At 41.6% G+C, this 72,089-nt stretch overlaps 1 long non-coding RNA gene across 5 annotated transcripts; it reads right to left on the reverse strand.

Moving 5' to 3' along the window:
- Nucleotides 1–16,947: 16,947 nt before the first annotated feature.
- On the reverse strand, nucleotides 16,948–57,655 carry LOC117266590 (uncharacterized). 5 transcript variants are annotated; one of them, XR_013493439.1, is made up of 7 exons: nucleotides 57,564–57,655; nucleotides 51,431–51,564; nucleotides 42,255–42,315; nucleotides 42,084–42,137; nucleotides 31,205–31,319; nucleotides 24,469–24,595; nucleotides 16,948–17,149 (listed from the first exon to the last, which is right to left on the reverse strand). It is a non-coding gene; the product is annotated as an uncharacterized LOC117266590 (long non-coding RNA). The 5 variants fall into 5 exon arrangements; XR_013493440.1 differs by having other exon boundaries at nucleotides 31,200–31,319; XR_013493443.1 differs by lacking the exon at nucleotides 24,469–24,595.
- Nucleotides 57,656–72,089: the final 14,434 nt, after the last annotated feature.

Below are 72,089 nucleotides of genomic sequence, written 5' to 3' on the forward strand. Positions count from 1 at the left end.
TAATGGCGTGGCATGGCACATTGTCCTGCTGTTGCCATTAGGGGGTGTGTTTGGTCTGCAATTGTGTTTGGTGGGAGTGTGACTAAACGTACTAAACATCACGTATTCCTGGAAGTGTTCACTACATATGGAGACGGAGGCGGTAAAGAGTCATACCCAGCAGGTGGCATGAAAGGTTGCTGTGATGGGGCAGTTGTTACAAATACAAATGTACAGTCTTCTGGGCCTGATAAAGAAAACCACAACCTTTTTTTCCATGCATATTTGACGTGCATGCACATGCTTTTATTGTGTCGAAATTCCCCAACCATCTGTTGTCTGAAGGCAGCCTCTCCTCAGTCTGTGGATGTGTGTCTCGTTGGGTTTAGGTCATTTGGCCTGCTTGGACAGTTTGGAGTGCTTGCACAGCCTGGGCTGCCTGGAACGCAGCAGCATGTCAGAGTTGTATGGATTACAGAAGGCACCTTGCCAACTTCACCATCAGGACCATCAGACTCGCTTTCTAGGTTCATTTCCTCCAACTGTGCCTGCACTGACACATCCAGCAATACAAACTGGCACTGTGTATCCCAAAAGTATACCACCTGTGAGACAATGACATAAAGGTATTTTTTCTGAAATGTTTTAATTATATGCGATGTGAGTGATTGCTAATTTTTAAGTTAGTTAGCCCAAAGTGGACACTGTTGGCACTTCTGTCTGTGCAGGCTTGCCTCTAGTGGTAGTAGTAGTAGTCAGTGAAGAAGAGGTCATAGTCTCAGTTAATTACTTATCCTTGGTGACAGTTATGAGAATCAGTGTCCCATGAAGGTAATGTTAAGGCTTAAAGAGAGGTATTATAGGGCGTGTTTGAAGCCTATCCTTCAGATGCCTTCGGATGGAATCGCAGACATTATGTACCAAGGTCAGTGGAATATACCTTTCAATCAAGCCCATTGACCTTGGTGTGCTGCACTCATTACAGACCCGGTGAGATGATGTCAAAAACTGCATGGCAACCAATTTTTGGGGTTAAATCTAGACAAGACAAATGCTGCTATTGCCCCCAAGAAGTTATCTCTGTGTTTGGAAGTGAAGCCAATATGGAAGTATCTTAAACCTGAATTCTTTTGTAATGTCCAATCGGGGGCAACTCCAATGGTTGCAAAAAAAAGGTGCAATTGTGTACAGATTTCTGTGAAAACTACCCTACTTTTTTTTTGACAGGTTCTTACCAAGGCAGCATTCTCATTCAGATCCACCCCTCACCCCACCCTTTTGTCCAAATATGGTCACTTTTGGCTCCAAAAATCCAATCTGGCCACAGCCAAAATGCCAGACTTGAGGCCCCGGAATAGTAGTCTACAAACCACTGTGATGTCAGTGTGGCTATATCTACCTTTTCGATACAGTCTATATTTGGCCCTTTACATATTTTAGATCAGGTATCATTTCTTTTGATCGCTATTGGACCTGCTGCTTTAAATGGTGGTACAACATTTGATCTCAGATCGAATTTTAACAACTTAACAAAAAGTTAGAAATATTGAAGTTGCCATGAAACCAGCAGAGACTCCAGGAGGCCACTGCAGGGTCTGTTTTGGCTTGATGCTTTAATGCACTTTGTATTTTTTATTTGGAAGTGCTGTATAAACGGTTTGTTATTATTAACATTACCATTATGTACCTGTTTGTTTACAGTCAATGCTTTTACTGTAGCTTGCAGTTACAATACTTGATTCTGCTCCCCTGTACCTAAAGCCTTAGAGTTTTTCTTTTTTCTTCTCTCTTTTTCTTTTCTGTTTTGTTATTTTGGGAAACCATTTCTTCAATACAATAATAGCTGCACATGCATTTTAGGTCCCTGTCTCTTTTTCCTCTTATTAAAAGTGAAGCCTCTTTATCTCCTCCCTCAGGTAAACTCTAGTTAAATTGTCTTGCCTGACCTCGGCTTTATAGTATTTCTGAGTAGGCTTATTGAAATCCTCAAAACTCAAAAAGCTGCCTTTGTCAATGGGCATGCTGCTGTGCTGCAACTTTAGGTGTGTTTTGTCCAATTGTTTTACAGTCTGTTTGGTCATGTAATGTGTCCCCAGGTTTAATCTCTTTCTGTCTCCCTGCTCTATAGCTAATAGCTTCAAATTGTCAGAGGCAGTAATTACGGTCAGAACTAAAGAGAGAGATGGGTGGATAAAAAAAGGTGGTGAAAGGGGATATAAAAAGGTGTAATCACACCCTGGGTGGACTGATAAAGGGGTGGAAGAACAAAGGACATCATGAAGTAAGGTAAGAAAAACAAGATGGAGAGTAGGAAGAATGAAAAATAGGGGGGTTAAAATGAAAGGATTGTAATACAGGTGACGAAAAAGATCAAGGGGAAAAAAGCTATTATTTAAAAATGTAATAGGGCTGATATACACACATGCACTGTCTCAAACACACTTAAGACCAAATTATACCCTTTAAACAGTCCCTTGAAACAGTGGCTGGACCAGCCAAAGTGTCCTCACAATTAGGAGATGTCCTCACCACAGTGGTTTCAACTGATATTGAAAAAAATTAAACTGAAATGCCCAAATGTCAATGGTTTGAAGTGATGTTGAAAAGCATATGCAATTAAACATTTCGGTCAGAATGTAGAACAGTGGTTCAAAACTGACATAGAAAAAAATAAATAAATGATAGATAATATATATATATATATATATATATATATATATATATGATATATAAATAAATAAATAAATGAATAAATAAATAAGGATAATAATAAATAAATTGAAAGGTCCTTACAATGCAGGCATGTCCTCACTGTGATGGTTTAAAACTGGTATTGCAAAATGCGAAATTGAAGTCAGTTTGACATCCTGGATATATATATCCTATCCAAACACAGACTGTAGACCCCTCTGTCTGCTTCTCTCTGGAATCACTATTTCATTTTTACAAAAATATGATATTTCATCAGCGAGTGCAGTTAGATACGGAGTTTGCTTGTCTGACCATTATGAAGGGGCGAGGCTTAGTGAAAGGTCCATTGACTGGACAGGAGTCTGAGGTAAATCATAGACAGCAAGCATCAATGGAGAGAGAAAGAAAAACAGACAATGCTGAACTGAATCAAACAAACTAGACATCAAGCACTGGTAGAGGGGGAGTAGGAGAGCAGAATAACAGGATAGCAGTCAACGGGACAGGTGAAAAAGAAAAATCCCCTCTGTCTCAGTAGCTCTCACTCTCCTGCATTTTCTCTATCCGGTGACATTTCCTTTGCGTTTTTTGGTTGCTTGTAATGTTAGTAAACTAGGACATGCGGCTTATTGTGTTGTTGCACTTACTGAATTAAGACAGTAGCATGAAGTGAGGAGGTGTTAAAATTCTATAAGCAAGTATAATGGCATATACCCATTATGTCTACCACTGCAGGAAGCATAACACTGCATAATGCTGCTATTGTTTCTCTGACTATTGTCTCAAGACCTCTTTAACCCGCCCTCTCTTTTTTTAGCATGTCATACTGATAACAAAACCACGCCACAGCAGTTAGAAAATAAAACATTTATGTATGTATTTCTCATTCTGAGGTTTCTTGTCAAGGTTAAAATATTATGTTTTTTTCATCACCCAACAGCAAGAGGAACTTATTTTACATGCTGGCAGAGTGTCTTTTTAAAACATGCAAACCAAGATGTGATGAGGTAAAGGCTCCTGTCACTAGAACAGAATCCCTCTGAACTCAATCAATGGTCGTCATAAAGATAAGAAACTAAGATAAACAAAAGGTCAACAAATGGAGACTTCTTGTCAAATTTAATACAAATTATTCAAAAGTTCTGAAAAAAAAAATCAATCAAGCTGCATGAAATTTCTTATTTAATGAAGAGTTTTAAAAGCAGCTATTTGTTATCTTTTTCTGTATTCCTCTGCCTTTAGCAGGACCGCTACTAAATGAGTTGTATTGTATGGCTATGGTAAATTGGTGAAGTGGTGAAGCAGAAGCAGAGCTTTAATGTTGCTGTTTCTCCACATTTGAATGATCTGACATTAGGTTTAACCAATATTTTATACCTAAGTTGTTTCTGTCCTTACAGCTTTATTGTCTCTTAGCTATGGTACCTGAGAAGCAGTGCAATGGGGGAGTAGTCAGGCCGAGAGTTTGTTCATGACCTTTGACCAGACAACAGTAGAACCTAGAGAGGGAGTCCCATGGGACTCTTTTTGTGGTCCTCATTGATTTAACAGCATCCAGAGTTCCATACTTAAGTCACGTGATGACAGTGTGACACATTGATCCTAACCTTCCTAACCCTCTGAAAGATTGCCCCTAACCAAGCTACAGTCATGGCCATCTCTACACTGCTTGCTTGGTGAAGTACTCTGACGACTGACTCCAATGGAATAAGACTGCAGCACCATCTCATTACAGCTGGCAAGAGAATGTAATGGCACTCCTCAAACCCAAACAGCTAGGGAGTACTATTCTTATCTAAGCTTTGTAAGATTTAGCAACTTGGCCTGCTCTGTTTTCAAACTTACACAAATCCCCTTTAAAGAAACAGTTCACCCCCAGATCAAAAATCCATGATATCCTCTTACCTGTAGTGCTATATATCAGTCAGGATTGTTTTGGTGTGAGTTGTACAGTGTTGAAGATATCAGCCGTAGAGATGTCTGCCTTCCTTTGAATATAATGGAACTAGATGGAACTCTGCTTACGGTGCTCCAAGTGGCAAAAAATACATTTTTAAAACAACAACAACAATTTCTCTTTCCAGAGATGCATCCATAGATGCAGGCTTTCTTCTGCATGGTGATATGGTTGGCAGGTGTAGTTCTATAGAAATAAACAAGTATTTACATAGAATTGCTCAACATGGTCTGTGGATTATCATGAGAAACAGGGTCACGATTTTTTTGGAAAGAGACATCACTGTTGAGTTTTTCAAATGTATTTTTGGCACTTTGAGTACCACAAGCCGAGTGCCATCTAGTTCCATATGTTGGAGAAAAGGCAGACATCCTAACAGCCGATATCTCCAACACTCAGCAACTCACACCAAAACCTTCTAGATTGGTATAAAGCACTACAGGTAAGAGGGAAAAATGTATCTTTGGTTTTGGTCTGGACTGTCGATGTGATGTGCTGGTTTTGTCTATGTATGTGTCAAACAGTATATGTCTATGTCTAGTTTTTCTTTGTAATGTATGTATGGGGTGACTGTTGGTTGAAGGTAATGTTCAAATGTGGGATGAATGTTCATTTTCATGCTCTTTTTTTCAGTAATGTCAGTAAAAATGTTCTGCTGTGGCTCTGCTTTGATTTTAGTACAACCCAAGTTAGAGGGCTTACTAACTAAGCTTTCTCTAAATGTTACAGTGAGTTAACTTCAATTTATGTTCATTTTTGCTTAGATGCAGATTACCACCGGCCATTACCTGATGCAATCAATGAAACACCGTCACTATACAGTGTAGTGATGCACACTACTTTAGAGTAAGTCAAGTAAATAATTGACCCGAGTTAATACAGTAAATGTAATTCATCATTCCGCAGGACCCTGTAAGTGCATGTTGTTGCATAATGCAGCAAGATGGGGAAGGAGGAGACCGGCATACTAAACAGTGCTCCTCTGTCTTCATATGACTGTTGATTAAGCAACATGGTGAGTGTTTGCATGTTTCATTTTCCCTGCTACTGCCAGCCTATACAGTATAGGTGTGGAATATGCCTTCACCCAGATTGTTGTAAATAGGATATGGCACTCATATTTGCCACCTAATGAATAGACTACTTGTATGGTTATACTCAATATCAAAGTGAATATTGGTGTGCGTTTAAACGTAGTAAAGGATATGAAAACGATTTTTTTTCTTCAAGTTTTAGTCCTCCTTTCACTGCTTTCTCTCCCTTCCCTCTCTCCCTCCATCTTTCTCTTTACTCTTAATGGGAAGCATCTATCACAATGAAGCCTGGACCTTCTTTTACACACACACACCCACACACACACACACACACACACACACACAGACTTAAAATAGCTCTCTGATGGCACAGCACAGTTAGAACAGAATGTATGTGTAACCCTAACATTTCCTCTGTGTAATGTCTGCTACGGAGTGTTTCCCGTCTGTCAGCTGTACATTGTGTGTTATGAGCAATGAGCTACAGGGCTACTTCATTTACAATGGAGCTGTACTCTTTCTGTCAATCTCAACACACACACACACACACACACACACACACACTTACTGTATGCACAAGCTCAACAGAGGCCATCAATAACCATAGCTGGTGTCTGATTGGGTATATTGTGATAAATTAGATGACTTTGTCCATTGTTTGCCATGTAGGCAACAATTACCCTTAACATAACTCACATGGGGCAACACAAGTGTACAATGGTGTATTGAATGATAAAGATTTGATGACATAAATTCTACGTGTGTGTCTTTGTATGCACATTTGTGTGCCTGGGTAAATCTAACGTATCCGTGTTTTAAAGAAATAGTTGAATATTGGGGAGAAATGCACTTATTTACTTTATTCCAAGAGTTAGATGAAAAGATTGATAACACTGTCATGTCTGTATATTCAGTATAAGGTTACAGCCTGCAGCTGGTTAGTTTAGTCAAGCATAAAGAATGGAAATGGGGAAAAGGGGAGCATATCTCTGTTGCCAGGGTTCTGTGGTCCCTGGCTCAATATTTTCTAATTTCAAACATATTGTTTCTCTAACCTAAAGACAGTTCAAGAATATTATTGAAATAACAACTCTCTCCCACATTCAAAAGGTAGAGTGCTAAACTCAAATTTCTTACGTCATAGGGTATATTGTCCGGAGTTCCTACAGAGACAGTGAATGATGAAAGATGTTCTAGATGACACCAATAGCAGCCAGGGGAATGGTCTGAGTATATGGGTAGATTTTATGTTTCAGAACTGAGAACGCTACAAGAGAATAAAGCTCATTTGGGTATACAAAGTAAAACAAACATTCTGTGAGTCCACAAAGTCAGGCTCCCATTCATTGTCTATGGAAGAGCTCCAGACTATGACATAAGAAGTTAGAGACTTACTTCTCTGGTGTTTGGCTTTGAGAGAGAGTAGCATTCCCCCTTAATATTAGCCTGGAAATCCAGACCCAAATCTAGAAAGATTTAGGGTCTGGCTATGAGTAATGAAAATGGCCCAACTCGAGAAGCGGCACCAAGCATGCATTTGAAAATATCACTGCACGCAATTGGATAACACTATGACCAATCAGAACAATACATGGGGTGACGTATCCAGAGCTTAGCTACCAGCGGAGCTAACTGGTAGATTAGACGTCCTTCTTGCAAAGGAAAGATTCAAGCGCCGTCTTCTGTTCCTCTTTTAGAGAAAAAGCCAAGTCTAACTCGTTCATTGTAGTGGCCAAAGCCGTTTCAGACAACTGGTGTTCATCCGTAGCCATCTTGCAATGTTTACTGACTGATTCCAGACTTCGTCGTTGCAGCACTGTCGTCATCTGTTTAGCTCGCCTCTGGCCCGCCTATATCAGGTAATTGGTGCAGCTCGGCTCCAACGGCATGGGTAATGAGCATCATTACTGATTGCCAGAGTGACTCGCTGAGCAAATTCAAATTGTGCTCTCGCAAGAACTCTGGATTTCCAGGGTACCTTAATATGACATATTAAGAAGACCCTTTAATGGGTTTTATGTCCTCAGCAATGTTTTTCACTGGAACAATGCCTAACGTGTTTCCCAAGGTCAACATGTTGAAATCACCCACCTACAGCTTACAACCTCTGAATGTTATAGTTCTTGAAACCTACAACCTCAAATTTGTGGGCAAGGCAGTTGTCTTGACTTCAAACATCTATATCTAATATCTGAACAATGGCTGAGCAGATTTTTACAGTTTAAACTCCATTTAAAACATCCATATTCCTCCATTCTTTTGCATCTGAACTGCGAAGCCAGTCCTTACAGATCTCTTAAAATATTAGATTATATTAAGCAATATGGTACTCTGAGCAAATAGAAACCTGGCAGCACAGAAAAGAACACAGTAAACAGCTCTGGCCAAAGGTAACAAAATCTGCTTACTAGCACCTGTAAAGGTCATTACTTAACACATTATTTCTTGTATGTTTAATCCATACAAAAATTAAAGTGTAAAAATGACAAGTGACATGTGCCAGGCTAATTTTTGCTGGTGTCCATCTGCCATGTTTAGCTTCATTAAACTCGGGTTGATGCAATGTAAGAAGCAGCTTCACGAAACACATTTTGGGTTATCACTTTCTATCATCATTACACAAATAAACTTAAGAAAAACACACCATCTGCCTCTGGCTGCAGATTTGTCTTGCTGTGTGTTCACATTGTGTTGCTCTGCACAATCCAGACAATGTTGTGAATTCCTGAAGAAGCAGCTTTTTTTATTGAACTTTAGTGAACTCACTGGGATTGGCTTGGCTGTTTTAGAGTTTTGACACTAGTGATGTGACTGGCTGAGAATGTATTTATCAATTACCACACCCTCTGATCTACAATCTCTTTAACCCAGCCCTTTTGCACTTTGTTCCGCTGCAGTAACATGAACCAAAATAGCAGGTGTGCTTGGAGGAGCCCACACAGTCCACTTGCCCTAGACGTACAACTTTGTGCTTGTTGTTAGAATAGAAACCAAACTGTGCATTAGTGACCAGATTTTCTAATCTTCAGGCAGAGCCAAGGTTGCTGTTTCTCCCTGTTTGTAGTATTTATGCTAAGCTAAGCTAATCGGCTGCTGGCTGTAGTAACATAGTTGAAGACATATGAGATATCCTTACACACACCTGACATGACAAAATAATTCACACGGTAAGTGAACACTGGTCTGCTGGGTCAAAGTCCTGTGCTTGTTGAACCCTTCCACCTCCTATCCACCCTAAGTGAACCTTCTTGTTTCGAGTTTGTTGAAAGTCCAGGGTGTCTGATAGAGATGCTAAAGGGTGCATTGTGTGTCAGTATCTGACGCTGAAGGCCACTGCCTGAGCATTGGTTTTTGAGGCCCTAGGAGTGAGACCAGGCTGGTGTGGGAAAGAGCAGATTATGTGTGTGCATGTCTGAGTTTGTGTGTGCACATGTGTGTCAGTAATTATAATCTAAATCCTATTTAGAAATGAGTCCACTGGGAGTAATGAGTTCTGAAAAAGGGTAGAAGACAGATGGTTGAAAATAACTCAAATGTAAATATAAATTGCTGAATCACTGTGAAATCATCTGTTTAAATAACCCAAAAGGGGCATTGCAACCTTTGACGTAAGAAAAGCTTCAGACCATCCAATCTTAAAGATTAAAAGACCCTGGGGTGTCTCACTTTCATGAGATATGCTTGTTGGAAACGGCTTCTTACTAGATTTAGTGGTTTAAGAAAGACAAGATAGCTAAGAAGAACCATAAACTTCCCTCTATGACCTTGCTCTCATTCCAGCTTTGCTTTTACCAGGCTGGTGGGGATGGGGATTAGTAAACTGACTCTGTACTGCCTCTGATGTGTGGAGACTGTTGCCTGCTATCAGAGCTTTAATAAATACATTCATTTAAGACAACAGAGTCTGGCCAGAAAGAGTTTCTTTACTCTACAGGAGAGAAACACACTCAGACACACACACGCAAGAAATCTAACAGTGTAGAGAGAAAGAGAGAATAATAAAAACAGAGAGGGCACAATATCACGGACCTGTTTGTGTATTTGGAAGCTGCAATGTGTAATTAAACCACATAACCATGCTCAGCCTGGCTCCTTTTTGTTCGCTTTTTATATTAATTTAGGAGTAAACAAATCTAAACACACTCCCACAAAACACTCCTAATCTCTGTTGAGCTTCATTGTGAATGTTTGGGGTTATAGATGGTAATATCATGATGAAGATATTACTTATCCCTCTGCACTGAAGGGGGAAAATAGTAATTACTGTAAATTATACATCATTATCCTGGCAGGGTAATCAACAGTTTGCTTGGGCTGGCAATGTTATATTAATGTTTTAACCTCAAGGCAGAGACCCAGAGGATGGAGCAGCTTGTAAGTCAAAGTTTACTGGATCAAGTTAAGGCAGGAGGAAGTGAACAAGTCCTCCAAGGACAATAGTGCTTTGGTTCATATACCGTTGTTTGATCTGATCTCCAATCAAGCGGGACATGTACGGTGTTTTTTACCAACAGTCCATCACATTCATACAGCTCACACAACACAATGCCAATGCAGTTGTGTGATGGCCTCAAACAAGGTTAAAAATGCATCAACGCCAAGTTGCAGCTTTGAGCTGTCAAGTTTTTGTGGAGGTTATTCCCATACGATGTGAATGCAGCTTTAGTTTTGTCAAGTACAGAAAAGCTTTAAAGTTACCCCATTCGAACAGCACACGTTATACCTTAGAGCCTCCAGCTTTAAAGGCAACCGAAGCAGTGGATTTTGTGGAGGGTAATATCCCTGCTGAAACACCGAGGTGGTTTTGCTTTGGTGATTTACTTGGGAGCCCAAACTTTTGTTTAGTTTGACAGCTGAGTGAGCATTCAAAAACAAAGAAAATTGTTTTCTCTGGACCTCGACTATTGCATTTTGGAGTCCGACTCTTTTAGAAAATGCATTTATGTGTTTTGTTTTTCCTTGTGTTTTCTCTGAAAAAACCCAAATAGACTGACCTGATTCTTTTAAAACAGACCCTTTTATATCCCACCACCATGGCTAATAACTCCACTCATGCGTGTGTAACGACAAGTACGTTGACATAAAAAAGATTTGCTAATGAGTGCACTGATTACCTTAGCTAATGACCTTATTAGCATTAGCGATTATGTTTAATACATCATGGTGATTATGGCAGGACATTAAGCAGCTCAAGTGTCTGTTCATTCATGTTTCATCAACACTAGCTGCTAGAGCAATGTTTAGGTTAGTGATACAGTCTTTTTTTAATAATTAACCCTTCTGTATGTACTGATTATTAATATTCCCGTATTTCATAACAGCTAAAGCAGCTATAGTATTAGAAAATGTAGCAGGCTTGGACTGACTTATATTCATTTTACCCAATTAATTACAACTACTTGCATCGTTATTCCCATATTTAAACATTCAGAACAGTTAAAAAGAATTTTGCCTTTAAATGGGTAAACGACAGGTCGTATGAAGTTGTTTCTTTTGATTACACTCTGAGCTTTACACTATTTTTTCAAAAGTCACATTTGTTACATACTTCAGAGCATTTATGTAATGTTCCTCTATAGCGTAAGCAGAAAGGCTATACATCAATGTTGTGCACTGAAAAACAGTTTTGTATTGTTCATTTGTAACAATCTTTTAACTGCAGTTAGGTTTTTTGGCCACTTGGAGGCAGCAGAAACAGGCTGTGAGCACAACACTGACATATTATTGCCTTTTAAGTTGATATGGCGAATATGTTAGCAAACAAATGGCCATATATGAACATCTGCAGATACAGAGTAGGATCAGCACTCCATTGGAGTCATGTTTCTGGACACCTAATTAATGTCAGTCCCATATAGGGCTGGGCAATATGGATAAAATCAAATATCCCAACATTTTCAACCTACTATCTCAATATCGATATTTTGACGATATTGTAGAGTTATTTATTGCAGCTTTCACTAAATATATACACAATGAAATTTATTGTGGTGTTTCATTTACTGCTTTTACTGTGATCCTATTGTATTTTGACTGCTTTACTGAGGTGTTTTGACTTAATGTTATTACGGCATTGCATCTTTTTTATTCAATGTCTTTACTGTTTTATGTGCCTTTGTTTTTTGTCTTCTTTTAATGCATCTGTGATGGAAAGTGGAATGACCACATGAATTTCCCACTTGTGGGATAATAATGTTTACCTTGACCTTGATTTAAGGAATACTCTGCTGATTTTTAACCAACTTTGTATCATAACAATGTGGGTAGCATGTGTAAATGAGCTATGGTAAACCTTCCAGCTTACCCAGATCTCACTGCTCATCTTAAAGTTCAGATCCGCTAGATGATTCATTCTGCATCATGCAGCTGATTTTGCTAGCTAGAGGGCTGTTGCTTGAACTAGAGATTGTACCTTTAAATTTCCATATGCCTGAGAGAGAGACCTGCCCCTCTCTTTCTTAAACTCAGACCATCATTATTAGCCCGATGCAGTGTGATGCATTTTTAGATTTTTTTCCGCCTCTTGAGCACACAGTGGCACAGTCCTTTTCCTCTGTTTTCTCTAGTAATATAGCACCAATTTCAAAAGTATTTGCATCTTTCTACTGCATAGACAGGTGAGTTTATGAAAAGACCATCTTTCTGGCAGGGTAAAGGCAAATGATAGAACAGCTAGAACAACACTTTACAGTGAAGCAGCCTTTAAAACCAGGAAAAGACAACACATACAATTTTACGATAACCAAAATCACAATAGAGATATAATACAGAGTCCAGTATTCACTCTCCATTAAACTCTGATTTTCTAGCTATCTCTTGGACTATTAAATGCTCCACTTTGTTCACTTGCTAGTTGCTAATTTTGTCTGTGTGCAGTTTGCTGGACACGTAGCATCTAGCCAGTTTTTAGAGCTTTATAGCAAAAAAAAAAAACAAACATCCAAAAACAACACTATGACAGCAAAGAAAATGAACCGAAACAGTGAAGTTGCAAGCTGCAAAAAGCCCAAGGACACTATAAAGCTCCAAAGAGCTGAGCACAACTACTAACTCTGGTGAAAATTCTCTATGCGTTCATCATTATGAGCACCCTTTCTGTAAAATGATCATGTGATCCACCATCATTACAAAATATCCATTGAGGCCACTTTAAAAATAGCTCTTGGTTCACTGTAATTTTAGGCCAATAATCATTTTGTAAAATGAATGGCACCATTTTGTACCTCCACACTCCATTGTGAGCATTAAAGCCAGGATGGACATTGACAAATGAGATTAAGACTCGCTTGTACCTTCCAGGTAGGTGGCCATCAACACAGTTGATCCCACAATTGGCCTGTCGAGCTTAAGCTGTAGGCGTTAATTATGAATGACAGTGATTGAGAGGGAGAGAGCGCAAGGTAGGAATAAAAGTGAGGGAGACGCTGAATAAAAAATAGGATGTAGAGAGAGACAAAGAAGATGTGTGGAGAGAAAGATGATGATGGTGTGGAGAAGATGGAGAGAAGAAGAAAAAGACAGAGAGCAAAGATGTTAACCAACCTTGTCATTGTCCTGACCGGCAGAAGCATACATGTGCACGCTCTCTTGTGCACATTCACATCCTTTAAATGAAACACACACACACACTATTGGCAGCTGTGGAGCTCTATTAATTGATATGACTGTGCTCTCTCTCATACACACACACACAGACACACAGACACACACACACACACACACACACACACACACACTGCCAGTAAGTGCAATTTAAGTGATAGTGAATGTGCGCTGTGAGTGACAGGTGATCTTTCCTAATGACAGCTGGTTAACTGAGGCACCCATTGGGAGGGAGGGGAGTCTACTCCCTGATTGGTTGAACTGTGGAATAGTGCCATCAATCAATGAGTCTGTGTGACTTTATTTACATAGCATTAGCTTGTTAAAGACCACTCTTATGTGATTAACTACTAGAGTTGATTTATCCCTTTGGTTTTTCATGTTGAAGCAGACCCACATAGGACAGGGGATCGTGGTCTGTACTGTGAATTGAATTTTAACTCCTTAAAGCCTTAACCTGCAACTGATACACGCACAGTACCATCTCTGTTCAGCCATAGCAGACTAAATGGTCTGGATATCAACTGCTGTCCATCTTGTGGTGAATACACAACCCATATATTTACTGACCCTGTTTACGGTTGGTTATACAATGTGTTTTGTTGTCTGGACACAAGTGGATAGCCAAGACACATTATTGTTTAAACTTGTGTCTTCTGTCTCCAGCTGACCTAGTTCAGATTTTGTTACGTCACTTCCTCTAGAAGGCCAAAGGACCCTGCCTACAATGATTACGTCTACAACTTTGCCAGTACACATTGGTGGTTGTGTCATTACAGCTGGAGGTATCACTGTCAGCAGAATTGAACACATCTCCTTCTGTAGTGGAGAACCCTAGGGGTGGGTAGTTGGTTCAGGGGTATCACCGAGTCCACTTCGGGGTGTCGGCCAGGACACCACTTTCAGCCAAAACTCCAGAGACTCAATAAAGAGGAGGCCGGTGACTGTGTCAGATCCTGTTTATTTTCCCTCTTACAGGCTGTCTGGTTCTGTGGTTCTGCACATAAGAATGACAAATACATAATGGATAAATCATAAAGAAACCACTTAGCTCAGATTGAATGAACATAAAACAACATGAGCACTGGCACAATTACAGCTCTGAACACATCCCAGCTAACCAGCCCACCCATAGATCAACACATATGAACACTCTCAGCACCAACACAACACTCCACGTAACATCGCGCTGAATAACCGGCATGATAACGATCGGTATAAACACGGGCATATCACATGACACTCGATACACTCGTCGGAGACGTACGCTAGCGGTTATAACTAGCATACGCGGCCGCAGCATGGCGAATACTACAGCCACACATCATCCGGCTCATACATCCACCACTGCAGCAACATAATCCAGCACACTCACAATACACACACGTACTTACATGCTTCATTCACGCACAGACCAGTCATAACACGAATCGATGACCCGACGGTAACTTCTCACTCCCGTCATTCACCGCGGCCACACACACCCCCTCCCCGACCGAGTGCGGTCGGTTACGATATAAACCCAGCAGAGGGCTCTGCTTCCCCATTAATCAACTAACACCGTTTCTAACATATCTAACAGCAGCAAATATACATTAACTTTGGGGCCTTTTCTACACCTTCTGTAGGGCAAAACAATAGATTGTCATGAAATTCTTCATCCAACTATTTGTAAAATGGGCGAGGTCACTTAAACAACCACAACATCCTGCGCTTACCACACATTTTTCTGTTACATCCTTGTTGGGGACATATCAGGAGGCATTAACGTTTGCACAACAAAAGATATGTGGTCAAATGCATCCCAGATGACCTCAGCAAGTGGTTTGAGTGACTGGATCATAATTCATCTTGGTGGTCATTTACACTTGTATTTAGCGCTGTTCATTTGTGATCCAATAACACAAAGACGTACTTTAAAACCAAGTGTAAACAGGGTCTTTGATTGATGTTTAAATCTATATCTTTGGGAGGATATTAAAGGAAACATTACTGATTGTCAACCAGCTTTGTGTCATTGCAGTGTGTGCAGGAAGTGCATATGAGTGGTGTTTGGTGTCGTCCTGTGCTGCCACCACCAGGAGCTCCCCACCCATACCCAGGTCAATGTCATCAATGATGTGAAATGCATCACCCAGCAGGCTTTTGATGGCAGATGGTAGAACTGGGCAATATGTCATTATTACATCGATACCATGATGTTAGCCTAGATAAAGTTATATTGTAGGTGCAGTCTTGTACTGGTTTTATCACTATATTACAGTAAAGTGATCTAATGTTCTACTATTTGCCTTTACCCACTTAAAGCTACACTTACCTTTCTGGAAATTTTACACTTTTCTTTGTTTAGGTTCAAATGCTATTAATAAGCTGATGGCACATGTAAAATGTAAGTGAATTCCACCAGAGATAAAAACTCATAATTATACCATTCTCATATGGTTCTAAGAAAACTCCGGCCAATCATTTCATTCGGACCAAATGCAATTATTGGCCGAGCGTTCTGTCTGTCTTCCCCACGTGGAGGCCTCCAACTGACGTAACCGCTGGCGTAACATCTCCAAAGACCTCCTAATGTTGTGTTCAGACCAAACACGATGCAAATGTTTGTGTTTGAATGCTAAAATGTTGACTTGCTTCATACGCGCAACTGACAATGAATGAACTTCTGCCAGTACGTCCCTGGCGTCATACGTCCCTGGAAGACCTCAATGCTGATTGGCTGTCGCAGTGTGTATCAGTCGCTGAAATTAAGATTCTTCAGCTTTCGCAAATAAGCGTATGATGCGAAAACGTGCCACTCACTTCATTTGAATCTCTTAATTTACATATTTTGCATCATTCACGTCACATCCATCACATCCATCGTGTCGCCCAGCAGGAATTCACATCTAACCACGTCTTTATATTGACTGTACATGTAATTCACAAATTGTTGTATTCTTGCCTGGTGTGAACACACATAAGAAGGGCCATAAGGTGGCGCAAAACCAACCTTGCAGATCACTCACTGCTGCAAAAAAAGTTACTGCTGTGTTCGCAATAGGGCATTAACAGAAATGTCGATTTGTTGACGTGTCAACGTCAGTGGCACAAGTCAACACCCCCCGGGAGGAGTCAACAAATTGTGTGTTTTTTTCCCCCTCTCTCTCTCTGTGTGCTTGTGTACGGAATGCAATCGCTGCCTCTGATTGGCTTACACTGATACTTTATCCTTGAACATACTCAGGCTTACTATAAGCGGAGCAGACTCCAGTCATTCGGGCTTTCATAGTCGAGCACACTTCTGCGTTGTAGTTTCCTGTAAAAATGTCCGTGAAAAGTCCCCGCAATGTGAAAAATACATACCGAGCAGTCATTGGTGCGCGCGGTCGTAAAATCTGAGCTTTGCGTGCACAGGGCTTGCGGACGTCCGCTTTGAGTCCAAGTCTGACTTGTCGACTCGACTTCGACTTTATTGACAGATAAGTCGACCTGAAAAAAATCAAAGTCGTTAATTCCCTAGTTCACAATGTATGATTCTTATCCATATATCCATATTATAAATGGTCTGCCTGGGTTAACAACTGGGGGGGGTCTCCAGGCATCACCGTTACATACTGTACATTTTCCTATAATGTACAGAAGAGTAGCAACTTTGAGTCAGTATTCACTACCAAGGATCACGCCACAACAATATGGAGTTAAACTTTTTAATGAATGTTCTGAGGTATGAGATGATGTTGATGGTGAGTGAATGTAGAGGGGAGGGGCAAAGATGGATGGAGGATGTCCTCAGCCAGGCTGGTCCGGAGGGTACGCTGGATGCTGGGCAGAAGGAGACTCAGTGTGGGGTTTCCATCTCAGCGTTTTCCACCCAAGCTGATTATGGACGCCCGGACTGTACCTAGAATGAGACATGGGAGAGATATGAACTAGATGGAATTGGAAGGGATGAGAGGAGTAGTGGAGATGATGAAGAGAAGGGGAAAGGGTGGGCAGGTTGAGAGATCTGAGACAAACGGGGCTGGATGGGTTGGCCAGGTATATGTAGGCTTGTCAGGTGATTAGAGGTGTGGTTGAGGCGTGACCCTGCTCCCGAACCTAAGTTAACTAGTTAACTTCATTTCACTAGCAAGGATCACGCCACAACAATATGAAGTTAAATGTTTTAATGAATGTTCTGAGGTATGAGATGATGTTGATGGTGAGTGAATGTAGAGGGGAGGGGCAAAGATGGATGGAGGATGTCCTCAGCCAGGCTGGTCCGGAGGGTACGCTGGATGCTGGGCAGAAGGAGACTCAGTGTGGGGGTTCCGTCTCAGCGTTTTCCGCCCAAGCTGATTATGGACCCCCAAAAGGGTTGGATTTTATAAGCTCAATTGGGTGTGAGCTTGACGTAGATCGTTGAGGTTGTTATGTATGTATGTGCGGTATGTCTGAGAGGACCAGCGACCTAGGACCTGGATGGTTTGATCAGAGATGCCCATTCTGGCTGCGGTGGAGGCTGCACAGATGCGGAAGGAATGGCTCGAATAATGTTTGGAAGAAATGCCTGAAATGCGGAGGACTCTGTGTAGATGTTTCTGGAACCAGAATCGGGTGGCCATTTTTCCTGTTTCAGTGAGAAATAGTGGGTGTTGAGGTAATGCGCTGGAAGCATACCTGGAGTGGATGTATTTTGTCAGCAGCTCGTATGGGCTGAGATAGGAGTTGAGGCGGAAGAGGTAGATGGGGAAGGAAATGCCCAGTTGATCGGTTTTGCTCCTTCAGAGTGTGAATATGAGAGAGTCAGAGGTATGGATGGTTATGTCGGACATACTGGGATGATGAGAAGGGTTGTAAGCAGAAGAAGTTGGGGCGAATTCGGAGCATCTCAGGAACCCAAAGAAAGCCAGCAGGAACATGGATTTGAGGGTTAAGTCGACCATCGGGGACATGTAGCCTGAACGTAGAGTGTGGATGCAGAGGCTGAGAAGGTCAGAAGTGAGTGGTAGGCGTGTAGTTGGAGGCATGGGTTCCTGTTTGCGCAAGCCTTTGACTAGCATGGTAACGTGTGAATAAGAGGTGGCTGGACAAGGGGAGCCAGTGACTAGTTTATGGAAATAGTTGATTCCTGCTAGGTAGGTCTGGATGGTTGATACTCGGATGTTTAAGATGGAATGAGCATGGGTGATGAAGTTGCAGATGGATGTGATGTCGAGAGAGGGAAATGACATCTGGTATGTGGCGTGATATGCTTTAAAAGAGTTCCAGCCAGTTAGATAGGCAGAGAGAGTGCTTGGAGCGAGGATGTTCAGTATGGCCTCTTGTGAGGCGCTTGTGAGGTTTCTTAGCTGTGGAGCTAATTGAATATTGTGGCTGAAAACAGAGGGACTGATGTGGGATGAAGATCCGAGTTTGATCCGAGACAATGAGTCAGCGATGCTGTTGTAATGACCGGGAATGTGAGCTGCCTGGAGAATGAACTGTTGTTGAGCTGAGATTAGTGTGAGTCTGCGTGTGAACTGCATGATGATGGGAGAGCGAGATCGCCCTTTGTTAATGATCTCTACAGCTGCTGTTTTATCTGAGTGGATGAGTATGGATTTTTTTGACCATTCGTGCCCCCAAAGAATGGCAGCTATGATGATGGGATATAGCTCATGGAGTGCGGACGAAGGAGAGCGGGACCCTGAATCGAGAGAGCTAAACTCTGGGGGCCAAGCTGAAGCGAACCACCTCCCTCCATAGTAGCTGCCGAAACCTATGGAGGGAGCTGCATCTGTGTAAAGTTGGATGTCCTCGGGCTGCGTGAGGTAGTCTTCATAAAAGAACGAAATACCATTCCAGGAGGACAGGAAATGCTGCCACATGCGCATTTCCATTTTGCAGGCGTCATCTAGGGTGACTCTGTCGTGGAGTGAGGGGATGGTTGCTGCTTTAGTCAGGAGGTTGGAGAGGAAGGATTTTGCCTGAGGAATTATGCTAATGGCATAATTGAGATGGCCAAGGAGGACTAGCAGCTGGCGTTTGGTGCATCTGTCTGCCAGGAGATAGTTAGACAGGAGCAAAGTGATGCGCAGTATTTTCTCGGCTGGCAGAGAAGCCTGGAAGGAGACTGAATCGAGAGTGATGCCCAAGAACTCAATGGATGTGTCAGGCCCTGAGGTTTTCTCTTCAGAAAGAGGAACACCGAGTTCCGAAAAGGCTTTGATGAGGGTAGTGAGCTCGTGGCGAGGGGGTGAGGATGGTGGAGTGACGATGAGAAAATCGTCGAGGAGGTGTAATACATGAGGGAGTTTGTGGTTGTTGACCAAGATCCAGTAAAGGGCTTCTGAGAGTGAGTCAAAGATCTTAGGACTGCTTCTGCATCCGAAGGTGAGGCGTACTGAGAAGTAAAAACTTTCTTTCCAGCAAACGCCGAAAAAAACGCCAGTAGTCTGGGTGAATGGGCAGAACCTTAAATACACTGGTGATGTCAGCTTTGGAAAGCCAGGCCCTGCGTCCTGCTAGACCAGGGGTCTGCAACCTTTGCCATTAAAAGAGCCATTTTTGCCCAAGAATAATTTAAAAAAATCTGTGTGGAGCCGCAAAACATGTTTGAGCCTTATAATCAAGGTAAATAGCCTATTAAGTCTAAATTAGTGTATACTTATGGTCTAAATAAGCATTTGTTAATATGTTTTACCACAAGGTGGACACTGTGCAGGGCACTATTTATGATTATTTGGTACTTAAATTTTGCAGAGCTGGCAGTGAGAGCAAACAAATCTGTCCACGCACTACTACATTCTCTATTTTATTCACTTTACTTTTTTGGATTTGGCATCCATAGCTAACCAGCCACTGCTATCAAGGTTCAGCAACATTTGGATTCATAGAATGAATTTCCATAGAATTCTTTTCTCAGAGGCTCAAGGAGCCACTGGACAGGGGCTAAAGAGCCACATGTGGCTCCAGAGCCACAGGTTGCCTACCTCTGTGCCAGACGGATGAGAGTGATGGCGTGGTCAATGTTTGTGTATTGCATGGAGAAATCTGGGCATGGTATGACGCTGTTGATGCTCAGAATGTGTGAGCCGTGTGGTGAAGATAGATCAATGATTAGTCTCTTTTTGCCTGAATATTTCCGAGTTGCAACACCTATGGGACTGATGCGGAATATAGGAAATGGGGGACTGTCAAATAGCCATATCATGAAACCCTCTTTGACTTCCTTAGCCAGCAGGGTGTCGACGGTGTGAGGTTCCACGAGAGTGGACTGGAGGTTATGACAGATGTGTGTAGTGTCGGGAAGTACTTCCATACCGGGATGGAAACTGTGTGTGAAGCCATTGATGAGAAAATCAACAAACGGTCTATCAGGATGATGTTGTAGAGCAGTGGCAAAAATGTTTACCTTAATGGGTGTGCAGAGGTGCCGTGCTAGTCATGCTGCATATGTGGTAGGGTTGTGAGGGCAGGTGGTCCTGGCGTGCGCACCTCCGCAGAAGGAACAGACGTGCAGGAAGTGGCAGTTGGAGAGGGAGCAGCCCAGGTGGTTGAAATTATTGCAGACCATCCTTCCTGCCTGGTACAGGACTGGGCGCCCCCGTTTATCTACCCCCTTATGCACTGGGACATTGACTAAGGGACGTAAGTCTGCAGGCTTAGGGATGATGGAAGGTGGGGGTGCAGCTGCTGATAAGCGGTTGAAAACTGAGGTGTCGCGTGAAGAAGAAGGACGTGATCGAGGTGGTGAGGCACTGACTGTGCATGTGGTGGCAGGGTGGGAGGGGGCTCCGCACAACTCGCAGGAGAGGGATGTGCGGGCGGCGAAGATGCGGCAGTATAATTCGGAATCGAGAGTGCCCCAGTATGTTCCTTGGTTAAACTGTTGTATGCGGCCAGCTGCCTGATTAGCGAAATGGACATGGTAAGAGTAAAACCCTGTCCCTCCGAACCATAGCGCGATGTCGAGCACTATTGACAGGTAGTCGTCTAGCTCAGCTTTCCATGCAGGGAAGGCTGAGCAGATGACATCTGCAGAGTGAAAAGGCAAGGGCGAATTCAGTGGGAGTCAAGTCTTTGGACCGAGAAGGTAAAGGGTGGCGGAGCTGCACGTAACTGGAATGAGTGTGAATTTCTTTGGGCTGACTGGTGTCTATGATGGATGGTTGAAGGAGTTGGGCTAGATCAATGCAATTACCAGTAAGAATTTGGTGGTGTAAGGTGGGAGAGACAGGAGAAGGGCGATAGAGTGCTGAAGCTGGTTGGCTGGGTGGTGCTGCTGTGGCGAGAGTGTAGTTAGTTGCACAATTGAAAAAAACATTTGGGTGTTGGGGAAGGTAGGGGGTAGGGAGGGGAAAGGGGGGGTGGGGGGGGGGGGATAGAAAAGTCAGAAGGAGGGAAGGAGGCTGTGCAGCTTGTGGTGGAGCCCTCTGGTTTGTTGCATTGACCTGCTGTGCTGCTGGTGAGAGAAGATAGGGGAGCAGAAGCCATGTTGTTTTGGATAACTGAAGGAAGGGTAGAGGAAGGGATGATGGGATGAAAGGATGCATGTGCACGGGGATTTTGTGAAGCCTGCAAAGACATGGATGAAAAGAATGCTGAGATTAGTTGAGAGAAGCCAGAGACAGACGGAGCAGACACAGGGGACATACAACATCCCCCCGGTTGGGGGGGCTGATGCTGCAGGCTGTGGTTGTGGCGGGGTGACCTGAGTGACGTCACGGCTGGCAACGTGGGCGGTGGTTGGCCCAGGCGTCGAAGCCGGAAGCACGGGAAGCGCGGTTGAGGCAGCGGCAGTTGAAGCAGTACGGTGGAAGGGGATGCCTTTCTCCTTCAGGAACCTTTGGAGATGGGCGACGGTCCAGTTTCTACTGTCGGGCAGTGATTGTGGATGTGGAGACTGCCGGGTTGGAGGTGAAGGCGGAGTGCGAGGGTGCCGTGTTTGTAGACCGGAGGCTCTTCACTGACGTGAGGGAGGCTGCCGATGGGTAGGAGGTGCAGAGGGATGAAGCCGGCCTCCGTGATCCCGCCTGCGGTGACCGGTGTTGTGGATCCTCGCTGAAGGTGGAGATGAGGCCCGGGTTCTGCTGGGCATAGGAGAGATCTTGTTGATGGAGCTCGAACGGCGAGATTGTGGTACGCTGACCACCGAGCGCACCCGGCTCCTGCGGGCCGCTTGGCTGCGGTCCGGTTGCTGCTCCGGAGGAGGATAACCAGTCTCGTACAGTTCGTCGTACAGATCGCTGTCGGAATCAGGTGGACCGATGTGCAATTCGGCGTCCATGGTGGGTGAGTACCTAATCGCTGTATTGACTTTAGTCAAGGATGCTGTTAGCTGTGCGTGAAGCACTGTCTGTCTGAGGATCTGATGAGAGATCTGAGACAAACGGGGCTGGATGGGTTGGCCAGGTATATGTAGGCTTGTCAGGTGATTAGAGGTGTGGTTGAGGCGTGACCATGCTCCCGAACCTAAGTTAACTAGTTAACTTCATTTATACATGACTGATTAACTAAAAAGATACCTGTTAAAATAATGATAGTTTGACCACAGAGAGAAACCCTCAAAATCAATACTCTTTTCTTCTTGTTTAAAGTTTATAATTCATAATTCATAATTAATTAATTAATTAATTAATTAATTAATTAATTAATTGATTAGGCTCTTTTTTTTTCATGTTGGACATATTGATGTTTCCAGCACCTCGCCAAGACTAAGCTGGGTGGAGTGGTGGTTGTCCTACATCATCTACATAGGTCCTCTCTTTGCAATGCTAATTTGGCAATATTATCCAACAAAAGCCTCTGGCAGTAATGCATTCAATAATGACAGTTATCCATTGTGCTCCCAAGTCTCCCAGTTGGGAATATATTATCTTTAATTATTATTATTTTATTTTTTTATTAAATAATTTAGGTTTTTCTTTGGTTTATTTGGGGTTCTGTTGGAGTTCTACTTTGAGAAATCAAATATCCAAGTTCTTATTGCCAAACAACGTCTGAGACTGCTACCCACCTCTGCCTCGAGTAAATACACAGCCCCAGACTCCATGCTGCAAATCACAGTCTGAGCTGGGATTTGAAACGATGCAGCATTTAAAGTACCTGGATGTTCCCCAAACCTTATCATATTTCGGTGGAATCTTCAACTTGAACACCAAACTGTCTGTCTGCCTAGAGCTCATTAAAAAAATCCAGAACCCCACTCTCTTGTGTCCCATGTTGAGTTCTCTTGTCCCACAGGTTTTGCAACCATGCTTCACTTTCTTTAAAAACTGTTCAACTGTTCTGTATACATGGAAGAGAAGCCTCATGTGTCCTTGCCTACTGTGCCATCTGGATGGCCTGCACTTATCTGATAAAACAGTAACTGTAGCAAAATGACTGGTTCCTCTCATCTCCCGCAGTCACCTTCAGGCAAAACACTGCTCGTGTGTGCGTGTGTGTGTACTGTATGTGTGTGTGTGCATGTATGTGTGTGTGGGGGGAGACCAGGGCAGGACACTAATAAGCACTACTTTGTCCATGTATGTCCTTGTCCTAGTTTAGCAGAAAGACACAGAAAGAGAAAGAGGGAGTGAGACAGAGCCTGGAAACATCATTATGACCTGCCACTGTACTTTGGGAACAGGATGTCTCTGAAGCAATGTGAGACACACACACATGCAGAGATTATTACTGAGGTGTCTCCTGTACCTTCAGTGTAAAAATGTGAAGACAAGTTCACATCAGGTAATATCTATAACCTTCACCTTTTCATCAGATTGCATACAGAAGTATATCATGATGTACAATGGTAGAGTAGCTCACCTACACTATGCTTCTTTCAGTTTTTGTTGTGAGTTGACTTAAAGTGAAAACAAAGTGCTTTAATTCTGCTATCATTACTTAAGTGTTTGATGTAGCCCGTTCTAAATCAAGGCCGCGTTCTTAATTCTGCTTCAAAATGCTGAATAAACAGTATGGTTACTTTAGGTTATAGTGTGCACAGCTGCGTTTGTGGGGGTGGTATAAGCACATAAAGGAACTTTGTAGTTTCCTGAGGTAATGGCAGTGGAGGATGCTGCTGTTGGTGTGTGAATGGGCGAAAAAGTAAAGTTGTGAAGCACTTTAGATAAAAATGTTAAATGAATACAGTCCATTTACCAAGAAAGCAGGTTAGTGGGAGGAATCGAGTTGTGAAGGATGCACTATTTGCATATACATAGAAATGACAAAACACATTGTAAGTAGGGTGAGGTGAGGAAACTGTCCCACCTGTTTGAAAGTTGAAACAACACCTTTGTTACCGGTTTGAATATTTGTCAGTGATGCTCAATGTCTGTAGCAGTGGCGGCTGGTCAATAGAGGGCACTAGGGCACTGCCCCACCACTCTCCCCACATCTAAAAAATAAAATAAAAATACTTTGTAATATATATACATTTTTCAGATGAGCAAGATAAATATGATGTAGTTAGTGAGTAAAATGTATCATCTGCAATAAAAATTAGTTGTCTTAAGTTACTGATTGGTCACGTGTTTCCTCTCTGGGGTGCAAGAATCTTTGCCCATAGACTCTCGTTGTAAGTTGTACATGCGCAGTTCACTCCTTTTCAATACAAGAGATAGGAGCTGGCTGAATGCAGCTGATTTACGTCCCACCCAATTGCAAGCGGGATGACGTCACAGCTGTCTGTCATACAGTGCGGAGCAGAGCATGTGAGCGGAGTGGACCGGATGAAAATTTCCACTCCTCGCTCGCAGACCTGTCACTTTGCGCCACTCGTCCACTCCGCTTGATTCTGCGCATTCTTCGCTCCGCTCCGGTCCACTCCATCATAAATTTTATCCCGCTCCACTTGCTCACCACTCCGCTCAAAAAAACTGCGTCCTACTACCCTAACCTGTAATCTTCTATTCACAAATAATACATGAGCTTGGTAGATTCGATTCTGTCTTTCCCCAGGCTACGTAATTTCATTTCATTTAAAAAATACCACAACCCAACTCAACTAAGACATAAAGGTAATATTTCGTTTTTAAGCCGACAAAAACAGTGAGACCATAGGTTATTAATTTAAAACGTTTTATTTTTCAACCAAGAGAGACAAAACTGAGAAAACTGAGCAGAACTAGAGCTCCCAAAATTGTCATCAGTCTTCTAAAAGACCTGAGCAGCCAGAATCATAGTTTACTCCATAGTTTTGAAAGTAGGCTTGCATCTCTGGTCTGGCATACTTCAGTGAATTTGCGATTTATCTCATCCAAACGCTGGACGGACCAATGAACGCTGGGGGTGGGGACAGGTCTAGCGATTAGCCAATCAGCGCCACGCTGATGTCAAGCTGTACGCTGGTGGGTAACTGGTGAGGATAGCAACAATGGCGACCTCTACAGATCCTACAGACCACATTAATGATGCTATCGAGGTATTTCGCCACTACTCGCGTTAATGGAGGACCAAATTAAGGAAGCTGCTAAACTGGATTTAACGGCGATGCAGCTGGGCGTGCATGACAACGGAGACATTTTAAACGGGCAATGCTCACTTGTTTTCGGCACCCCCGATGCATGGATACTAATGACGTCAGATTCTGGGTGAGTCGTTGATCTCTACTGATTGGTTAGGGAAAAAATCAAATTCCCTCCCCCTTGTAAATCGCCTTCAATGGAAGCCATGTCAGACTGAAGGTTCTGGGAGCTTCAGTCTGACACTCAGGCTAGGTGTGCACAGGTGCAAAGATGCATTCTGGGTGGGGCATGGGCGACCGGAGCAAAATTGGAGCACGAGATAAGGCTCCGCTCCACCTTTAAAAAAAAAATAGCCGCTCCTCGCTCAACACAAAATACTTCCGCTCCCTGCTCCGCTCACATGCTCTGGTGTGGAGTGACAAGCTTGAGTTTGAGCGAGAGTTGGCGACGGAGAACAAGATGGAAATGGAGAAAAAGAAAGCAAATACAGTGAAGTCTTTAAAAACAACACCATTTGAGAGGAGGATGTTGCAGGAGAAGCTCGAAGTGAAAGAGCTTGGACCTGATCAGCCGGACATCACAATTACTCAACAGTCCACATACCGAGGAAGACAATACAAAAAGTAAAACACTGCACTACATGTCATTATAATGTTGCTTTTGTTGTTTTCATTTATTTAACAAGGTCTGTTCTGATTTTTTTGGTTAGTTATAAAGATTGTTTTCTGTTGCTTTGGGATAGCTGAAATCCTTTTTGGCATTAAATATACTGGTGTGATACATGTTTTCTTGATTTTTGGTATATGTATATTTGGAGCTTGGTATAGCCCCCCTGGAGAAAATGACACCAGCTGCCTCTGGTCTGTAGAGTGCTGTATTAAGCACTCTACAGACAACATTTCCGACTTTTATCACAAAGTATCAAAGGTAATGTATTTGTGTGTGAGATTAGTACTACTGCAATTGTTTGTCAAAAAATGTGTCACAATACAAGACAAATGCTAATCAGTTTGAAATACTGTAGGGAGCAATTGAACAATTACTGTACAGGTGGCAGGCTGCACAACTCCAACTACTTAGTGGTGGTCAGGTTCCCTGTTAGCATTGGGTTTAAATCAGAAATATTGACAAATAGGTGCTTTGTCTCTTCCCTTTGACATCCAATCCTCTGCCATCGTGTTGCTGGTCAATATGCTTTCTCCCATCACAAGTGAAATCTGACTCCTGCAACTCCGCTGCTGCATTACAGAGCAGATACTTTCAGTTTACAACTGTAGCGTCTGTCATCCAACTAGGTAGCCATCTGTTTAAAAAAAAGCAAAGGAACAGTGTTGGCAGTGAACAAGAAATGTAATTGCTGTATGCCCTAAGAACATGGCAAGCCTAGTTGTCAGTGCCCTTAATAATGATACATAGAAGGGCTCTCTGATCTGACTCCTATGATCAGGACAACATCATTTGACTCCTAAAAAAGTTCCAAAAGTTAAAATGACTTCTTTGTTAAGGTTAAGGGACCTTTGTTGTAACGGTGATAATGATAAACACGTGGTTAAGGGTTCAACGTTGACTGTCAGTTGGAAACAAGAAATGACAGACAGCTCTTCTGGGCAGGGAGCTGAACGGATATTGAAGCTTCTCTATCCTATCTACAAAGCCAGACTCCATTAATAAAAACAGTCATTTTACCTCTACCCAGATTATGCTGCACAAGTTGTGTGAGGGTGTGTAAATGGATTTTTTGATGTGTTTTTGTTGTTAAAAGCGGACCCCTATGGCTTCAATTCATCGAGGAATTTCTCTATGGATAGGATTTGGATTTGAAAGTTTTTCTTCACAAATTCAGCGTAATATGTCTGCAGAGAGCAGCTCACAGTAACCTGGTTACTGTGTGTCCTTAACCTCTACCTTGTGAATTATTGTCTTGTGTTAGAACAACGTGATGTGCTCCTCTGTATCACATACGTAACTAATGACAAGAACATTTCTAAATGAAATGGCATTCCAGTTCCTGTTCCTGTGTGCAAATAAAAAAAGAATGCTGAATAAAAGTACAGTTTTATTCAACAGCACTTGACACAGCAGTGTGCACTCATCAAAAGCTTTTTCTTTCTAGTGTCTCAACTGACTTTCAAGGTAGAAGGTAAAGCTATGAGAAGATGAATATGTCTGTATCAATCATAACCTCCCACACGCTCTGATATAATCCTTCATTAACAATCAGTGTCTCACACACAAATGCACACCATGCCCACAAACACGACAAGCAATGCTTTCACCCGATTAACACGGGTAGGTAATTGGATTAATTGCAGTAATTAGAATACTTAATTATGATCTCATCAAAGACAGGGAATTTTAAAAGAGCTATCAAGTGAGACAGATAGTAGGAGAGGGAGGAAGAGACAGATGGAGGGAGAGCATTCACATCAGAAAGAGAATTAAACAGTGTCTGCACTTTCATTTTCAATTTTCACCACTTTCACATACACGCTGTTCAACCCAGCAGGGCTGTTAGAACGACTCCCTTCAGTTCACTTATTGTATTCATCCCCAGTGGAGCAATTAAAAAGTATACATAGCAGAGCATGCATAGATCTCATTATAACACGAGACAATGTAGATAGTGAAGTATAGGACTTGCTACATGGTTGAAAGTGTGAGTGGGAGGTTCCCAATGATCGGAAACAAGCCCAAACTTCAATAAGCTGATCCGAAGGTCACCTTGCTCCTGCTTGTTTCCACAGGCAGCAAAGATATCAGAGTGGAGCCGATTGTGTTGGACTATAGAGTGTTTTCAAGGCCTTCTAAAGGATATGTTATGGCCAGAGACCTTAGAGCAGCGATTCCCAACAAGGTGAACATTTTGCCAAGAGGGCACTTCTGTAGTTACCAGGAGGCATGTGAAGTGTGGAACAGATAATTTGAGCTAATACAGGCTTTGATAGCAAAAATTAAATATGACTCTCCAGTGCTGCCTTTATTTTCTTCAGTGGCAGTGAGGAATTTGGGCCAGGGTTGTATTCAGCCCAGTTGCAAGAAGAGAATGTTGGTATTATGACTTTCTGCAAACCACAGATTCATTACATTTCCACATTTCATACTTGCCATACCAACATCTCTCAAGTGACATGATACATAAGCTGACTTGTATCATCGGGAGGGTGGAGATAGATAATGTGTAAATGAAGCGAGACGTCTGTTAAGCTGAAGACCACTGCAAACCACTGTTCAAAACCAACAACACCGGATGTATTTAGCAGCACATCTAGGCATTTCCAAGCAGCATTTGTGGCACCGAACTTGTATGTATCTAAACAACACATGGAGGCATATCCCAGCTGTATTTGAGCCACCAAACCTCAGAGTTTTGTTCTGCTCCTGGGTGTTCTAGCTGCACATTGCAGTATCTCCCAGTGGTGTTTGTGGCAAGGAACCTGGATGTTATTTACCAAAATACTGAGGCATTTCCCACCTGCATTTGAGCCACCAAATCATGGTGTGTTTTTACCTACACAAACTTCCCCTGTGGCCATCTAAGATGGGTGTTTTTCACTAACACATCACAGCATTTCCCAGAGGCATTTGAGCCACCAAACTTGCAGAGTTTCCCAGCAGCTTTTTTGTGCCAGTAAGTATGGGTATTTTAAGTCAAAACATGATCTTTTCTAAACCATAACCAAGTATTTTTGTGCCTAAACCTAACCACACTTTCACCACAGCATTGTTGAAAAACGTAAAGTTTCAGTGATAACCTGCTTCCCTGTTAATGAAACTCAAAAGAGTCTCTAAACCCATTGGCCAATAGTCTAAAGACGATAAACCTCTGGGGGTACAAGTCAGTAACAATGGGAATCTGGTGTAGCAAACAAATGTCTGGACCAAGACTTCCTGCACCATGCACCAGCCATTTCAGCTATGCACTTTAAACAGATGTATGCATATAAATATAGACACATTTTGTTAAAGCTGGAAAAAAAAGCCTCAACTGTCATCAGATGAATGCACCAGACCAGACTGCATTTCAGCCAATGCATTCTACCCCTCCACACGGACTGTTTATCTGCTGCTCAAACATGATTGGTCAATGGTACTTGAACCAGAGCACTTCCATTACCAAAATCTTGTATTGTTGCCGACAGATTCTGCATTCATAGACAGATTTCTGTTTAAAGAGATACGTTTTCATTCACCAATTAAATACAGTCCTTCTACTTTTCCCCAATTTGCAGATTTTTTTTCCACATTTAAACATTTCTTGACTTTCCATTATTCATAGGCATTTAATGTAAAAGAAAACACAGGAAAGTGCTTGTTGTTGAAGACAAATGGAAATGTGGAAAAAAACTGGAATTAATAGGTGGACGAACAGGCATCTCACTATATAATGACGAAAACTCTGTCTCAGGGTATGTCTGTGTGTCTGTTCCATGTTTTTCCCTCACTGACTTGGTCAATCCATGTGAAATTTGGCACAGTGGTAGAGGGCCATGGGAGGATGCGAATGAAGCAATATTACATCAATTGGCCAAAGGGGGGCGCTATAGCAACTGATTGAAATTGCAAACTTTGAATGGTCTCATGCCCTGTATGTCATAGAGACATGAAACTTTGCACAGAGATGCCTCTCCTCATGAGGAACACATTTGCCTCAAGAACCCATAACTTCCGGTTATATAGATTTTCTGCCATTTTGAATTTTTTGAAAAACACTTCAAATCGATCTCTTCCTAGGAAGTTTGGCCGATCTGCATGAAACTCTGTGAACATAATCTAGGGACCAATATCTAAAGTTCCCTCTTGGCAAAAGTTGGAAAACTTACTAAAACTGAGCTTCTATAAGGCAATGAATATTGCGGAGGGCGTGGCTCATCACATAAAGGTGTATAACATCTCAAGGGTTTCACCGATCACCACGCAACTTTGTAGGCATATGACCACACATAATCTGAGGGGACTCCTCCATTATTGACCCAATCAAACATAATGGGGGCGCTAGAGAGCTAATTTCTTATCTAGGCCTAACCACCATATGGATTTTTACTAAACTTGGTAGATATGTAGAACAGGACGCCTCAAGGTGACTGGAGAAATTTAACTCTAATTGGCAACTGGGTGGCGCTATAACAACAGAAAAATGCTTAAAAATGGCTAAAATGCGACCGATTGCTGTGGCTCCCCCTGTGGCCAAATGTTTGGGTTTTTCTAATTTTTGGTATGACTAAATCATGGTATGGTATGCTGTACATAATCACGGAAACTGTCAGTGTGTCATTCTGTCAGTCAGTCATTCTGTCTGTTCCATGTTTTTCTACTCACTGACATGGTCAATCTATGTGAAACTGCACATAGGCATTGAGGATTGGCATAGGTAGAAGGTGACAAAGCTACCAATGGGTATGGACTAGTGTATTTATATCGAGAAGAAAATTCAGCACACAAATTGGGTCACAAATTGGTATACCACTTTGAATAAGTATAGTTATTATCAGAATAGATAGACTGACTGCACAGGACACACCCCAGTTTCCCACCAACCTTACATATGTTGCAATTGCAGGATCCCTTCATCATTGTCTCTGTGGTGAACAATTCCAGGAGAGAAATCCCATCTAGCGAAGGGGCAGGATGAAGGGGCACTGGAGCCCTCCTGATGGGCTATGGGGGATATGTGAGACAAAGAAAAGGTTGAAAACCACTGCTTCAGAGGACTTGTGATGTTGGAACACGTATTAATAACATTCTCCTCTTATTCTGGAGAGCGAGTGGACTGGAACTAACATATCATGAAAAATGTAATGATACTCTCTGTGAGGCCATTGTAAAAAGCTAACACATTTCATGGGACTTTGAAAATGCCAGAATGGAACAGAAACCCACAGAGATGCCAATCAAGTGAGAGTGATTTACTATTGTGAAGAATATATTTGAATGACCTGCCATTAATACATGATGGTCATTATGATGAACTCATGAGACAAAGGGAGTCTAATGAAGGACATAACAAAACAACGGGAACAGAATGGGAGCGCAGATTAGCAGCAGTGTGTTTGGTTGACGCTCCCTGGCACGCAATGGGCTTTTATTGAAGGTGTCACAGGAGAAGCGAGCAGATGAATGATATCACACACACACACACGCACACACACACACACACACACACACACACACACTATCAATCAGCTCACACATACAGTATGTCCACCCACACATACCATCAAACCAAACTGGCTGAGCAAAATGAGACTCTTTCTTTTTCTCTCTCTCTCTCTCTCTCTCTCTCTCTCTCTCTCTCGATCTCTCTCTCTCTCTCTCTCAGGATTCCTATTGCCTGTGCCGTGATGAATATATCATCGGCCCATTTTCACCAAACAACATGGCGGTTCCCACACGCTATGCAGCTCCGCCCTATCACTTTCAGTTAGATGAACATGGGGTTACGGCAGGACTGGTGGAGAATTTAAATACCATGCATGAGAGAGGAAGAGAGGGATGCATGAGAAATCAGGGAGAGAGGGTGAGTGGGTGGGGAAAGAAAAAAATACAAGGGAAAAGGAGAGAGACGGAGAGGAAGGAAAGTGCTATCTGTATCTGCCCGATCAGTTTCACTTAAGTTAAACAGGAGCTGTGGTGAATGGGGAATAGCTTGTGTTGCAGAGCAATGAATAAAGGAACGGTGGGTGAGATTGAAGAGAAAGAAAGAAAGAAAGAAAGAAAGAAAGAAAGCAAGCATCAGATGAATGAACAAAGTAAGAAATCAGGATAAAAGACAGAAAGAAACCATGGAAAGTAAGAAAAAAAGAATTAAAACATTGAAGGAAAGAAATAACTGAAGCACTGAAACTGAGAAATATAGTAAAGCAAGACTGTGCCCCTTCTTTTTGAAATTTTTGAAAATTTCCCTGCAAACTACAATAAAAAGTGAATATAATAAATACTCTGATATGAAATTAAGCTGTAGCTATCTATGGCTCAGCTCTGTAACAGCTTACCCCCACCCCTTTGTCACTACTACTTATGGGTAAAGCTATAGCTTGACATGGGTGCAACTCACTGCCTGCTCTGATGTTTGATGATAATGGAGGAGAAGAGGATGGCAAGTCAGTCACACAGTGTCAGGCACACAAAAAGTGAGATAAAGCAGAATTGACATTGCCTAATGGCTATGAAATTATTATTATCATATCTTTAAAATGAATACACTGTTCATTATACACACCAGTTTGGAAAAAAAACTTTAAAATAAAACACTCACACATATCTGGGATCTGTCTGGGATCTAGGACATGCTCAAGTCAAGTTGTGTGAGGAGTAAAAAAAATATTTCCCCTCATAGAGTCTACAGATATTCTTACTCCTGGAAATAGTGCCACAACCTGCAGGAGAATCTCTACCACTGGGCCAAATTTCACATGGATTGACCAAGTCAGTGAGGAGAAAAACGTGGAACAGACACGAGACAATCTGATAAATCAATTTTGGTTCATCTGCTCACATGAGGTTTAAGAAAGACCATGTACTGTGATGAGGATTCATGAGTAGAAAATGCTTTGGTTTGAGAGTGTTTTTACACCTAACCTACTATCAATCAAACTGCACATGACACAACTGTACAATAATGACATTAAAGGGTGACTGTTGCTGTCCATGTGTGGTGTAAAAGCAAGACAGACCAACTGCTCCATTTTATGATCATCTGTATGATTTAGCACAAGTTTAAAAGCTTAGATACTTTAAAATCCATCTTCTGGACATGAATTGTTCACAAAACGTTCTAACAAACCATTTGTGTAAGTGATAAACATATTTATGTAATATATTCGTTAACCATGGCAATATATATGCATGGGTGCAATGTAGAAATTTTCCCTCCCTGTTATTTCAGTCATTGATCTGTCAGATGAGGACTCTATGAGCCAGAGTAAAGACAAACCAGACCAGAGCTAAAAGGGGATAATGTTTTAGTTTAAACTTTGTGTGGACCAAATCTACAGAACTCAGGTTTAAAACACAAACTGTATGAAAATAACTGACGTAGCAACCATGATGTTACCCATTAACTTTTTTTTTTTTTTTTTTTTGGAGTCTGGCATTTGGCAGTTGCCGTCTTGGATTGTTGGAGCCAGAAGTGGCCATTTTCAGACGAGAGGGTGGAGCTTACGCTAACACTAGCTGTTAGCTTGGTTAGTATGGTGCATTTACAGCTATGGTTAACAATCATAATGGTAACCTCATGGTTACATTTCCTGACCAACTTTGTTGCTGTGGTAGTGACTTTTTAGCAGACAGCACCCATCTGTCACTCAAAGCAACCACGCCCCTAATTATGCAATATGCATTAATTAAACCTAAATGACATAACAGTTGAGTTATATAAAAACTCATCCCTGGTATAGTTGTCATGAACAGGGAAATTAGTTATAGAGATCAAAACTGTTTTTTTCTACCCGGCTGTAAACATATGTATTATATTTCTGCTGAAAAGTTGGGCACTTTAGAATGGGGGTCTATGGGGACTGACTTGCTTCTGGAGCCAGCCTCAAGTGGACATTAGAAAAACTGTAGTTTTTGGCACTTGTGAATTCACGGGCCAAAACAGCTGTTTTGTTTTCTTCCAAGATCCCTTTCCTCATCCCTGCCCCACAGTCAGTTCCAGAAAGCTACTCAGAACTACTACAGCATGGCCTCTTGGGCTGACTTTTCCTTTCAGTCCAGGAGGACATAACAACTTTACAGTCATTACCCCGCTGCTTTAACTGTAGAGCCCCCCTGCAGCAGTATGGGGTTTGAGAGTTTTCAAGCACACTATATGCACTCCTTCACTGGGCCTGATGCAAGAACATTTATGCTTACCCTAAACTTTTCAGTGAGGATTCACTTGAGTATGAGTGTTAGTACGTTGGATAATGGCATTCATCTGTATTAAATTCCTTGAACTTGATCAATGACACCTGTAGCTACAATAAGTAGTTGTTGTGAACATTCCCATAATTAATGGCCTCAGATTGCTGTAATATGATACTTATTCTGCTCCATTAGTCGGCAAGTGTCATACACAAAAATGGCACCCAAGGGTAAAAAGAACTTCACAAGTGCAAAGCTCACAGTGTGAGGAGTGCTGCTACACTGCCTGCTTTCACCACATCCAGTGAGAGATTTTTGTCAGTATTAAAGCAGCTCAAGAAATAACTAAGAACAAAAAGTACATTTTGACAGATTTCTGATTAATGACTTATACTGACAAAATTAGCATTAGCCTACTAATACATGACCCGCTGTTGGGTAAAAGGGGTAATATAGAATACTAGTCCATACCAGATTATGTGAGCGGAGCGGGTGAAAATTTCCATGAGCATGGTAGATTCTCCGGGGAAGCCCTCTCCCCTCCCCCCGCAGTTAGGGACCGTTCTCCAAGGTACCGCTGCTTCTCTTCTCAGTTTCTTTTCTGAAGTACACAGAAAACTCCATAGTTTTGAAAGAAAATAGTGTGGGTGGCACAGATGCAAAGATGCATTCTGGGTGGGGCATGAGTGACCGGAGCGAAATTGGAGTGAGAGGTAAGGCTCCGCTCCACCTTTTAAAAAAAATAGCCGCTCCTCACTCAACACAAAATCCTTCCGCTCCCCGCTCCGCTCACATGCTCTGGTCCATACCCATTGAGTGCACAGTTGCCCACGTACAGTTTCACATGGTGTGTGTTTGGGATACAGGTCATAGGAAATTGCAGATTAAATAGTCAACTGAACCCATTAAGAAGAGCAATGTATTCAGACAGAGTTTTTGTGAATTTGATAGTACGATTGCTTTATTGAAAGTACAGTAGTACCATTGCCAATAGTGGGATAGTTAGTGGGCTAAAACTGTACATTAGTAGTTGAGGTAGCACGTTGAAAGGCAGATAGTTAAAGTGTTTATATGTTGTATTGACTTAAAAGTGGGGCGCACTGGTAGTTCACATGGGAAACATATCTTGACCACGTCAGTGAGTAGAAAAACGTGGGACAGACAGAATAACTGACTGACAGAATGATACACTGACAGTTTCCGTGATTATGTACAGCATACCATACCATGACTTAGTCATACCAAAAATTAGAAAAAAAAAAAAAAAACATTCAGCCACAGGGGGAGCCACAGCGATCGGTCACATTTTAGCCATTTTTACTATTTTTAAGCATTTTTCTGTTGTTATAGCGCCACCCAGTTAGTTGCCAATTAGAGTTAAATTTCTCCAGTCACCTTGAGGCGTCCTGTCCTACATATCTACCAAGTTTAGTAAAAATCGATATGGCGGTTAGGCCTAGATAAGAAATTAGCTCTCTAGCGCCCCCATTTTGTTTGATGGAGTCAATAATGGAGGGCTCCCCTCAGATTATGTGTGGTCATATGCCTACAAAGTTGCGTGGTGATCGGTGAAACCCTTGAGATGTTATACACCTTTATGTGATGAGCCACGCCCTCCGCAAAATTCAAAATGGCGGAAAATCTATATAACCGGAAGTTATGGGTTCTTGAGGCAAATGTGTTCCTCATGAGGAGAGGCATCTCTGTGCAAAGTTTCATGTCTCTACGACATACGGGACATGAGATATGCCTATTCAAAGTTTGCAATTTCAATCGGTTGCTATAGCGCCCCCCTTTGGCCAACTGATGTAATATTGCTTCATTCGCATCCTCCCATGATCCTCTACCACTGTGCCAAATTTCACATGGACTGACCAAGTCAGTGAGGAGAAGAACGTGGAACAGACACACAGACAAACACACCCTGAGACAGAGTTTTCGTCATTATGTAGTAAGATATAGTACGATGATTGATTTCTGACCTGAAATTTGATCAGACTGTCACTTTATAATTGCTCCTAACTGGAAAGATGACATTTTACAAAAAAACACAACACAAAATGCAGATAGCATTAGTTACATTAGCATAATCAGTTATTTCCTAGTCATTTGTTCGTACATGAAACCAACTAACTCTGACACACCAATTCTGTGTGTGCAGATATGAATAAAACAAAGTCATATCAACATTTTCAAGGATTGAAAGTTAAGTTGAATGGTTTGGCCCACCTAAAGCTGTCGTTTTTGGCGGTTTTATTACAGCTTTTGATGCTACAGTGACTCCCTGCTTAAACAGTTTGGGGAATTTTTCGTTATCTGTTGTGAGGCTCTAAGGATAGAGGACGTGGGATGCTGTACAGCAGCGAGAGGTGGACCACTGGAAGAGGTACAGCTGAGACTGGTTGTGATGATCTCTGGTGGAAAGGTAAGCTCCTGGTCTAGATCAAACGCCATCTTCCAATCCCGGGCTGTATCCAGTAGGCTTGAATCTTTGACCTTGCAGCTGACCTCTTTGGCATCTGTCCTGCTGGTACAGAGCTATGGTGTTTGAGCAGCGTGGAGTTGTGGGAGAAAGGGCATTGTTGGTAGTCCTCCTTTCTTCCAGTACAAGTGCCAGTTGCCAAAGGACCTGGTTGTGCAACCAGGTATAGCATCCTTGAGTAAGACTGGTCTTGCAATAGGTGAATATGTTCCGTAAGGTTGCTGGTGTTTGGCAGAGGGGACATGATGTGTGTTCTTTAAGCCACTGGCAGTGCAAGTTCTTTCCTCCCAAGAGTTAGCACCAAGTTAAAGTCACCTGGATAAAAATGAACTAGTTCATGTTCATCTCCTCCGTTTTTTGTTTGGTTGGTTCTTTTTGTGTGTGTGTGTGTGTGTGTGTGTGTGTGTGTGTGTGTGTTTGTCAAGTCAAGTCAAGTTTAGTAGGTTTTTGCCAATGTGTTTGATGTGCTGACACTGGTACAGTTTGCAAAAAAATTTGACATCTTTTGTAATCTGTACTAATTTGTGTATAAAACTTCAAATATTCCAATAAACTGGTTTCAACAGGACCAGTATCTGTGTTGTCTGAGTTACAAGTTGCAACCACCATGCTGGAGTCTGTCCCTCATTGAATAGTGTTTCCCTCCTGTTAAAATGTGTAGCACTCCCTTCCGTGGTCAGGGTTTGGTTCAGATGAGCCCGGTCTCACTCCAAAGTCGTTGAAATCCGGTGCTTGGCATGATTTGTGGAGCATTGCCATTATAGTTTAACGGCGCCCGGCAGCGTCAGGTGGAAACACGGTGGGACAAGGATGAAAGTTAAGGCGGCGATTGTCCAAGTGAGGCGGGCGGGAGTGGTGATAGATGGGTCCAACAAACACAGATTTTCACCAGAGAGAGCAGTGCTTGCGTCCCGTAAGATTCGAAAACCAAACCCTGTTCTTTTTTCACCACGTGTTTTTGTTGCCTAAACCCAACCATTTGTGTTTGTTGTTTAAGGGGAAAAAACGTCAATTTGTGGTGTTGTACCAACGTAGTGTGTTTATTTTCAAAGAGACTGTATGTAAATATAAAATTTCTTGTGAAGATGATTCAGATTCAGATTCAGAATACTTTATTAATCCCCAGGGGGAAATTGTTTAAATGGAAGTGTATCTTGAGAGAAGACAATGCATGTAACAGACAGACCTTGACACTGTGTGCCAGAACGTCAACAACCAACGCACCCAGCGTACCTTGTGCATCATATGTGGACATGGAAAGTCCATGACCAAGCACGTCAATATGTGACAAGGTCCGACTGAGAATATGTTGTTCAGATTTACCTAGGGGGAAAGTTCAGGTTCTTGGAACTGGGAAGAACATCCATGGCTCTAGTGACGAAGCTAGATTTTCCTCCTTCCATTTCCTCCCAGTCTCCCAGTGTTCCAGGTTGTCCCTTTTTGTCCATTGATCCTGTTTTGCCCTTGAGACTGCCTTTGCACATCAGTCTGCCTTCTCCAGCTGCTGCAGGTCTTTAACACAAGCCCTGTCATTTAGAGTGCTGTTGTTCTGTGCCATATGAGTCTACTTGTGCCTTACCCAAAGCTGCCTCTTTCATAGTGCGCTTGGCAGATGGGTCTTTCTGCCTGTGTAAACAAGCTGGTTGAGAACTCAGAACTTAGTAATGAATTTACAAATTGCTGGTGCAACCCACCCCACATTACTGGTAGGCTATAAGAAGAGAATTTTCACTCTCTGACCAATCTGGCAGTATTGCTGAATGTACTTGAACTCAGGTTTTTGCTGTTTAATAAAATTAACTGTCCGAGGTAGCGAAAGACATCTGTTTACCACACCTGTACACAAACACTTCATTTTAAGTGTTAATCATCCACCACGTTAATCTGCATGGAGCACACACACACATCTGGTGACACCATCACTCTACTTCACACACTTCCTGCACCCTGGCTTTCATCAAGAGCATGCAAACACCCACTTTAACACGCCACCTGGCACACCTACACACACACACACACACACACACACACATGTACCCACACCCCATGAATTTACCGCATCAGAATGCATTCACACAATCACCATCATGGTTTTAATGGCTCTTTGGTGAGGGAGGAATACACCTAACATGCTGACAGCAGGCACATTAAGACACACACACACAGACACACACTCACCCACACACTGACATGCTGTCTCACTGTCACAGCAGCTCTTTAGCGGAGAAAACGTACACACACTTGACACTTCCACACACATAGAGAGATTCATGGAAAGACAGGAGCATGCAGACATGTTCCTTAAAGACAATTCATGCGAAGTGGCAAGCCACCCTGCATATATTCACACAGCATGCTATGCCCTCATACACACACACACACACACACACCTGTCAAACAAACACAATTTTAACACATGCTCTCAGTATGCATGCATCAAGTTGACAAGACACCCACACACACAGGAGAAACCCTTACGATAACATGAACACTTTCACACAAACACACACTAACAATTAATGCAATTAACACACTCTGGAGACCTGTGTGTGTGGTGTGTGTGTGCATGTGCACATCAAGGGATCACTTGAAATCTACCTTTCTTGCTGACAAGGCTTTGTGTGTGTCTGTGTGCATGTGTGTGAAAAGTAGGCCAGCGAATGACAAGCTCCATTTTTCATTGCCGTTACTTCAGAGACAGTAGGAACAGATGCCCCGTTGGGACACAGACACACGCGCACAGGCACAGACGCCGTCACACTTCGACTCACACAGCAGTTGTGAACACACACAAAAACTGCCAACGCTCAGGTCTGTCTGAGTTGACACCGCTCAATTTCAATTAAAATCACTCTCCTACATTTTTGTACCAGCATCAAGCTACAGACCAGAGCTGACCCTGTTCACCTTCACTTGAAAGCATCTCCATGTACATAGAAACACACGTGTGCAAATGTTAATTAAATAACTATTTACATTGCATTAAATGTGTTTTGAATACATGATGCCAGCAGGATGCAGAAAATAAAGCCACTGAATCTGAATCTTAAAACCTTTATCCTGTGCAGGTTAAACTGCATTACTAGAAGAGCATGTAAATATGCTTAGACACAAAAACCCTTAAACAAACATGCTCACACCACATTTAGCATTTTACACATCAAAAAAAGGCAGTGTATGGGTTTAAATATATCTGTTAATACTTATAGGTTCAGTGTGTAGGATTTAGGGGGATATATTGGCAGAAATGGATATGATGTTTCTTCAGTGTATAATCACTAGAAAATAACGATTGTTTTTTTGTATTTTTACCTTAGGATCATATATCAACATTTTTTATGGAGATTACCATGTTTACAGCCATGTTTGTACAGTAGCCCAGAACAGACAAACCAAGCACTGAATCGCTAAATCACGAAATCTGAGTACTTCTGATTTAACAGGAAATCTCAGTTATACAAAGTACTAGTAATATAATGACTTACTTAAAGGGATAGTGCACCCAAAAATGAAAAATCAGCCATTATCTACTCACCCATATGCCGAGGGAGGCTCTGGTGAAGTGTAAGAGTCCTCACATCACTTGCGGAGATCCAAGGAGAGAGGAGGTAGCAACAAAACTCCACCTAATGGAGGCTTACGGCGCCCCAGATTCAAACGTCCAGAAACACATAACTGAAACCACAAAATATAAAACTTCACCTGAGCCATCGGCATATGGGTGAGTAGATAATGGCTGAATTTTCATTTTTGGGTGCACTAACAGTCAGGTGAAATATCCTTCAGCAAAATCTATTACAGTATCATGAAACTCATAAAATAATGACTAAAACATTTACTAGAATTTGACTTTATTAAAAGTGAATATTGGGGCGTCAGTGGCTTAGTGGTAGAGCAGGCGCCCCATGTACATGGCTGTTGCCGCAGCGGCCCGGGTTTGACTCCAGCCTGTGGCCCTTTGCTGCATGTCACTCCCTCTCTCTCTCCCCCTTTCACACTTCCTATCAAATAAAGGCTAAAAATGCCCCAAAAAAATCTTAAAAAAAAAAAAAAAAAAGTGAATACCACTAACTAATTCTGGACTAAAACCAAGCAAAAAAGGACTGTAATGTAAAACACATTCTCAGTCCGACCTCATCATATCTTGATGTTTTGGTCATGGACTTTCCAAGCCCAGATACGACGTGCAAGGTACCCTGCGTGCTTTGCTTGACGATGTTCTGCCCGTTACATGCATTGTCTGTTTTCAAAAAACACTTTTGTGTGGTTGTGTTTTGCAAACACATGCATGTGGTTGGGTTTAGGTAACAAAGCATGTGGTTGGGTATAGGGGAAAAAAAAGGGTTTGGTTTTACATAAAGCAAACACTGGCCTCTCAGGTGAAAGTCGTGGTTGCTGGACCTGTCCATCATCATCATGCCCATGTGAAAAGCCAGCTTTTTTTTCTTGGTGTCTGACGGCAGATGTCAATGACCAAACCACGGATTTCGACGACTTCGGTGTGAGACTGGGTTGTAATGTAACTTTAGACCAACTTCAATTCTTAGTAGTCTTCTGAGACTAAAAGTTAATTCAAAATCCTCGTCAAAGTAACACTAATGTGGCCAAACACATGCATGTGGTTGGGTTTAGGAAAAAAGGACAGGGTTTGGCTTTACAATCGTACGGGAAGCGAAAAACGGGCTCTCAGGTGCAAGTCCGTGGTTGTTGGACCCATCCACCACCTCTGCTGCCCACCCTACTCAGAATGCCACCACCTTAACCTTTGTTGTTGTCCCGCTGTGTTTCTCCCTGCGCGCCGTTAAGCAATAACAGCAACCAGCCCTGTATCATGCCGATGTGAAAGGACAGCTTTTCTGTAGGTGTCTGATGCTGGAAGTCACCGACCAAGTGTCGAATTTCGACAAAGTCTGAGTGAGACCAGGTTGAATAATTTGGTTCCTGGTAAAAAAAAACCTGAACAATGAACACTGAGGGAAATCTAGCTTGGAGAAGTTTCAGCTGGTTGCAATCTGCAGTCCTCACCACTAGACACCATAAAATCCCCCTAAATCTCACACACTGAACCTTTAAATACTTGAAAAAAGTACCCTTACCTCAAAACTGTACTTAAGTAGGAGGCAATGTGTGCAAATGTACATTTCCGAAAACTGCCTGCAGGAACGCAGAGGAAAGTAAGGAATAAGCATATTATCCACAATGAATCACCCAGTCTCCCTTTGTGCCAATAAAAATGTGTACACCCCCATCCACATGCTCTCATTTACTTGCCTGAGGTCTTTCTGTGCATGGTTTGTGCTGGGTTCCTCCATCCCAGGTAAGGGAAATCTAAATGTAAAAGCATACAATGACATTTTAGGCAATGGGGTGCCTCTTGGCAGCAGTTCCCTGCAGTCAGGTTCCAAGTAGAGGTGTCCAGACAGGACATGTACAAATCTTTACCACAGACTCTTCAAAGCGAGTTGAATATCCTAAATTACCCTTGTCTCAGATTAAATCGGCAGTTTTTAGCAGTACACCTCCTCAATGATAACTGAATGTGGCTCTGTCAGTTCAGCCATGATACACAGTACATTATTTTCTCATTAAAAGCTTATTAAAAGACAGCAAAAGCCACATAAACAATAATAATATGAATACAATTGCAAATAGTTGGCTGCTTATCTATTAACCTCATGTAGGTTTTTGTATAGGTATTTAGTTGTTTTTTAAGCTCCAGAAACTTGTGGAAAACCTTTCTATCAAAACAGGCTATAAGGGTAGATCAGAAAGGGAAATGTTTTTGGATGTTTGGTTGTAGGTACTTATCCATACAGTAGATGGCTGCCAGCGCACCTCCAGTTCGGAGAAGCAAGCAGGAGTACCGCTGAGGGAAGCTAAGCAACGTACTGGGGGGGCAGCAGGAAAAAAAATCAATATGTGTATGTGTATCAGTATGTGTACGCTATATTAAGAATATTTTTACCACTTCATATTGCTGTCAGACAGCCCTTTTTCACGGGGACCTGAACTGAAAGTGAAAGGTTCCTCCTCAAAGCCAGACTCCATTGACAAAAACAGTAATTTTACCTTGCTGAACAAGGGAGCTGCTTGATCAGTAAGTTTGTTTGTGTTTTTGTGTGACCTTGGGCTTTTAAAGAGTAAGTTTGGATTTAAAAAAGTCACACAATAACACAAACAAGCTAACCAATCAAGGCAGCGGTAGAACAGCAACTCCCATATACTGCAAGGTAAAATTACTATTTCTGTCAATTGAGTCTGGTACCTTTTAAGAGAGTAATACAACAGCTTCAGTTCCCCACCAGAAAGGCCTGTCAAACAGCAAAATTTAGCAAAAGCGATAATAATCTTCCTATTATAGCCTCTTGCTAAAGAGATATTGCTTTTTAGGTGGCTTTATGTTGCTAAATTACATTTTGCTGTTTGCCCCTGTCCAGTCCACAGCAGTACATAGCTTAGCTTCTGTAGTGGTAATCATGCCTACTTTTTTGACTGTCATCTACTGCAGGTATTACACTGACTATGTATAAATATTTCATAAAAACCCACTTCAAAACATCCAAGGTATCCCTTAAAAGTATATTTTACAACAGAGCAAATATTAAATCAGTCCCACATCTGAATAAAAAAGAGAAAGGATTACAAAGAAGACAAAACAATGAACAGCAGGTTGATCCTGTATTACTGTGGCTGTGATATTACATTTTTTTGTCAAACCTACCAACCCAGCTGGATTTTGGCCCACATTAACTGCCTTTTTCACAGTGAGCTGGCACTTTAAATTCACGTCAAATTCATGTCATATTATGAAATAATATCACACATAACATGTGGACTACAGAGAGGCTGTTCCAGTGCTCCATCCAGCCACACATCCAGTTTCATTTCTGTGATTAAAGCATGTGTTAAACTGCTTGGATAAATAAAGAATGCCTGTCAGACATGTTGTCACTCATTACAGCAACACCCCCCTCTAACCCCACTCCCCTGTCCAAATATCAAAACAGTGTTAATTGTGCTGATATTATGACTTAAGACTTAAATGATCCAGATTGCTAAAAGGCCCTCAGTCTAACTAGCAGCTATTTTGACACAGTTAGTTATCTAATGCTGTCACCTAAAGCTGTTTTTTTCAGACTGTGACTAAATGCAATGTGAAAACAGCACCACCCTGAAGCCATATGTCATTGTGAGGGAAAAAAAACTGATAGGTTTTTTTTTTTAATGTGCAAAGTTTCTTTCTTTTTTTTCTATAACTATTTTGCCATTTCAGCCAAAATACTGCTTACTGGATGAAATATGCTTTGTTGCCTGCTAAGAATAAGCAAATAAAAGTTCAAAGGGTTGTGCTGGTGGTGTGTGTTTGTTTGTGAGTGTGTGGTGGGAATGTTGGGCCCGACCACACACCACACAACTCAATCTCACAATGTCAAGAGTGCACAGCGCAGCATATGGACATAAAACAGGAAAGATGATTAACTCTACAATCATACATAAACCCAGAAGATACCAACAGTAGCTATACACATTTAACAGTTGTACAAACATACAACTGCATACTGGTGAGATGTAAAGACACATCGTCTCACAGAGGCAAACAGTATATATATAACTGTCAAAATGATGACTTTAACACTTGCCGTAGCAACTCTGTGTGATAAACAAGGTATTATTCTTCACACTCCTGTGAGCAAGCCAGCCACACATTTAGTTGCTTCACCCACACAGTATATACCACAAGAGTCCAATTAAGACTACATGCCCACCAATGGTGTAGTGGTATTTCTGTATTTCACCAGCATCACAGCCACACCACCACAACAAAATGTAAAGTGTTACTAACAAGTGCATAGTGAGCAGTGTTGGCAGGTGTGCAATTTTCCACATGATTGGGTAATTTTTTATTTGATTGGTTGGGTAACAACATTTTTGGAAAAATGCGGCAACTTTATTTACAATTCAAGTGGTTTTTCTGATTCAAAGTTGTAGGCTACATTCCCATGAATCTGCCTTTTTCTCTGTTTTCAGTTCCCCACAACTTTAAAAAGAAGAGATTGTCAGCGCATTGAGCTAGGCTTGACTTTTGGAACTTAATGACAGAGGTCTGATGGCTGACAAAACCAAATGTCAATTCAGTGCATTACTTCCATGGGCAGATTATTCAGAGCTTTTACTTAGCAGATTATATTTAGATCTAAAGTCATAACCCTGGTAAAAGCCCCATAAAAGTTTCTATCTGCTCATATAGTGAATAGTTTCCAGTTTAATGTAAAATGAAAGAAACTTGGATAATTTTTCAGTAGGCTATAGTAACAGGGTTTTGAAGTTTGTCTTAATGTATGACCTGCAATTAAGACTGCAGGTGTGGCTTTTGAAGACCTAATTTTTATGACTCTGGGCCAGCCAGAGGCATTATGTTTTTGGGTTGTCCCATTCTCTGTGTGATATCTCACAAAGGCCTTGAGGGACTTTCTTCAAATTTGGCACAATGTCCATCTGGACTCCAGGATGGACTGACTAGATTATGGTGACCAGGGATCCAAGGTCAAGGTTACTTTGACCTCGTCCATCTCATTCTTGTTAAAGCAGGATTTTTTTTAAAAAAAAATTGGCACTAACATCCACTTCAACTCAACAATGAACTGATTCAATTTTGATAAAAAGAGGGGTCCAAGGTTAAGGTCACTGTGACCTCCTCTATCTCATTCTTGTGAAAGCAATATTTTAAAAGGGCCTTGAGGGAATTTATTCAAATTTGGCACATCCACCTGAACTCAGGGATGAACTGCTTTGAATTTGGTGGTCAAAGGTCAAGATCACTGTGACCTTGCATTTATCTTGTTCTTGTGAACACAATATCTCAAGAAGGCCTTGAGGAAAATCTTTCAAATTTGGCACAATGATGAACTGGATGAACTGATAAGATTTTGGATGAACTGATAAGACTTTGGTGACCAGGGGTCCAAGGTCAAGGTCACTGTAACCTATCCATCTCATTCTTGTGAAAGCAATATCTCAAGAGGGCCTTGAGGGAATTTCTTCATCTTTGGCACCACATCCACTTGGACTCAACAATGAACTGGTTAGATTTTGATGACATGGGGTACAAGGTCAAGGTCACTGTGACCTTGTCCATCTCATCCTCATGAAAGCAATATATCAAGAAGGGCTTGAGAAAATTGCTTCAAATTTGGCACAAACATCCACTTGGACTCAAAAACAGACTGATTAGAATTAGGTGGTCAAAGGTCAAGGTCACTGTGACCTTGCATTGATCTCATTCTCGTGAATGCAGTATCATGAGAGGGCCTTTAGGGAATTTCCTAAAATTTGGCACATCCACTTAGACTCCATGATGAACTGATTAAATTTTGGTGGTCACTGTGACTTGACAAAACATGTTTTTGGCCATAACTCAAGAATTCATACATTAATTGACAAAATTTCACACAGATGACCAATAGAAAAAAATAATGAGATTATGACATTTTATATCCAACATGTCAAAGGTCAACTTCACTGTGACATTACTATGTTCTGCAAAAACACTTTCCTGGCCATAACTTAGGAACAGTATGGGAGACATTTGCTCAGACAGGTGAAACTAATGTTGGGTGTATATCTTGAAACACTGCCAATTGTATAGGTCTTCCCTGCTGCTGGGTTGAAGATGTTTGTGAAGCACCCATGTTTTAGAATATGTAGCTTCTTTGCAGCAACTTCCATATTTGAAGCATTGTCTACTGTCATGGTCACATGTGAGACTGAACAGGCATGGATGTAACTGCAACTCAGCTGGTTCACAGATGCATACAACTGTTCTTCTTTTATTCAGCCATAAAGCATGACGCCCAATTTGTCTTTTCATTATCGCTTGAGCCCAGCCGAGCCATGCTGAGCAGCACCAGAGATAGACCATATCTGGAGTAGGACCTAAGGTGCACCTAACCGCCTCCAAGTGGGAGGCAGTGATGTTTCGCTGACCACAGCCAACCCCTGATGACCCCCTTCTCCCGCTATAACAAGCCTTTATGTTGCAACTCTCAACTCACCTCTGCCTGCAGGACACCAGAGAGAAAGGTGTTTTTAAAAGTCTCTGTGTATTTAGCTCTCAGTGCTTTGTACCTTCCAACTGAATCTCTGTGGTTTAGAGTTTAGTTTCTCTTTTGTGTCATGTATTAACTTTAGATATCTGCTTTATCTTATGTTTTTCATGTTCACGTTTAGCCTCATAGGAGTTGTATTAAGTTACTGCTAATGAAAACCCAACATTTCCTTATTTTGCTTCTTCGTGATGTAGGTTTTTACATAAAATAATAACTTATTGCATTCCATACCCTTCTCTATTCAACCCTACACTGTCAAAAGGTAGAAATGCCCAAAAAAAGCAAATGTTTTGCTAAATGATAAAATGTCAATATTGTGAGCTATCAATGAAAGACTGTAATTCAGAGACAAATGTTCCTAAGTCCAAGAAGGGCTGATATCCACCTACACAATAAATTCTGACTCTGCAGGTCTATTACATGAAACCACGAAAGGAATACTTTTAATGTCTTACTGACGTGTTTGCAATTTTCTGCTAAACTCATTTTGTTGTTAGCATTCAGCTGGGTTTTCATTTAATTTGCTATCACCCTGCAGCTTCACAGTTTTGACTCTTTGAGGGCGAGGTTGCTTCCTGCTGCCTCCCGAGCTAAGATCTCCAGCTGGATATCTGCCCACGGCCCCGCAGAGCTCAACACTGAAAACCCTGAGCAGTTCCTCTTACCGGGGAGGAGTCACTCCCTGCCTGTTTTCTCAACCACCATTGACAAAACAACAGGGACTCCTGCCCAGAAACTTGGACTAATTCTAGACAAGCAGCTGTTATGTGAGGCTGATGCTGCAGCCAAATCCTCATCCTGCAGGTATGCTCTCCAGAAGCTGTCAAATCAGACACTTTCTCACTGTGAACGCTGACCAGCTCGAGCTTTAAGGTTGTGCTTGTGCTATTTCATTTTGTTGAAATTGCCAGCACTTTTTTCCCCCTGTGCATCACAATTGATGGGGAGCAGCTTGAAGATGGACAGGTTCAAACTGCTTTGAAAACCACACTGCCCTTTGAAGAGATCACATGGACAGGCCCTGAAGAGGCAGCTCATAGTATGGCATCTGACAGTTTAGAACAACAACCTGAAAGAAAAGAGGAAGCAGTGGTGCAAAAGTGCTTTCTTTTGTGGAGTTAAATGGACTGAGAGTTGTACATAAGTGCTGTTTGCTGAGTGAGAGGGATTGAAACAAAAGCAGCTTTTCATCATCAGCACAAAATGCAGTTGAAGCAGCGCTTTTACTACAATAAAAGCAGAATGGTGTGAATTTGTGCCCTTAGACATCTCCCATCTGGTCCACTTAATTCCCCTCCCTTTTTGACTCATAAGCTTCACACTCCACAGCTCATCCATGGTGCTGGTGTTGAATTCCAAACCCTGGTATTTGCATACGAGGCTCAAAATGATCTTTTTGACCTTTTTAAATAAGTGCATGTTAGAAGAAGTAATTGGAGAGAGAACCTCATTGCAGTCTGAGTTTTCTTAAGCCAGAGTCCAGTGGCCATTACAGCAGCTTGAAAAGGGCAGTCCAACACTTTAGGAAACACAGTTTAAGAGTTGCACTGGACTGGATTCTTCTTGCCAAAATGCACCCTTGGAGTAATTAGTGTCTCTACTTGCTTTTTAACATACACAGGCATTCCTGGTGTTTCTGGCAATTCATTGTTTCTGGTTGTGAAATGATTTAACTGTAGTTTTGGGTACAGTTGCTTTTTTCATTTTACAAAATAAATTCACCACAGACTCAGTGAATGCAGTGATGTCGTTAGTGACGTCAACAGTGGGGTCCTGGAATGTTCACCAGACTCTGATTGGCTCCATCTCTCTGATCAGTGGAGACATGCGTCTTTATTCATTTACATTTCTTGACCTCAACAAGATGGCCACATGGTGGCTCCTTCCACAGACAGCAACTCTGCTCTGCAGCCATGTCTGAACAGTGTATGGCAGTGACCTGTGGTGCAGAGCGAGCAGGAATGGGACAGCACCTCACATTAGCCCTTTTTACACAGAGACCATGCTTTAGGGCCACTACAAACTCCCTCCTTCATGCTGACATTGCATTTTAACTCAGAACCAAACATCGGCAGCATTATGCTGCTCCAGTGTGTGATGTTAGACAGCTTCCCAGCATCGCAGAAACAAAAGGGGCGCGACAGTCATGACATGTAACACAACAGCATAGGCCTCTAGTGTGACATTTAACAGATACGTTGGCAATGCTTTACACACAATAACAATGGCATAACATGACTAGCTATCCCTGTTATATGGCAGCTGATCTTATCCTCTGCTCACAGGGTAAGGAGCTCCAGGACCCCACTGTTTTCCCAGTTTGCAGACATTTTTAGTCACTGTTCTTCATTGGGTTAGCTGCTGTTTGCTTATAGTTACTTTTTAAATCTCTGGTGATGGGTCTCAGGCATAACATGTTGTTAAAATGTAACACCCATGCCACCAATGATCCCATCCTGGCTGTTCTGTTTATACAGACGTCATTTTGGCACTGTTACTACCTCCGCTCATCGCTCAGAGACAAGACAAATCTAAACCTCCATTCTGTAGTTGCACCTTTTATACAACAGTGAGGTGGCAGAAGGGTGTGAAATTGGCGTATTGAAGAAGCAGTGTAAAAGGGCATTTCTCACTGTTTCATCAGTCATTATTCACCACAAAGTGCATGCCTCCTACCCCTCTCTTTTTCAGTGTCCTCTGTTCTGTGAGATCTGCTTATATAAAAGAGTCACCTGGTTGAATGGCAGTGTCCAGGGTCTAGCTAGACTCACAAGTCAGTCTTTAGATGCTTTGCTTAACTAAAGACTGATGACTTTCTCCCTGATTTTGTGTTTAGATGGGCAGATACAATTTCAGAGTTTAAAAAACTCCCTACATTGCAGAACCAATAATAAATCTGCAGGGTGGTCCTTCGGTGGCTCACTGAACTCTTGTGCTCATAAAAACATAGTCCCACTAGAAACACGTGTAGCGATACAAAATGGCTCAGCCGTGCTCGCAGAAAACGCCGTCAAAGTTAGTGGATGTTTGTCGCGTTTGCGGCGACACATTCTCGCCAACTAAAAGAAACAAACATAATCTTTTACAAGGCCATGACTCATCCGTCCGGCCGGACTATAACGTTAGAGGGAATCGCCTTGTTGTTTACAAATACTTCCGGGTAGAAAACCAGCAGAGCTTTTAGCTACATATATAGCCTATATATCACATTTTTCACATCACTGTATCACCGTTTGGACTAATCCGATGTTTGTAAAGTCAATAAACACAATGATTGAACAAACATTACTATTTCTGTGTGCACGTTTAGCTGGGCTAACCGTTAGCTGTTAGCACTGTTAGCCATTAGCGGTGTCTGTAATAGGTAATAACTCATTAAACGGTCCGTGAAAAAAATATCTTTTCCAGCGGATATCTTAGTTACAACATGACTGAGCTAGCAAAGCAGTTTTGTGTTGCTATGTGTGGTATTTATTCAGTTTTGGGAAATCACGATGTCTAGAAGGCATCAGTGGCTGCAGCTGACAGGGACAGCTAACAGCAGCAGCAAAGGTAACAGGACGTCATCTGTTAAAAGCCTCCCGTTGTCGGATACAACATGAAACTACTCCAGTTAGCTCAATAATGTTGTAACTAAGACATCCGCTGGAAAAAATATTTTCTTCACAGATGAGCACACATTTGATAAAACGGAGTTAAATCTCTCAGCATCCATTTTCAAGCTCTCTGTGTGTTTGTTTCCTTGTGGATGAGAAAAGGAGGAGCACACATTTCCAAGAAGGCGTGTCTTTTTCAAAAATGCAAGAGGCGTTGCTTTGTTGCCGGCCGTTTTCGCCGGTGTGTTAAACACACTTTAGAAAGGAGTGTCCCCAAACTATCAGAAGGTGGAGATCTCTGATTGTCTGGTGGCGAGACTAGGGTCTAGCCAAGTTTTGGTGACACAAAGTTCCTGATAGCCCACTGGAGACTGATGCAGCATGGAGGTCATTAATTAGTATATTATCCAACTCTTGCACAATGGCTAGCGGGATGCGAGTTTGGCTGGTGCCAATTCTTTTTCATCTTTTCTTCAGTGTTTACTAATGTTGATATTCTCATCTGACTCGCAGTCGCGTGCATCCCCACTCCAACGCTGACTTCAAAAAGCCCCACCAAAATTGACACTAAAGCATACATTTAGCATAGATGGTCCTGCTGCGCGTGCATGTCAGTGCATGTAAGTCCCTGTGTGCCTGTCCCACTGGCTAGCGAGTCACTGCCACTGTGCACTTGTACAGCAGCTACTGTTAATGATGCCAACCCACCACCATGGGTTGACGCCAAAGTGTAACACCTACCCCACGGTTCCTGCAGGTTGATGGCTCTGTCAGCACTGTTGCAGTCGTTTGCGCTGTCAGCACCATTAGCTGCTAGCCGCTGGCTCAACCACCTCCATGTTGAGAGCCGTGTGGAGACAATCCAGGCTCAGACTCTAAATCATAAAAAGTTAAGTGTTTATTGAGGCAAAGTGCTAAGTTTCAGACCACCTATTTAAACCTTGAAACTCTGCATGGAATACTTATTAAGGAGCACTGGCGCGACAAACTATAAGTGTCTGTGAGATGACCCTATTATAAATGACACATTTTGTCTGAGCCACAGTGTGTAGTTTTGGAGTGTCTGCATATTGACTCACCCACTTGGAAAAACTGGCTTAAATGAGAGCTACATTTTTCAGTCCTGTCTGCTGGGAACTATTTTCCATCTTTCAGTGTCACGGTGGGGCTTGATAACAAGGTGTCTTAACAGTAGCAGATAATTGGCTACGACTTGTGTTGAAGTGCTTAATGTGTAGTTTATGTTTAGACAACCCAATCAGTTTGTCGGTGTATGTGCATTTGTGTGCATTTGTGCACGTATACAGCCTGGACATGCCTTTTACTGCAAACAATGAATAGTTTGTGTGTGTGTGTGTGTGTGTGTGGAGAGATGGTGTCAGTCTCAAGGTCAGCCAGTCACATCATCTAAGCATCCAAGGAGGTAAACACTGGGCGATACTGAAAATTTACTATCATATTAACCAAGCGTGTGTGTGTGTGTGTGTGTGGGGGGGAGCGAGTTTGTGGGTAATTGTGTCGGAGAGAGGGAGGGAGAAAGATGGAGGGAGATGGTCTGACAAAGGGGTGTGTAAAAAAAAACAACTAATATTGTATTAATAAACTTTCAAATGGGAGTCACACAGAGACCTCCAGATGACAAAACAACTCTAAATAAAAACCAGCAAGATAAATGGCTGACATTCATTAAATCAGGGTCACTAAAGAGTGTCATGAATAAAACACACACTGACTCCGGCAGAATACAGTACACTGACTAGAAATAAATCAGGTGAATTTAGTCAGCCAATGTGTTGCTTTGTACGATGCATTCAGTTTATGTTCTCCATGCAGTAAAAGTTATCAATCTCCACAAGGATTTTTACATAATACAGCAGAATAAAAGGTAGAATTGCTTAGATGTGCTGCCATCTAGTGGTTCAAATTTTTACTCTGCTGCTACTTTTGGCTCCACCCATATTAAGCATTAAGTCTAGCACTTTGAGCTGCCTGTCTCCTAAGACAGGCAGCTCAAAGTGCTTTGTATTGAGAGCTTAAACCTAGTGATGGCGGAATGAAGCCTCATGAAGCATTTTCTTTATTTTCTGAGCCCACTAGATGGTGCACTTGGTTTAAAGAGAGAGGCTAAAAGAATTGAAATCTGGTGTGTTTTAAACCCTTTGTTGAACAAAAAGCGCCATCTAGTGGGCTCAGAAAATAAAGAAAATTATTCATGAGGCTTTATTTGGCCATCACTACTTAAACCTAAGCATGTGGATATTCTCATTTATCCATATCATTTATCCTTAGGTTTAATTCTGGCAACAAATAAATCGTAGGCAACTGGACTTTGATTTTGTCTAGAAGACGTTTCGCCTCTTATCCAAGCGGCTTCATCAGTTCTCAACGCATCAGTCTGACTAGTCCTCACTAATCTGATGAACTGCTGTCAGACTAGTGAGGACTAGTCAGACTGATGCGTTGAGAACTGATGAAGCCGCTTGGATAAGAGGCGAAACGTCTTCTAGACAAAATCAAAGTCCAGTTGCCTACGATTTATTTGTTGCCAGAATTAAACCTAAGCAGCATTTTTGGCAAAATTGTAATATAAAGATGGGAATTAGCGAAGTGGATTGTTCTAGGGGGAGGTTTTTGTGCATATTTTCATACTTTTTATTCACAAACAGGAAAGGATTTAGACATTTCTAAATGCTGTTAGTAGTCCGTTTGTGACGGACTACTACTACTTGTACTTCCAAAAGTGTGACTTTGGTGAGTCTGAATTAATCATTTCATTAAATTCACACAAAAAAACATGAACAAACTGACTGAGGCAGCAGTCACCATGTTCTCACTCCACATGTTGCGGGACACTGTGACAATTTATGCTTGTTCCTTGCATTGTTATTTCTCAAAATACACCTCTGTTCCAATTTCTACTCTTTAAACGCATATGGTGTTTTTCCAAAATATTCTCACATTATCAGCAAAACACCTTGGGCTCTAGTTTCCCGGCGCAGCGCAAGGTGGCGAACACTGCGCAGAGCTAGTTTCGAGCAGTGCAACCCGAGGCACGCTCAATTTGGTAGTTTGGCAGACCGAGGTGCGCTGAGATGGGTGTGGCGGCGCAGCAGGGGGAGGTGTCGACAGATCCAGCTTGGCGCAGTGACAGTTTCGTGCCAAAAGGCTTCGCCGAAGGTGTGCTAAAAGCTCACCAACTGAAACCAGGTCTACTGTCAGCGCAGATGGAGTGCAGCCGGTGTAAGCCGAAGTTTGGCTGACCGGCGGACAGTGCGCACACGTCACCAAAACCTCACAGGCAGGTTTCCAGAATATCAGGCACATTAACAATGCAATAAATACCCCAAAAAACACTATTCAATGCAGCTATCTGCAATCAGCACATAAATGTATCTCTATATCGACTGCCCCGTCACATCTGACGTCAGATCAAAGGGGATTGGCACCGTTTGGCACGTTTGGCACGTGTAATGGAAACCTAACCTGATTTGATTAACACAGCTGCAAACTAATGAGTTCACATCCCTCTCAGCCAACCACAAACAGCCACAGCATCAGATAGGGAGTATATATTCAGCATCTGTCATCTTAGAAAAGTCAAAAGAAAAGAAACCGAGTGAGACTGTGAGAGAGAAAGAGAGAGCGCGCGCGCGAGAGAAACACAACATTGATTTACAGTTGTGGTGACCTCCTCCCAGGCTACCTTTGCATCATCAGCCCGTGGAGGTCTGCTTGCAGTTCCGTATATTCGGACACTGTGAGCTTGGACCTCCCGGACCAAAACATCAGTTTCCTCCTGGGAGAAGTTTGGCCGTCTGATGCTGCTGCTCTCTTCTGCCATGGCGAATTGAGTAAACTCTCATTACGCCTTCGCGCGGCGCATTTAAGGGCGAGGAGAGGGGCTCATTTGATTGGTGTGATGTGTGTAAAACCCACTCCACGCCTTCTCTCCTCCATCTTTCTGACTTGCACAGGTAGGAGGGACGGAGGTGGGATAGAGTTGGCAAAAGCGAAGCGCCGGTGCGCTGCGCCCCCGCCTTGCCTGGTCTGCGAAACTAGAGCCCCTTGTGTCCAAATTTTTATTTCTTTGTGCAACAGAAGCTCCTGATTAGGTTTATTAAAACATCATGATTTGGTTCTACATTCACATGGAAAGCGAACACCAAGCTCCTGGGTGAAAGTCCACTGTTTGCTGGGCCCATCCACTACTCCTCCCACCTGCCTGACAGGCACTTTCCAGCCACTTAAACTATGCTGTTATCTGGCGGGGTTTCATAGTGACACCACCCGATAACATTTCATACCGCTGCAAAAAGATTTTTTTTTTAACAGTGTCTGACACCAAAATCACTGACCAAACGCCAGTGTTTGATGACTTTGGAAGACAACAGGTTGCAGCAGTAGACTGGCAGCTCCCATGTTTGGCAAGGTCGCATAACTACTTTTGTCAGTGGAGTCTGGCCTTGAAGAGAGTATAGAAAAGTTTCACTATGAGTTCAGTTTTAAATAGTAATATTTTAGCAAAAATGCATGTATTTTTGAAGTTTTTTGATTTGTTTGTAAACAGATGTTTTGATATAGTTTTGCTGTTGTTAAATGCAGATCCCTATGACCACTTTTAATTTATCAAGAATTTTCTCAGTTTTCTTTGTTTACAGTGGAGGTATGCGAGAGAAGCAAAGTTTTCTTCACAAAACATAACAAGTAATTGATAGGCAAATGGTCATTTGGGGCATAAAGTATTCCTTTAAACTTAAAGCTACTCCTCACTATAACTCTAGGCATGGCTTTATTAATGAGATTTCTTTTTAAAAGTAATTTTGCATTGATGGTCCCCAGAGGATGAATCCTACTGAATCCTGTACACACATTCATGTCCCCCACAGGATGAAATGATATAACTTTGGTGATCCCCTGACTTTTTCCATCATCCCATCAAAATTGTAATTTGTCCAATACCTCATGAACAAATACCTGCAAAACTAATGATATTCCCATCAGCCTTAACTGTAGGCCTGCTCTGTGTTTAGGACTTGTTAGTTTATTTTAGCATGCTAACACACTAAATCTAAGCTGAATGGTGAATAGAACAAACATTACACCTGCTAACTATAAGCATGTTAGCATTGTCATTGTCAGCATGTTAGCATGCTGACACAAGCATTTAGCTCAAAGCACCACAGAACAACCTCACAGAGCTGCCATCCTGGCTGTAGACTTTAAAGCTGCGCTCACATGGATTCAGGCAAGAGCAGGATGGTAAAATTAGGTGAGGCCAACAGAGAATACCGGCGGCAGCAACAGTAGACAGCACTGCTGTCTGAAGCTAAAATATTTTAACTTTTTGTTGTCCTCTATGACAGAATTTACAACTAGATGTTATGTTGCAAGAAGAACAACAAGAAGAACACATGGGCGACATGTACAATTATTGGTTGTTACTAAAATAATATCATAAAATAGACGGGAAATCATTTTATTTCATATATTTCATTCCATTCCTTGTAAACACTATGACATCACCATCACAACATACATCTCATGCATGTTTTGTTTTACCATCCTGCCATTCTGTCAGACTGTTTGGTTGTATTTCCAATGCTATCCAAAATCTGTTTTCCCCTGCCATCTACCATCTGCCTGAATCCACATGATCATAGCATGAGTCATGTTATATTAACCATGGGTCAAATAAGCATGTGTAACAGTAAAGGTGTCACTTGTAATAACAAAGCCGCAATAAATTATCATCTTTAGTATTTTTTTAGCTCACTTTTTTGATTCACTGTCAACACTTCCATCAGCCTTATTTCCAGATGCAGCAGGTTACTCTGACAACATTAGAGCCTAGCTGTTGAACATAGTGGTGCATTCAGTAGCTAAAGAGCCTGATGTTTGACAGTGGGTTGAAGTAATAGACTCACATTTGTCTGGTGGACAGGAACATTTCTGATTGTGAATGTCAATGTTGCCCCGTCTGCTGAACATGTCAGTAGACAACTATTTGCGACCATGTTCGCCATATCAACTTTAATGTGATATGTCAATATTGTGTTTACAGTTTGTTACACTGACCCCAAGCACCCACACATCAATAAATAAAGCTTTAAGATTAATAATGTGTGTATATACAGCTTATCTGATAGAGATGTGTGAAGGAGACGGAAGGGCAATAAAACCTGGTAATAAGACTGCTGTCATTACTGCTCTCCCTCCTCCCTGTGACCTGGTTATACAACTAGAGGTTATTCCTCTCTCCCAACAGTTATTATGTTTCTGTTGAGAGGAGGAAGAAAGGGAGGAAGAAGAGGAGAGCAGCCTGTAAAGGGAAATGAGACATGAGAAACAGAAGGAGGGAAAGGAAGAAGTAGAGAGGTCAAGAGGTTCGGGAAGAAAATATGAAATACTGGAGGAGGGGACTTGAAAAGGTGAAGAGAGGTGGGTAAAGTTAAAATTAAAGAAAAAATTAGGAGGGGGAGAAAAGAAATGACGCACACAGGAAAGGAGGGGATAAAGATGAAATTAAAAAGGCTGGAGAGAAAAGAACGGACTGAATTGAGAGAGACAGAGAGGTATCAGTATGACTCTAGTCATGTGTAACTGCACTGTGCTGCTGGTCAGTGAAGCTGCAGAGAAATGATTGCATTTAAAGCACACACACACACACACACACACACGCACGCACACGCGCACACACACACGCACGCACACGCACACACACACACACACACACACACACACACACACACACACACGCACACACACACACACACACACACACACACACACAGTGCTATTTAATCAGGTTGCCGCAATACAAGCATCAGAATTATTGTCCAATAGTAAATAAACCCAAACACACACATGTACATACCCAAGCTGGCTTAACCTTCACCCAAAAAGGACACGCACACATTGACACACACATTATATGCAGGGGAAGGGCAGATAGGATTGGTTGATAGCGACCGCAGAGACACGGTCAAAGTAACAGCAGGTTAAAGTCGAGCCATTAAAAACATGGATACAGACAACGCTGTAAAACAGCTTTGTGCTCTGCTGGCATGTTACCTGTAAATCATCCTCATTTTGGCATAGCAGGAGTATCGTCCTTCAGCAGCATGTGCATCTGTACCAGTTCTCTGTCCAGTAGAGTCCAAGTAATGTCACAAAAGTATCCTTATTGCAAAAATAAAAAGGTTTCTCATTTTAAATTCCTCTGTTGAAGTATTTTTGGCAACAGATTTTTGACAGGTTTGTTGCTAGCTAGCTAGCAAGCAAAGGGACACACTGGATTGTGTCTTTAACTTCCTAAAGACATTCTAAAATTAGGACATGCAAGACAGGCACTGTATAACAGAAAACATAAAACATTACAGGTATTAAGGGAAGAAGTTAGATAGGTGCAGAATAAATATGCCTTATTAAGAAAAAAGTTTTAAAACGTCCTTCACACCAACACTGAGGGATGCTTCAGACTGATTTGTAGGCTGAATTGTGAGACGTACTCTTTGTATGTAAAAATGTTCCAGTTGTGAGTATTTTAGTGATTGTATTCCCACAGTGGAACAATGAAAATGATCTCATGTCTTTTCTGTTTTGTTGTTCACCAGGTGTGCCATTGTTAAGAAGCCCGTCTCACATTGGTACGTAGTGCCAAAATGAATCAGAACATCGAGTGCTTTTCCAGCCAAGTGCTGGAACTCTTCCTGCTACATACAAGGAAAACCCCATAATTGTCTGAGTGCGCTTATCTCCAAAGTATCACTTAATCCTCCATCTGTTATAGCAAGGGTGGAGGCTACAGGTTGAAATGATGCCTCATCCAAAAGTGTTACCTTCCTCCTAACCTGAGTGTTACTGTGGAAAGTTGCTTCACAGGAGCACTCAGAACTTTTATTTAAAAGTCCAGTGTGTAGAATTTAGGAGCATCTATTGGCAGTATATACTATTCAGAACTGTTTTTTCAATAGCCTGTAATCACCTGAAATAAGAATCACTGCATTTTGTTACCTTTCATTATTCCCACTGAGTCAACCATGTAGTTTTACAGTCGCCCAGAACAGACAAACTAAACACTGGCTGTGTATAGGGCTATTTTGGGTTTTCATGTTGGCCACCATAGTTCTCCTACACATGTGGCACCAAGAGAAATTCCAGTTTTCAATCAATCAATCAATCAATCAATTTTATTTATAAAGCCCAATATCACAAATCACAATTTGCCTCACAGGGCTTTACAGCATACGACATCCCTCTGTCCTTATGACCCTCGCAGCGGATAAGGAAAAACTCCCCAAAAAAACCCCTTTAACAGGGAAAAAAAACGGTAGAAACCTCAGGAAGAGCAACTGAGGAGGGATCCCTCTTCCAGGACGGACAGACGTGCAATAGATGTCGTACAGAACAGATCAGCATAATAAATTAACAGTAATCCGCATGACACAATGAGACAGAGAGAGAGAGAGAGAGACAGAGACAGAGAGAGAGATGCAGGTAATAACAGTAGCTTACAACAACATTATTGAAAGTAATAATATTATAGTTATAGTTCTGGCTACTGTGGTACAATATGTTGAAAGTATGTATTAATATCTGGCAGTATACATGTGTGACAATAGTCATATGTGTATAATAACAGTAGAAGTATGACTAATGACTAATGATGGCAGCAGCAGCAGGAGGCATCTGGCAGGACCACGGCAGCAGCACAACCACACACGTCACGCTGTCCAGGCACCGCTGCGATATGAGTTTTGCAACCTCGCAGCTAGATGCTACTAAATCCTACACACTGGAGAAGTAAAAGTAGCAACAATATAGAAATACTCTGTTACAAGTAATCATCATCCATTCCAAATTTTGCTCACATAAAAGTACAGCAGTATTAGAATTAACATATACTTAAGGTCCAGACACACCAAACCCACTTCAGAGACCTAGCGGCAAGGAAAGCCAGCTGTTGCCTCACCTCACATGACTGTGTCACAGCCAAAAATTTGCACATGAACACACCGCAAAGACTAAAGCCAATGGTCAAATTTGTTCTGCACCTCCGTAAGAGGAAATAACTCTCCACACCAGCAGAAAGAGGTAGTCTGTATTTGTCATTCAAAAAGGGACACCAGAAAGCTAGTCAGCTAGTTAGCCAGTTAGCCAGTTAGCACATTAGCAACACAATCCAATGTTGAAAGAACAAAGCATATTTACAGTGCGCAGGTGAACAATAACACAAACTATCACGAAACCTTGTTGCTAAAGAGCCCAATGGGTGAAGAAAAATAATCTTACCTGATGTAACAAGCTCGTGTTGGTCTCACTTTCTCTTGACTTTAGCTCTTTGTCTACTTTCCTCACTTCTGTTTCTGTTCTCATGCACTGAGCTGAACTGCCAATCAGAGTGATTTCATTCACCAGTGGTGTCCACTGTTGCCGTCATCAATTCAAAATGCTGACAGGGGCCAAAGGTGTGGGACACTGTACACTAACTAGGGTAAAAGACGCTCACCAACAGGCCAACACTGATCAATGGTCGACTTTCAGCTTGTTGTGTTAGGGGAGAGTTTACCCCAAATTCAAAATGAGGAAGCGTACATCAACAGCTTTTACAAGTGGCTGACTTGTGACGGTGCAAAATGTAAATAATAGTGTCCTCCTCAGCTGAGTTATAACATTAGCTAGCTCAGTGGTGCTGGGTGAGCTAGCAGTAGATGAATGTTTCCCTCTATGCTGTGATACAGTCAGTGGGTGTATTTTGATACAAAGAAAATAGAAAATACTTCCTACATGAAACTACTCACAACAAGGTCTGTGGATTACATTGAGTAACCTGGTCATGATTTTTGGAAAGATAAATTGCTGCTCAGTAAACTTATTTATTTATTCATTTATTGCTGCTGTGAGCACCACAGCAATTCAAAGTTGAATGCCATCTAGTTCCATTGATGTTGGAGATATCTACTTCCAGATATGTTCAGCACTCTGCAACTCACACCAGAACAAGGTGGCAGAAAATATTTATATATTTGATTTTGGTTTAACTGGTTTAACCTGCTAAGAACCAAAAATAAATGTAGTCTTTTTGCAGAATATTTTGTATTTTATAGCCTAATTTGATTATAATCAATAATACATGACAATATCTTAGAATTCATCTGTACTACAGAAATGTGCAGCAGCAGCATGAAGTAGAAATATTAAAGTGGAGTATATGTAAATGCGCTTCCTTCCTTTTTACCTCTTGCAGCCTATAGGCACTAAAAAGAAGAAAAAAAAATACAAAACCCTGCCAAGCTTCCTAAAGAATTTTGGGTTTTTTTAGGTCTGTTTATGTGTTTATACAGTCGTGACATTAAGCCTTTAACTGGCACAGCAGACATCAGTGCAGAGATTACTATCTCAGTGCATTTAAAAGACTTTATGTGTGACTGTTGAATAAACAAGAACCTATCAACCTACAGACACACACACACACACACACACACACACACATAGTTGAGTTACACCACTTCAGCTGTCAGAGACACATATGAAGAGAGGAGGCATTTATGGTGTGTGTATCAGTAAGAGAGTAGAGAGTGTGTTTGTCGTAAGACATTTCTTACAATTATAATCTATTTTGAATTACCCATGGGACCCATGTTGCCGGTTTCGTGCTTGCATCTCTGCAACTTATTTCTCTCTCACTCAAACACACACACACACACACACACACACACACAAACACACGTTTTAAGCAGCAGAAAAACATACCTCCCAATCACTTCCTGTTATCATCAAATTAAGTACTTGAAACCATAGCGTGACTTCCTGTGAATTCACTTCCCTTCTCTGTTCCTTCTTTGCCAGGTGTCTCCAAAGTATGTTCTCTGCTATTTCAACCATATTTTGTGAGCTGAACAGAGAAACATACAGTAAACAAATAATATGATTAGCTTCATTTTACCAATCTATTAAACTATGCCCATATCAGCCCAGTTATGGGACATCTCTGTGGAGTCAATAAGTTATCTACATTACAGAACTAACAATTTGATGGGAAAGCAAGCGCAATTAGCACTTTGGCACATAATAAGTCACACACCATGCAATATTGCTCCAGTGTTGTAAGATATAATCAAGACAGTCTACAGCCATGCTAGTGGCTCTCTAGAGGAGGTACTTGAGCTAAATTCTCTCATCAGCACGCTAACATACACACAATGATAATGCTAGCATGCTGATGTTACCAGGTGTAATGTTTACCATGTTCACTGTGTTAGTTTAGTGTGTCAGCATGGTAACATTTGATAAATGGCACTAAACAGAAAATATGGGAAAGGCTGATGGGAGTGTTATAGCTTTGCAGGTCTTTGGTCATAAACTTAAGTACTAGACAAATGTAACTTTTGATGATGACGATAATAATGCTTGTATCAAATTTCACAGCAATCCATCCAATAGTTGTTGAGATACTCTACTAAAGGCAAAAAAAAGTCAAGGCAAAAAAGTCATCCTAATGGTGGCACAAGAGGAAAAGTTAGGGGACCACCAAAGTCAGTAGGATAGACCATCTGGGGATTATGAGTGTCTGTATAAAATTCCATGTCAATCCATCACATAGCTGCTGTGATATTTCAGTGTGGACCAAAGTGGTGTACCAACAGACACTTCGTCCCTGGAGCCTTGTTGTTAGCATTGCTGAAAATATCATCCTGTCTTTGTTGTCTGTTTATGTAACATTTCTCATCTTCCACCAACAAGGTCTTAGTCTCATCATCATGCTCACTTCATTACAATGACTTTTTTAAGTACATTAATAAATACAAGCTTGGAATGGTGATAAAGTGTGAATCTTTTAAAGAAATACTTCAAATACTTAAGTTATAATATGTAGCATGTGAAATAGGGTATGGTGAATGTGCTAGGAAAGGTAGTATCAGCATTGTCTCTACCTGGAGCTTGCATGTACAGAGCCTGGGTTTGTTGAAGGTGGCAGTGCTGTTTGGGCTGAGAATGCCATGTGTAATGTAAGGTAAAGGATGTTGTTGGGTTGGTGTGGGGAGCAGTGAGAGCTGGCATTTGGGGAGATCACTGTCCAGCCTCCTGGAGGTGTCGTGGGACCAACTAGACGAAACACTGGTGAAAGGAGGTTCCCACCCGATGACCCCAAAGACATGTTAGTTATCACTGCTCGCTGGTCTGTATAGTCAAGCCTTGCCATAATAGCTTATCATAGGGCTTAGGAGGTTATTCACTGAGTGCTGATCCTTTATCTAGAGCACAAATTTCTTGTGTTTATTCAACACTCACAAAATGACCATTTGTATAACAATGACTCACTCCATGTTAAGTTGAATTCATGACAAAGCTTAAGAATTCAAAAACTGAGAAAATTCATGGTGGATTGAAGACATATGCAATACAACAAACTCTTACACAGCTCCTGCAGTATAATCCAAGTCTTAGTTCTTTAGTCATAGGCTCAGAACAGAAAGGTCTTACAGATGGGGAAGTGCATGGAAAGTAAAACTTTATCTATGTTCTATTAAAATCCAGACTTCATTCACAAAAACAAAAAAATTACCTCACCTAACATGGGAATTACTGGTCTACCGCTGCCTTGATCAGTTAGTTTGTTTGTGTTATTGAGTGACATTAGTGGTTTTAGGAGTTAGTTTTGATTCACAAACAAACTAAACAATTGAGGCAGCAGTAGACTAGCAGCTCCCATGTTCACAGAGGTAAAATGACAGTGAAGTCTTGCTTTGAAGAGAGCGGAGATAAGTTTCAATTTTAATTCACTGTGTCCTGTAGGAAAGGGCTGTTTGTTTATTTATTCATTTGTTTCAATTATCAAGTTTTTTTTTAAATGGTCTTTAGGGGGTCAATCAATCAATCAATCAATTTTATGTATAAAGCCCAATATCACAAATCACAATTTGCCTCACAGGGCTTTACAGCATACGACATTCCTCTGTCCTTTGGAACCTCACAGCAGATAAGGAAGAACTCCCCAAAAAAAACCTTTAACGGGGGAAAAAAAAAAAGGTAGAAACCTCAGGAAGAGCAACTGAGGAGGGATCCCTCTTCCAGGACGGACAGATGTGCAATAGATGTCGTACAGAACAGATCAGCATAATAAATTAACAGTCACACACACATTCACACACTGGAGGTCGAGGCTACCATACATGGTGCCACCTGCTACTCACCAATGGAACAGCCATTGGGAGCAATTTGGGGTTCAGTATTTTGCCCAAGGATACTTCGACATGTGGACTGGAGGAGCCAGGGATTGAACCACCGATCTTCCGATTAGTGGACGACCCACTCTACATGTGAGCCACAGCCGGCCTTATGTTGCGTAACTATAGAGGAAGAGGAAACTTGCAGAGAAAGTGTTCTCGCAGATGTTTCAGGAATGCACAAATGCTTTTCTACATGTGGCGTTTGCCAAAATAATTTTTAAAATTTGAGTACAGTCTTATTTTGGAAACCACTGGCATGGTTAAAGGAAAAATAACGGTACTTTTGTTGCTTATTTACGTAAATGTTGGTAAGCTAAAACATCATTTAAAAACTAGAAATTTTAAACACAAATATTTTATTCAGAATGATGATGAGAAATCTCCGGTAGCCAGACATTTCATTGCTTATAATTATGTTCATTACCTGATTTATTATCACCAGGTAAAAATGCAAAAGCCTGTGATCAGATGTCATTAACTAAAAAACATATCCAGATACAGATCACATGTTCATACCAGGTCTAAATGGGCTCTCTCTATCTCTTTTCTTTCCTTAGATGACCTTCCACAAGAAAACCTCAAGTAAAACACCTGACTTTGATGAATATGTAACCTTATATTATTTTACCAGAATTGATAACAGAACAGGTTTCACTTGACAAACTGACTGAGAAATATGGTTTCTTGCTTTCATCTTCCCTCCTGTGCTCCCTCTCTGGCTCTCTTTCTTATTCAACATTGCTCACACACTTTTGAATAATTAAGATGCAATAAATCCCAGTGTCACATCAGTTTTTCAGACTTCATCTTCTTCCTGTATGTGTGTGTGTGTGTGTGTGTGTGTGTTTGTGGACTTCATATCTTCATTGTGACTATGAGACTGCATTTCAAAGAGCGGAGCGAGATCTTATGTACTGTTTGTGTGCACGCAATAGCCAGATGCTCCAAAGGGACACTATAGCATTAAAAGAAGCCTACTTTATTGATTGTCACCCTTTTCAGAAATGCTATGCTCTTATGCCAAAAATCCATGAACAGCACTTCCTCCACTGTTGTTGGAAATGTTACCAGAATCCTTGCAGAGGCAGGGAGAGAGAGGGAGCAGCGGAAAAATAGCTGCTGGATGAAAGCGCAGAAATCCGCTCAAAAACGCTTCAATCCAGCTTTTCTTTGGCTGTCGCAGGTGATTTTGTTTGGCCTTCACATTCTTTACACTTGAACACATTCCCCGGGCACACCTGAGCACATACACATAGAGAATACACACTCGTTCTCGCGGTCTGAGCTCATACACTTGTACATAAATGCCGAAGCTTTTTAGGGGGAAAAAACGGTCAAACCCCATAATTGCTAATGCAACTAATCTTCATTTCATGCAAACACACATACACACTCATGGTGTGTCTGTGCTGGAGAGATAACCCAGAAAGGATTAGCTATAACATGTTGAGCAGGAGAAAAATTACACCTTGGCTGTGTGTGAGAGAGAGAAAGCAAGGGAAATAGTTCCACTGGAGAGAAACAGATGGGTTTGTAGGCCAGCAGCACTTTCACACATCACTGCTACAGGAGTTAACCAAGAACTACTTGTGTTGTCTCTTTTAAGAAAATAAGCATATGTGTCCTTTACATCACCAAATGCCAGAAATCAAAATTTTAAATGTCAGACTTGTCCAGTGTGATGCTCTGAGTGTAATGCTGCACTAAAAACTAGGTTGTAATGTTGGATGTCAGTCAGCCACAACAGTAAACAATAGGAAAGAGCATTTTTTTTTTCATAACATTTCAATCATGCACCACATTGCAAAATGTTAAATGGGTTGTTGGGTTGGCAGGACTCATAAAATGTGATTCCCAGTGTAAATGAACAGCAGACTAAGCCAAGAAAAGAACGGGAAGGGTTCAGCCAAAACACAATCTGAGAGTTTTTGCTTTTTTTTCTGCCAGAAAAGTTTTGCTGGAGCCCAGATAGGGACAGTCTGATGAAAACTGGTCATTATTCAGTAGTTTAAATTTTTTTTGTTAGCAGGCAAGTGGCTACAAATAATTTGATGGATATTATAGAATGTCATTTGTTGAAGGTAGTTAATCATTATCCTGCTGAACACAGTGAACATCCAGGTCCAGGTCATCCTACAGAACAGATTCTCTAGCTTGCGGTCAGGACCCCATAAGGCAAGACAAGGTTGCAGGAGATTTCTAAAGCTTTTTCTTAGACTGATCTATTTGGCTGATGTATTGTCATAAATCAGTTCAGGGAGGACCCAAGTGCAGAGCAGCAAGCAGGTTTAAGGTTTCACAAAAAGCAAGCTTTAATGCAGCTGATAAAAAAACATCTGGAACAGGCAGGTATCTACAAGTCCAAATAAAAGCTGAACCAAAACCAACGGGGAAAAAATACATTGAACTCAGGTAAAAAAAAAAACTAAACACAAGAAACCAGGCAGGAAATGGAGTAGGGGAACAACACCACGAACACAGGGATGAATGCAGGATGAACTGGTGAAGAACGAAGGGAAATACACAGGTATATTTGCAGAGAAAACTAATCACAAGAATAACACGGCTGGAGTAGGAGGACATGCAAAAAGGAGGGAAATGGAGATTGGCTAACAACAAGGTTGTGGAGGGGAACACGAGGGTGGAGTAAACAAGAGTAATACAGAACAGGTGTAAAGGGAAGACTCTGAGAATAGGGAAGGACTAACGAGACAGGTGTGACAGAAAATATGCAGAAAAACCCACAAAGACAGAAAGTTAAACCATTCATGACACATGAGGAGAGAATCTACAAAATAAAACAGGAAGCAGATTAAACATGAATGAATAACACTTGGAACAAGGAACACAACAGAAAACTCCAAAACAAAGTCCACAGGATAACAAAATATAAACAAACCATCATGACATGTATATCGTTAATTCTGACTACCTCTGGTTATGGCTTCTTGGCTGGGTCATGCTTTTTAAAATATTATTTGCCTTTATTTGGCATTAAAAGTTTACAGCTGATAGAAAATGAGAGGAGAGAGAGATGAGGAATGACATGTAACAAAGGCCCCGAGTTGGATGCAAGCCAGGGAAATTATTCTCTAAGGATCACCAGGGGACCCTGGCAAATAAACAAGTTTTTTGTTTAAACTTACCTTACTATATCTTACTATATCTTCTTACTATATAATGACAAAAACTCTGTTTGTGTGCCTGTTCCACGTTTTTCTCCTCACTGACTTGGTCAATCCATGTGAAATTTGGCACAGTGGTAGAGGATCATGGGAGGATACGAATGAAGCAATATTACATCAATTGGCCAAAGGGGGGCGCTATAGCAACCAACTGAAATTGCAAACTTTGAATGGGCATATCTCATGCCCCGTATGTCGTAGAGACATGAAACTTTGCACAGAGATGCCTCTCCTCATGAGGAACAAATTTGTCTCAAGAACCCATAACTTCCGGTTATATAGATTTTCCGCCATTTTGAATTTTTTGAAAAACACTCGGTGAACATAATCTAGGGACCAATTTCTAAAGTTCCCTCTTGGCAAAAGTTGGAAAACTGAGCTTCTACAAGGCAATGAATATTGCGGAGGGCGTGGCTCATCACATAAAGGTATATAACATCTCAAGGGTTTCATCGATCACCACACAACTTTGTAGGCGTATGACCACACATAATCTGAGGGGACCCCTCCATTATTGACCCCATCAAACCAAATGGGGGCGCTAGAGAGCTAATTTCTTATCTAGGCCTAACCGCCATATGGATTTTTACTAAACTTGGTCGATATGTAGAACAGGACGCCTCAAGGTGACTGGAGAAATTTAACTCTAATTGGCAACTGAGTGGAGCTATAACAATAGAAAAATGCTTAAAAATGGCTAAAATGCGACGGATCGCTGTGGCTCCCCCTGTGGCCCAATGTTTGTTTGTTTTCTTCTAATTTTTGGTATGACTAAGTCATGGTATGGTATGCTGTACATAATCACGGAAACTGTCAGTGTGTCATTCTGTCAGTCAGTCATTCTGTCTGTCCCACGTTTTTCTACTCACTGACGTGGTCAATCTATGTGAAACTGTACATAGGCATTGAGGATTGGCATAGGTAGAAGGTGACAAAGCTACCAATGGGTATGGACTAGTCATTACTAACTGAATGTTGATTGCACAGTGTAATGGCTATAGAATGACACCACTGGTGTTAAGATTGGTTCCCTACAAGCTTCATTTTTACTATGCATGTTTGCCATTGGATACAGTCTTCTGCGAAAATGAGAGCTCAATTTTCTGCCATTTCACAACCAAAACAGGAACTGGATAGCACTGGTGTTTTCCTTGGTAGCTATCGCTAGCCATTAGTTTTTATTGTGTCTCTTGGATGACGCAGACTTTCAGTAACGAGTGGATCTTCGAGCATTTAAAAATATATATATATTTATTTCGACCAGCTTATGTGAACTGCATATATTCTAATCCTCACTTGGAGAAAGTAAAGTTCTCCTGTGGGCCACGGCAGGCTGCGCTTGCCTTAGAAGGAAAATACTAAAAAAAACCCCATCTATATACATAAGATGTCCAGGTGTTTGAATGTAAAAATTTAAAATATGTGAAATCCCATCTGTTTGTTATCATTCTCTATTTACCACACATCCTGGAAAGAAGTTTAAAAAGTTAAACAATGTAAAAACAAACCCCCCTGTAATGTAATGTGATGCCTGTAATGCAGCTGATCCGGATGATTCAGCTCTCTGTCTCTATAAAATTCCTCTTCTACCTTTCTAATCTTGTTGGGACCAACACAAGCCATTAAGAATGTAGAATGTTAAAGAGGAAAAATTGTGCAGAACAAATCTAATGCCTCTCAGAAAATAAAAGGCACTAAAGCAAATTCATGCAAATTAAACAACTCCATGACCCCATTATAGAGGGCATGGAGTATAGTTGCAATTATGGAAATGTAGTATTTTATTAACCCGACGATAGCTAAGAGCGACTAATGCAAGATTGTGTTGAGGGAATATTAGAAATGAATAACAATACATATTGTAAGTTATGTATGGAAGTGGAAGCCAGCACGAGTGTTGACAGACTTTATCAGGCCTCTTCTGCTTTCCCTGCTGTCTCTGGGTGTCTACACTGTGTGCAAACACAGACGTGAAGAAGATAATTCATCTCTTAAGCCGTGAAATATCCTCAAGGCATCTTCACAGACCTGCAGAAGTGCTGTCACACTTTAACTCTCTCTCTCACACACACAGATTTTCAGGCCCTTGAGGTACCAGGGGAAGGTATTTAAATCATCCCAAACACATCAGAAAGCCTCAATGGAAAAAAAAAGATTGAACATTTAAACCTTTTTTGCCTCCAACTATTTGTAGGTGAGTGAGTATGTATATTTATATGGGTACCTGTGTTTGTGTTTGCATGCTGCTTATATATATAAAAATGTAAATCCCTAATAGATTCAGTACATGAGCTGACCAAAGCTATTTGCTACTTTCACCTAAACCTCTAACACCCTTTGCCACTGGCTGTATCGATGCGTGTCCATGCATCTGTGTGTGAGTTTTGGTGCCTGTGCTAACAGCAAAACAAATTATTCGGCTTCACTTAAGCATAAACCAATACTGTTTTGGGTCACTGCATCAGCTGGTAGAAATTAATTGGTGCAATAAGTCAACAGTGGGGGAAATATGTATATCTGTTTTTAGCAATCTAGACAAAACTGTGACCAGTTCAATGGTTCAATTGTTCGAGTTTATGTTTCTAATTAGCTGGTTTCTCAAAAGTGTATGCGGTGGAATAAAGTTAGAATAAGATAATATGGTGTTTGGAATTAGAGAAAGGACACAGTGAGAAGGGAGATGGTGAAGTCAGTTAAGGCGTCAGTATGCTTCATAGAGAGTTCTTGTTGAACTGTCACTACGTGTCTGAGTGGAGAAATGTACGATGATGAAGAAGCTAAAGCTCTGTGCCATTGTAGTGAAATGATGTCATTTTTCAACAATGAATTCCTACTGAAATATATTTATTGCAACATTTTATTTCATGAAAACTAATAAACACTTTCCTTTCACCTGCAGATAGCGGTTAGTTATTATTAGTTAAACTGCTTACAATTCCCCTTGCTAGTGGTGGTGCTAGCTCAGACTCGACTCAGACTCGAGTCCCAAATCTGATGACTTTAGACTTGATTTGACAAAATCAAAAAAGACTTGCACCAATGACTCGTTACTTCACTTGGACTTGAGCCTTTTAACTTAAAATACTTGGTACCTTTCTCCAAGCTGAAAGTTTAAAAAGTATGTTATTTAAAAAGTGTTAAAGGACAGAACCATGAAGGACTAACATTACATTAGTGAGCACCTGAAGTCCCCGTTAAAGTCATGTTTCCTTCTTTTCAGTTTTGTTAGTATGTCCTTTTTTTTTTATTTTGACACTTACCCTTGTTTCTCATTTCAGGTACTTCACTTCCTGCCCCTGTGTGTTTCCCTCCTGTGTGATTACCTGCCCCGCCCTGATGGGTTTCACCTGTCCCTCATTACCCCTTCTCCCTTGTGTATTTAGTCCACCTGCTGCCCTTTGTCTGTGCCAGTTCATCTCTGTACTTTGGGGCACACGTTCTAGCCGTTTGTTCCAAGTGTTCTCTACTTTTTGATCCGATATCTTGCATTTTTGCATTCTGCATAGGCCCAAGATTTGGCCACTTTGTTGTTATTTTTGGGCTGTTTTTCTGTTCACTTAAAGTTCTTGCATTTTTGAGTCCTGCTACTGAGTCTTCTCTTTGATACCAATCTGATAGCAACAAAAAAGGATTTTAAAGACAATTTTGTTAGCACACAAAAACTATGAGTGGTCAGCAATAAATTATTTCAGCATGGAAAATGTGCAGAATCAAAGATGCAGCAACTTCCAACAAACATATAAAAAATACTCAAACTTTAAAAAGAATTCATTATTTTTGTAAATTAAATGTGTTATTACTGTTGTTAAAATGGCATTACATTTGGAGAAGCACATTATGACTTGTTAAGGACTTGAAACTCAAAGTTTGGAACTTAAGACTTGACTTGGGACTTGACAGTCTTTACTTGAATTGGGACTTGAATGCCAGGACTTGAGACTTAAGACAGACGTATTTATACTTGTCACCGACAAAACAACAGTCTTATATTAAACATGTTTTCCAAACAAATACAGCATGCTAATGATATTAGCACACACATATAACATTTTACATTGTATAAATTAGCCTAGTGACCAGCAGAGATTTCCTCTACTCATACGAAGCCAGGATAAATCACAAACAAGACTAAAAATGCTATTTTGTGGGGGCTTTATTGTCTTACATCCCCTACATCTGCTGGTGGCTATGAACATTTCTTCAAATGTGTTTCAACGCCACTTTGTACTAACTAGTTTTTCTGAAGCATACTGAAACCTTGAGTCCTTTTATTGAGGGCAGGCACAGATGGTGGGTGGTGTTAGAGATTGGGGAGATCAGGATCTTAACATCTTGTGAAAAGGAGCTGTTGCTCAGTGGGGCCTTACTAGCTAGAATGCTGCAAAGCCTGCAACCAGCCTGCGACCAGATAGCAGAGGAATGAAGAAGGGAAGTAAAGGATAAAATAAGTCCTTGACCATGTTTTTCAGACTGAGCAGTGAAAAGGTGGAAAAACTGACCTGAAAGGAGGACATAGACACCTGTATGATATTTCCTGCTGTCCTCATTCTGAGGCCTTGGATGCCCTGTACTAAACAGTGATGCAGTAAGTCAGTACATTCTCGACTTTGGCTCTGAAACATGTGAACTGGATGGCAGATGGGAGTCTAATGGCCCATCCATTTCTGTGAGGCAGTTTGCCACGCCCACCTCAGCACAGAGAATGTGTATCATACTTCATAGGGAGAGGAACCAAGAAGGTCAAGTGCAAGAATAATTAAATGCCAGCATCAACCGTAGATGAGGTTGAAAATATGTAATTATGAACATTTGACAGATCATGATCATTATAATCAGCAGCCTGCTAGTTGTCCAAGGGAACTACCAACTTGAGCCAGTGGGAGTGGACTGGCTGCATAAAAATCAAGAAAAACACCATGAATACATTTTGTAGTGCTTTCTTCAATACACAGTTATTCACATAACATTAGCTGTGTTTTCATTTGC

Source organism: Epinephelus lanceolatus, chromosome 15 (assembly GCF_041903045.1).
Source record: "Epinephelus lanceolatus isolate andai-2023 chromosome 15, ASM4190304v1, whole genome shotgun sequence".
NCBI classification, from domain to species: Eukaryota; Metazoa; Chordata; class Actinopteri; order Perciformes; family Serranidae; genus Epinephelus; species Epinephelus lanceolatus.